Below are 72,089 nucleotides of genomic sequence, written 5' to 3'. Positions count from 1 at the left end.
AGTTATGTATTTAGAAAGGAAAAAGGCTTCTACATGGTATAAATCCTTGCTTGATAATCCCAAAGCTAATGGGGAAGGCATTCAGTAGTAAACTACAGTCCTTGGACAAAGACATCTGTAACCAGACCAGAGCTCTATGATTAAACTCAAATTCACAGATTGGTTACATGCAGCTAATTTTATTCACTGAGAATACGTGACCCCCCTAAGCGGATGTTTAAATTAAATAAGAATATTGATGACAAATGTTCAAAATGTAAGACAGATGCCTGCAACTTTTGGCATGAAATTTGGAACTGCCAAGAGGTTTGGGAATACTACTTTGGGGTCATTAGGAATCTGGATATCCAAAATGTTCCCCAGCTGCTGATCTCTTCAGAGGCTGCTATACTTGGTCCTGGAAAAATACAGAATCAGTGCAGTAAGTGATGCCATATACATTGCTGGGCTGGTAGAAAGCATAAGCAGTTGAACAAACTTTCCCTCTTCTCTAGGAAAAATGCACTGAAGAGAAAGACTGCTGATCAGAGTCTGAGTTTAAAAAAAAAAAGGTGTAATTAAAAAAAAAATAAAATCCATGGTTCTTTAACTAATTGTTGTTTGAACTGTCTGGATCTGGCCTTTCTCACTGTTTCTGAGCCCAGGTGTGACCACTGGGAGTTCAGCTGCGTGTTGTAGTGTTGTTTCCCACGAGTGCACACAGACACTGTCTGCTACAGCCAACACCACCGCTGCACCACTGCCCCTTGCTGCTCAGTTGTTATCCACGGAAGGCTCTTTTTCAGGTGAATAAACTGAATAAAAACAGAAATAAAAGAGGGAAAAAGTTTAGTGTTTACCCCCAAAAAATATGAAGTAGAAATCCCCAGGGTATATGTGTGTGTCTGATGTGACACCCAGGAAGTTAAGGGAAAGAATCCCATGTTATTTTAATCAGCTTCACACCAGATTCATTATGGCAATACTATAAATGAAATAGAGACACTTTGCATGGATGAGACATCAGACCAAAATTGGGAATAGAGTCTGTGTTTCCTGACTTTACTCCTAACCACCAGACAATACAGTTTTCCCAGTGCTGAGTCCCATAACTTCTTCATCCTGGGATTTGATGGGAGCTCCAGATTTTGCTTAACCATGCCAAGCTGCCACAGGTGGGGCCTTCTATCACAACCCCAAATGTCCCACTGCTTGCCCAACTGACCTGGAAAAGTCTTGCTTCAATTAGTAGAGTTATGCGATCCAGCTACACCAGAGCTAGGAATTGTAGAAGAACACTGAGGTGTTTGATGTCTCATTTTCCTGCCAACAGCAAGAACAATTTATCCACTCATAACGGTTTCATAGCTAGACTGATAACTGGGAACAAAAAAGGTGTGTGTTACTAATACTTTGTTTTTCCTAAGGTTCTATGAATACAGGCCAGAACTACAGAAAAAAAAATATCTTTGAATTTAATTTAGAAAAAAAAGCAAAATGCCTCTTCTTTAAACTACTAGGAAGTGTACCTTTCCACAATGGCCACTGACAGCTTTCTCAGCAATTCATTTTAATAGTACACACTTTCTGGCACAGTACACAATAAAAAGGAGATAGCAATTAATATAATCAAGTCTGCAAAACAACCTTTAAACTGAAATGTGTCTCCCGACAGAACAAGTATAGGCTTGTTCATTACAGTGCTCTCCAGGAATAACAAAAACAATTCCCAAAAATGCATTATTAATGGACATTCCCAGAATTAATGATAAAACAAACCAGATGTTCTCTTACATTTGTCTCATAAATTCAAAGTCAATATGCCAAACCAAAAACCCATCTTTGGAAAGCTGTACACTATTTATGAAGGCACTTTAACTGCATTTCCCTTCATTATGACAGATAGAATTCCTTATCTATAGTCTAAGACAACCTAGTTATGATTTTATATCTATTAATGAAAAAAGGCTCCTGCCCAAGAAGAAATACAGATGAAATGTATGAATTTATGTAGCCTGCATTTACTTTAGAGCTGTCCATTTCAAATTAGACACATTTTTTGTAAAACAAAAATACAATATTCTTATATGAAGAACACTCCAGTCACAGTCACAACTCCCTACTATAACTAATCTACTTAAAATATGGTTCAAGACTAAAAAAATCCTTAATCAAATAAGTTTTAGCTATATTAGTAGATGATAGTTTTATATTTATGCTGCACAGAACATGATTACTCACATAGAATGGATTTTATGCCCCTGAGTAAAGGATGAAAAAGTCCACTGAAGCTGATAAAGCAAATGTGACTGATAAAGAAAAGTACAATGCAAATGTTACATATGCTAATACCCTAATGTAATAATATCAAACATGGTGGGCCATCTGGTGTAAATCATCATAGCTCTGATGAAGTCAAAGGACCTGGAGCAATCTGCATCAGCTGAGGGCTTGGACTGGTATACAATGTTTCTTAAGGGAATTTTTTTCAGAAAACCATTATTAAGAAAAATTTCTATTGAAAATTTACAAGTGTGTGTTAGGAGTAAAGAATGAACAGTAATCAAGCACATTGGCTGATAGCAGAAATTTAGTATGTTTAGTTAATAACATTAGAAGAACAAGCAAACATTAGGTTCTTATTTTATATAAATACTTGAGTCTGCTGTTATTTTTAATCATTGAACAGTGAGTGCTTTTTTGTTTTCATTACTAATACTTTCAGCTGCCAAATGACACACAGAAGGAAATGGCAGCATCTGTGCTGAAGAATGCTGTAATGGCAGGCTCCACTGCAATGCTGCGTGCAGAGAGAGGCAGAATCAAAGCCATTGGAAAAGGGACAGGTAATTTTTCACTTTGTGAACTTCATTAACACAGCATAGGTTGTTGAGATTTTTTTCAGCACCACCATTCTGATCTCTGTATTGATCACCAGATATTGCCAAGATCTTGTCCAAAGATTCAGAGACTTTTAAAATCCTTCGGGCCTCTCACAGAGCAGCAATGCTGTGAGGTGTCGTCTGCCCTACTGCTCCACCTGGCTGGGGCACTGTTCCAGATACCAGTCTAAGTAGCACTGCAAACTGTTCTTATCATGATTGCTCCTCCACTTGACAGATTCATTAAATGAACCATTAGCTCAAGCCTTTCATCAGTCCTGGTTTACACTGTGGCACTCTAGCAGAGATGAACAGTCTTCATGACCTTGCAGGACCAGACATGTACAGCTCAAACACATGCTTTTCACTGAGGGCTGCTAAACAGAGCAGAGCAATTACAAGGATGTCCCACCTTGGTCTGTTGTACCTAGGATCAGTCAAGAAGCAGGTGGATACACTTCTTAGTGTATATGTATATACACATTAAATAGAAATATTAAATAAAAGCAATTTAAAAGAAATAATAACAACTCTTTTCTCCTTTTTTCAGTTGCTGATTACTGTTTGGTTATAGAAAAAGATTGGGAGGACTTGTGGCAGGCACCTTGTCCAAATTCTTGTTCAAAGCAGGGGTTATGCAATAGAGAACATCCTTCATGGTTAGGGAGGATGGATAGAATCATTGAATGGTTTGGGTTGGACGGGACCTTAAACATCCCCTGGTCTAACCCCCCTGCCATGGGCAGGGACACCTTTCACTAGCCACAGTTGCTCAAAGCCCCATCCAGATTAGGCAGATTAATAAAATAATAAATAATAAAATAATACTAGACGAGTGTGTTCTTCAGTTCTACAGAAGGCCACAGGAAAAGAATTTGGTATTTAGTTTGCGAACTAGTTAATTTAACTTCTGTTAATTGCCTGTTTTCTGGTGAGTTTACATTCCGCTTTTTGTCCACTAGCAATTTTGTTACGGAAATCACATAAAATATGTTCCAATCGTGTTTGGGGAAGGCTGTTCGCAGAAAACATTAAAGCAATTAGTTTTGAACAGCCTAACTGGCCAAATTAGCAGAAAGCGCATTTCTAAATCAAATGGAAGAATACAACTGGAAAACAAAATTTTAACTGATGCTTAACCAAGTGTTGGAAGCTAAGCCTTTAAATTTGACAGTCAGTGATAACAAAGTGACACAAAACTTAAATATTCAAGGGCTGGCCACAGGAGCCAAAAAGAAATTGAGCAATGAATACATACTAAGACAGTAAGTGACTACATGTAAGGAAAATAAGACACAAGGATTAAACATTTACCAGTCCTTGGAGCTAGTATGCTACAGTCCTAAAACAGCCACCGTGAGTGTCATAGGTTATTTAAACAAATTTGCTAAAATCCATTTAGCAAGATCTCTCACAATTTGGGTAGTACAACCTCAAGAGAATAATTTTCTTGAGATTGCTTTTAAGCTGATGCTGCTGGATTTGTCTCTTTTGCTGTACATCTCGAATACTGATTTTGAAGAGCCCTTACTCTTACTTGCATAGTACTATAATTCAGAGGGACTTCAGAAACATTTCTGGAGCATTTCCCAGTGGTGCCAAGAACATACACTGCTTTGCAACTGACTCTACAGTAATGAAATCACACACGTAACTGACACATGAAATAATCACAGGCAAGTGAAGATTTTCCTTTCTTTTTTACCTAATTTTTTCTTTTTTTTATGCATTTTTTCAAAAGGCAACTTTGGAAATAAGTTGGCTTCCCTGACTTTTAAATGGCTGGCACTGTCATCCCTACCAGAAATGTATCTATGCGTACAATGCCTATGGGAGAGTTCCAGTATTTCAGTGTAAGTACAGGATAACTCAGGGATGAATCAGGACCTGCAGATGGATGAGGGATGTCCAGGATGCAGATCATTAGGCCCATCACATGTGGTCTCCCAGGGCAACAGGTATAGCCAGAGAATAAACTTATATTAAAACACATTAATGTATTTTTCATGCTGAAATGGGCTAATTCTCATTCTTTCAGTTGCTTCCCATGCAGTCTCTCTCTGAGCCTTTCTCTCACATGTTGACATTACTTCAGTGTTTTTACGTGAATCCCCCAGGCCTAGAGATAATTAAGAACAAATTACTTGGCAGTATCCCAACATCTGTAATTAGATCTATTAAAGCCTAGAATGTCTCTATTATTCTTTGCTGAAAAACACAGAGTCAGAACACTTTTAAGCAAATAAATTTATCATTCCCCTCAAAAAATCTTGTGAAGTATTTACCCAATGTACCATCAAGAAGAGGCACATTGAAGCCTTCCACTAAACCTTCAATAAGAGGGAAGATCTCCTCTGGAGAAAGAGAGTAGCAGCAGATAGACTTTAGAGGAGGGGAAAATCCCATCATAGCAGCAGCGGCGGCAGCAGCCGCTTGGTTTCGGTGGGAACATGTAGGGCCTAATCTAACCCACATGATGAACGAGCTTCTGTGCTCCATTGCGCGCTCGCCTCAGATATCCACCTGGTGTCTAGTAATTTTATGATAAAGTAACACATGTAACACTTGTTCTTCATGTGCCATTGCTATCTGTAATTTACAGGCACAGGAAATCTCCAAACTAAATAATGAGTTATTATTAGTGCTACGAAGGCTCCCAAAAGCCTCATTGGGCCCATTCTCCCACCCATCTGTGATCCACCACCCATTCTTTGCCGGCAGCCGGTGCCCCAGCACCACCTTCACTGCCCGCATCTCAGGAAAGGAGAGCAGTGCTGGTTGCAAGCGCCCGTCCATTGCAGGCAGCCTGGGCACAGCACCTCCTCATGCTCTCACTCACTGTCTCACAGCACATACCCCACTCACCATGCCACCCACCCCTTTGTAGAGCAGCTGAGGTGGGAAGGGGCCTCTGGAGGTCCCCTGGCCCAAGCCCCGTGCTCAAGCAGGGCCACTCAGAGCTGGCTGGCCAGCACTGCCAGCCTCAAGTGCCCTGGGGCATACAGCCAGGTGAGGGTATAAACCATCACTAACAATATTTGTTGCTATGTTTTGGGTTACCAGGTAGCAACCAGAGAAATTATAGGTATCAATTTGCATATGGCTGGTTTTGTGGGTTTTATGATGCGAATGACTATCTTCTGATTCTGACCTGCTGGCTTATTTTTAATAATCAGAAAGGCTGGAAACATTTCAGTTCCAAGCTTAACTGTTGCTATTCTCTGTAGTGTACAAAGCAGAGGTGTGACACTTTTTATGTGCAACTTCATGAAGTTTTCTTGCCTTTGGCATAACTTCCTTTCTCTGACTGCAGCTGAGCAGAGCTGGGGTAAACTGGAGGCCTTTTTCCTTCTTTTCAATAGAGATTACAAACATGTAATTTTTGTATTCCTTATACAGAGTTCCCTATTTCATCACTACTGCATGTATTTATATATAAGTCTCCAGCATAACATTTGCACTATCCTGCATATAAGGTTTCTTCCCCTCTAAAGTGTGAAGAGATAGTTCCTCAATCTCAAGAGTACAAACATATTATACAGCCCTGGACTTTTCAGCTTGATAAAAGTAATCTCCATAGTTATCTAAATGTTTCAGAGCTCCGTTAGCAAATGAAGAGGAAATCTTCACAGCACCCAGCATCCAGCCCCAAGGTATTAACTGAAGATGCATCTGTACCTTAAGTAGCAGAGCCTTAGGATCAACATATTTACGAGGCTTTCTCTGGATCTCCCTCCAGCTATTTGCAAACTTCCAGCTGAAAGGTTGTCCCTGTGGCCAGGACCAAGGAGCAGGAGACAGTTCAGGGAACACCTGCATCCCACAGACTCTGTAAGAAGGACACATTGCCTCCCCATGTCTACCCCCAGACCTGAAACACTCCACTTAGGCAAGAGGGGTGGGCAGGGCAGCCTGAGCTCCTAAACTTCCTAAACTGTGGGAAGTTGCCTCACTGGCTTGTCCGTGGCTCCCAGGTGAGACCAAACTGTGGCAGGAGCTGCCAGGGCAAGGGCACCTGTGCTGTCTGGACTTCAGTAAAGCTGTTGGCACTGTTTCCCACCACATTCTGCTGGAGAAACTGGCTGCCCATGACCTGGACAGGGATGATCTTTGCTGGGTAAAAAACTGGCTGGATGGCTGGGCCCAAAGAGTGGTGGTGAATGGAGCTGAATCCAGTGGGGGTCTGGTCACAAGTGGAGTTCTGCCCGGGGAAACGGTGGAGCCACCATCCCTGGTGATATTTAAAAGACGGTTAGGTGAGCTGCTTAGACACATGGTGTAGTAGTGAGCAGGTTATGGTTGGACTAAATTATCTTAAAAGTCTTTTCCAGTGAAATGATGCTATGATTCCAGAGGTACATGAACGGTGATATGTGGGATCTAGCTTATGTTTGTGAATTTGCTCCTCTCTCTGCCCATTCTCGTTAGCACCAGGCTCAGATTGAGCATCTGTCAGGCAGATTGTGCATATGGCACATTCCTGAACCATTTCAAACACCATTTCCAAGCATGTGCAAGAGTTTCTATGCCATATTCCTGGCCATTGCCTTATCACCCTAGGTGGGCTGCTCAGGGTCTTTCTGCAGGTGTTTGGAGACAAAGCATATTCACAGAAATTTCTACATCTTATTGTTATTGCTTCTCTCCCCGTTTTGTCTGATGCCAAAGGGGAAAGAATGCAAAGATTAAAATATAGATACTGTTTTTACAATATCAAGGCATGTTCATGAAACCATTTGGTCAAGCCTGGGTTCTGTTGCTGGTCAAAATTCAAGAATGTGTATGCTTTCCAAACAACACTAGACTTTTAAAGAAGACATATGACCAACATAGATAGACACTAAGAAAATGATCAGAGTTAAAGAAAGGTAACAATTAAAATTACAGGAGAGTTTAGTGGCTGGAGATGTTACATACAATTTTGGAGTAAAAGCTTTTATTTTTCATTTTAAGCATCTTAAAATGGATACTTTATGATGCAGAACTCCAGAATGGAATGTAATTACATGTAATATGTTAATCTAGATGAGGAATTTTGCAGTACCCATAATCAAGGAGAGTGACAGCATGCTAAATACTAGCTAACTAACCTCTGGCAGGAAAGGCTGCTCCTGGAACCTGAGGAATCCAATGGTGATCCAACGTGCTTTAAAAACAAGAATAGAAAGGCTTTAACTTTCTCAGATTCTTGAAATGAAATTTTGCACTACAAAAACATTTCCTGCACTAAACAACCTGCACTAAAAAAAATCATATTTGTCATTGCTTTGGAATGAGAATTAGCACTAGAGTGACCAGTAGAAAAGCATTTGAGTATGTAAAAAAAATAGCATTTTAATAAACCACCAATAAAAAACCTGGTCTTCAGAAGTATCAAAGATTGACCTAAATGTTCTCTTCTAGAAGCAAAAAAAAGAGAGGTGCTTTGGAAAACTTCATCAAAAATGCCTCATGACAAGCTCGCTTTTTCTGTGATTCTTCATCCAAAGGAGATTCAATTCTTGTTAAGCTAAACTGAGCTTTGGTTCAGCTTTGATTTCACTGGTCTTGGAGTGCAGCAGGTTGTCTGCACAGTGACCTATTACGCAAGTGGCAGACATCCCGACACGTTCTGTAATCGGAGGGTTAGCTGGCATAAATTGGCGTGGGTTTTGGTCCATAAACTGGAAGAGGATCCCTAATTCACTCTGTGGATGACAAATGTGCTCCCCGGGCTGGGGCAAGTAGTGGATAAAACTCAGAGGTAGAAACATGGGGTTTGTTGGATGCTCTTGCTGTCTGTGAAGACTGTAATGATGTAAATGAGCCTGGGTTTGCTCTCTGGCACTGAGACCAGTGAGCACTGAGCAGTCCCACCTGCACCATCAAACTTCTGCACCCTCACCCTGAACAGCATGGGCTGCATGTGGGCTGTGCACTAGGGGTGATACCTGGCCTGTGACAATCCCTGCACCAGCTGAAGAGATCAACCCAAATGTCCTGAGGCAGGGAGGGCCCTGACTACCGCCTGGTTTACTTGCATAGACATAACTGTACCCGCAGCACACTGCTCTGAAAATGCAGTGTGCTTCACCTTTGCAGGCAATGGTGGTGTGCACACAGGCACTCAGCACTGAGCAGCCAAATTCTCCTCACTCACTTGTCAGCTCTCTTGCAGACATACCCAGGTCAGGGCAAACAAAAGCAGGATTTAAGCCAGCATCACATCGGGACTCGGCATCACAGTACAGCCTGGGTGCCTAAGTTAGCGAGTGTAATATGAGTAAGGGGTGTAAAGTATAATTTCAAAAATATGTCAGAAAACACTGGGCTGGCCAAAGAGCAGCAGAGGGGAGATGCATCACCCCCGCTGCTTCCTCCTCCGTTCTGTGTCCTGTTTCTGGTGGGACCCAATGCAACACTCGCTACAGCTACACAGAGAAATCAAACTGGGCCAGGAACCAGGCTCCAGCACCTGTTTGCTGTTTGGTTATAAGGCTGCTCCCAGCCCAGGCAGCACTCGCCCAGGCAACGCCCAGGAGCACTACTGGGGCAATGGGTGCCAAGGACATTCCCAGTAGGCAGAAGTCTGGAGGATGACAAGAGTTGAACTTCACAGGCACAACCTAGGCCATGGTGCCCATGCACGGGCTGTTTGATTGAGGGGTGAGAAGGGTGGGAGTGCATCCTTGGAATGGGGGTACAATGTGCAAGACAATGTTAGCGAGAGAGAGGGTGTTACGGTCCTGTAACCCTCCTGCCTCCAGCCCCCGAGCCTCTTGTCAGTCCAGCCCAAAGAAGAGAAAATGCTCATCTCAGCATATACGAGGAACTAAACAAAATGTCTTCAACTTTTTAATGCACTTCCACTTGGCCTTGTTAGCTGTGTGGTGCTGGCACAAAGCATGTTTTTACAAAGAAACATTATTTTTAAAAATAGCAATAACCCTATCCTAATTAGTCATCTCACATTTATTAAAGGCGCTTTCTGAATAAATTTTGTTTTAAGCATGATGGAATGCCAGACTTCAGGGGGAAAAAGTTTAGACAAACGAAATATCTCGCAAAACTCAGTGGTGACTTTTATGACTCTTTGGGAATGAAAATGACTAAACCCTTTTTTCCCCTTGTTATAAACCAAAGTTAAAAAATTGGAGCAAGGTCACTTTTAAACAGACACATTCCAACCAATCATCATTTAGGTGAAACAAAATGTGAAAGTCACTGCAGATTTATGCAGTAGCCACCAATGAAACTCTATTCTATATAAATCAATGAAATTGGATCTATTCAGATTGATGGGGATAGGGGTCAGGGAAGCATGCCCGTTCCTCAGCAGTCAAAGTGACAGATTGTGTAGGTTTTCCACAAATCTGACGTGGTTTCTTAATTAGAAACATAAAGGAAGCGGATATACAAATCCCACTGGTATCCGGTGGAAATGAGAGGAGAATGCCAAATGATAAACCAATATTTATAGGGGATTGTTTCCAAGAATTTATTACATTGTTTTTCCATTTAATTACCTTGAACTGGTCCTATAGAAGTACTATAAAGAATATAAATGTACTCTTCTTTTAACAAAATAGCAAATTCCTGTTTAAAATGAGCTAATTAGTCTTACTAAATACATTTGAGATCTTCTGTGAAATCCCAAGGCTTAGTCTGCTTACAGCATAATCACCTTAGCTGACATCTCTCAATGGAAAAGTCTAACCTTTACGGGGCACTGGGAAAGACGATCTCATATATTATTCCAACATTTACAAATCTCTAAGGCAGCTGGGTACATTTTTAGAATAAAATCATATATATTGTATGATTTGTGGTTCATTATTTGCATTGAAGAAATTAATTGTGTGTTTGCAGAAGAAGGAAGCAAGCAGCAAGAAAACTGCCACAAAAATCACTTTGTTTTTGGTTTTTAGATAATGTTTTCCAAAATAATTTTTTAGGGAGAGAATGGCTTTAGATATGGAGTTGGTTTTTTTTTTTGGCAGCATTGAGGAATAAACAGGGGCAAATATGTACCATTTCCTCTCAGTCGTATCCTTGAACCAAATTCTGTTTTGATTTTAACTTAAAATAGCCATCTTCAGAAACTGCTGGAATCAACACCTACTTCGAAATCAGAAATAGTAGTCAGGAGCTACTATTCCAGAGCAATAAAAGTGTAACAGTACATATGAAAACAGGCAAACACTGTGAGGCAGCAGAAGATAGGGGATATTTCCCGCAGAAAGAAGTAGGGTCAGGCATTTTTCCAAGTACTATTATTTTTTAAAAATACTCTGTACAACAGTAACACCTAAGAGTTTTATTCCTAGATCTGTCTCATTTTAAAAAATATAACATCCCTACTCCATAAGAATTTAAACCAAATTCACAGAGAAACATTGAGCTTCATACATCCTACTAAAATTCATAGGTCTGACAAACTTAAAATTATTTGCAAACCTCAGCTTTTCAATCAAATTTAAAACAAAAGGCAATGGATAGATACATATCAGCAAGACAATATAGATGAATATGAGATATCACTAGCCAGTGATGCTTCATATTTCTCTAGTTTTCCATAAAGATAAAAGGTAAAATGAAGATCTGCACATGGCTATGAGGAATGGGGATGTGGACAGATGTGGAGGAGCCCATGCTGCAGGACAGCGAGGGGTAGAGCTTGGCAGTGTCTGTCTGAAAAGCTGCTAAGTGGGTAATGGAAGCTGGAGTCAAGCCTTTCTACCGAATGATGGACAGGATGAAGATAAAGTTCTGAAAGGATTTAAGAACCAAGATAGAGGAGCTTATTTTTTAAATGATAAAGGGGGAGGCAGGGAAGGATTACAAAGAGAGGTGTCACGGTCAAAGAAACAGGACAGAAAGATGACCCGTGCAGCAATATGCTCCATGGAAGTGAAGGGCAAGACTGCATTTACCAAAACTAGAAAAAGTATGTAGAGAAATCAAGATATGAGCCAATGAAAGCTACAGGGTAAGCTTTATCTGTGCAGTTAGATAGGAAGGGCCGTGTCTTATTGATACTAGATGGACTTTGATCCTTTTTAATCCCTGCAACCTCACCTCTTTCCAGGTGTGAAAACTTTGGAAAGTGTGGGAAGGTGATTTATTGGTTTGGTGGAGTGAGAGACACGCGGTGCTGCTAATGCAGGGATGATGCTGGAGGGGAGGATTAGAGGCTGGGAGATTGGTATGCCACTTCCTTGTATAGGAAGGAACTAGATATCCCAGCTACATATGGACCCTTAGTGAACAGAACCGGTCTACAGCCAGAGAACAATTTTTTGTCCTCTCCGCCAGACGCACACCTAACCTGTTGCTATTTTATTACATAAAACGTACCAGATTTTTCTGGCTTTGCACAGCTCATGTCCATGCAGCTGTACCTTCCCTCTCTCTCCTCCAAGAGGATGCTCTTGTACGTGCTCTTGGAACAGTCCCTTGGCCATCATGTTCCCCAGACTGTTGGGAATGCCCTTTCCATGGACATTCTTCCATGGAGAAATTATGGCTGTCACAGCCCAAACCATGCTAGAAAGTGTGCTACCAGTTATGCCGTATGACTGATTGCACAGCAGTACTGTGTCATGTTCAGTTTACTAGAAGTTGTAGAGACTAATTTAGTTTACCAGGCTAGTGCCAACCTGAAAGCATCCCTGTTGCTGGGGGGGCATGGAGGAAGTAGAAGAAAATGTGTAAGGGTGGGGAGTTTGCAAAAGAAACCTCCTGAACAAATCCCAAGCTTAACTTACATAATTTCAAGGAACATCACCAGAAGCCTCCTCCATTGCATGTTTACTACTAGTAGGAAAAGCTTTTCAAGGGGCAATTTTCTGCATCAAGCTGTGGGCCGGGCTTTCCGTCCACTGCAGGCTGTGGGGCTGATAAGATCCACTTTACCTCTTATATAGAACTTCATGCATATTAATCAATCACCCTAGCACTAGGGAGATGCGAGCAAGCACATGGCTCATTTTACAAAAGAAAATAGGGCCAGATTGTTTCATGAAGCTGCATGCTCATTGCAAAAGTCACATCTTAAAGCTCTCCTGATCATTAGTATTTATTACCTGCACCACAGTCTGGCCTATGCACACTGATCCTCAGCTGTATGAGGTGCTATATATAAAACCAGAACAAAAAGATGTGTTCCCATGCTCCAATGAGCTTATTCTGATGTGGCTGCTTAGCAATATTGAAATGTTTTGTTGAATATTAAGATTGAATAAACAGACAAGGTATGTGGCATGTACTCAAATATTTTTTAATGAAAATTTCTGACCCAAATGACCACTGAAAGGTAGAAGCTGTCATTCTGAGAAATGCATAGGGGCAGGCATCTTTTATGATGCAAAATCTGACACATGTTCAAAGTGCTGGCACCAAAAGTAAGAGAGATATGGGGAAAATTTTTGGCATAAACCTTAAGGAAAACTGCCTAACACTGGAAGAAACTGAAAAGTTTACACCTTTTTGACAATTTAAATTAACCTATGGTACTTCAGAGTATTTTAAAATAAGTAGTCTGTCTTTTATGGCAATGTACAGTACATTAGGCAGAGGATACCATTTTTGAGAAAGAAAATAAGGCTCATGACACAAATCCTGCCAACCGCACTTTAGCAAACATTCTTCATATTGAATGCAATAGGGCAACTTATGAAAAGTAGAGAAGAGAATTTGGTCCATTATGTGGCTATCAGATTTAAATTACACCAATAACTGTGATGCATGGGGTATCAGTGACAGGAATACTGGACCCAGAGTGTATGATTACTCAATTACTCCAATGTCTGTTGGATGCTTAAAGGCTAAAACAATTTTGGGCTCCTTCCAGTCAGTGCATATCACTGTCAGCTCTTCAGATAGTTTACCTTTCCCAAGAAGCTTTTGCTTACCTTATCACCTTCCCAGATCTGCTGCCTGCATTCTCCAATTACTGCACTTAACTGCGAGCCACGTTACATATACTTTACACTTCATCTTTATCTGTTCCATTTCGGTGATGTGATATTAGGCAAACATCTTAAACTTACAGCACTGGGCTTTAAGTCACTGACATCTTAGATTTATTTCCCCCAAAGCTTTCAGTTTTAGCAGGAGCTCAAATGGAGCACTGAGAAAGCGTAGCGGAGCCGAAGCCACAAGTGTGGAGGCAGTTTGGCAAATGAAAGTATTCTTAAAATGCAAGGCAAAAAGGGGCAAAAATCTGCAATACTTTGTAGTTCTGACTCATGAAGGAGATCAGAAAATTGAAAGTTGAAAGAAAAGCTGAAACAGAAGATAATCTAAATCAAAAAGGAGAAATGTGTGAAGCAAGGGGTCTAATTAGCCTAAGTTAAAAGAAATCTATGAAAAAGAATACATTAGTTGGAAATATTTCTTATTAGTGTTGTTATTTCTATTTAAAAATTCTTAAAGGAAAACAGCTATTCACAAAGTGAGTCAAAACTACCTATTTCCCTCATTAAACAGTTTTTATCTGATTTAGGTTTACCCTGCAGTACCACTATCGGAAATGTAATGCATCATTCAGCGCAATAACATCCACCTCATAGATTGCTTATAAAAGGAACATGGTGAATACTTAATAACCAAAATCAAACTTGTCCATTTGTTCTAATTTTTCACATGGGTCTTGAACTTGCTGGTGTGTGTTGATAAAATTAATCCATAACCAAGTGGGTTCTGCTTTCACTGATCACGCATTTTGACCATCAGTCATCGCTTTTTACAAATGCACACTAATACTTAACTCAGCTTGCTATTTCTCTGAACACTTTACTGCTCCAAAACTAAAGGAATAATTCTGTAATGCAAATAAAAAAATTGACCAAAGACCAATGAGATAAGTTTATCACTGCCAATATATGCAGAAAACTCATACACCAATACAGGGAAATAGTAAGAAAATCAGCAATGACTGAAAAATAAACAAATCTTTACACTGCTTTTCTAATATTTTTATAATAAAATAGATTTGTAATATGAGATAATAATAGACACACTGAAAATGCTGTCTAAATAAAGTGGAGATCTCCACATAACTTCAGAGTATTTCTAATCCTTATACTTTCAGGATAAGGGTTCAGGCCCAGAAAGCTACTCAAGGAGGGCTGGAAACCTAAATACCTCTTCAGAGCCAGGTTGCAGTCAAAATCAGGTCTCTGAAAGAGACTTTATAGGCACTGAATGCACTGATTTAAAATTGTCTTTGGGTTACTGACATCTTCTTCAAGAAAACACTTAAGCCTTCACTTGATGGTATGCAAATATTTAAATACTGCTGACTGAAAAAAATGTGCTTTCCTGAGAGGGCACAATTGGCATTACTGGTTGCTTAGCAGCTCTGTAAATCATGTTTTTCCTGGAGGTGACCCTACTTAAAACTAAAGGCATGACATTTTAAAATATCAAGTCCAAGTTACACACACATACTCCACCCTTCTGTACATAAAACTAAATCATACAAATTCATGGAGTGTCTTGCCCAGTAAGGCCATATAAACACAGTCCATTATTCACAATTTAAGAAAAAAAAACCTCTCTATCTCTCTAGATAGTTGTATTAATCACTGATTGGAACTTTGCAGAATTCAGAGCTAGTAACCCAAAACCTGTCTCAAATTTGAAAAAAATGGCTGTGATAGTAGTTAACGTTAAGGTGGAATTCTTCTGATTGAACTATTTATCTGGTAGTGTTTCAGATAATTAAACTGAGCTCTGAGTAATATGAAAGGGTATAGTTATGGTCAGTTTTTATCTTCTAGCACCGCAGGGCTGTTGGGACTTGAAAATTATATGCAGGCAGGTTTGGAGTGGGTCCAAGGTAGACCACACCGGACTAAGTAACATCTGGTGTATAGGGCTTAGGTTTTTTAAAAGTGTGTCTGGACAGCTGTAAAATGGAAATGACATACATCTCTGACTAAAGGCTGTATGTAAAGTTGGCAGCAAGTTAATTGTATGTTATTTGGAAAGGCACTATTCTCGCCTCAAAGCTGGGTACAACCATCCAGGAATATATGCAAAGACATTCCAGTTACGCTGTAAAGAATTTAATTTACATCAAGTGAATGAGAAATACTTGTAAAACCTTCATCTTTGACTAGCATTTCTCCTGCCTCTTTCATATTTAACAAGATAAAAACAAAAAACAAAACAAAAAAACCCAACCCAACCAAACCAAACCAAACCAAAACAGTTCTAAGACCTTGCTCTGGCCTCAGGACGTTACCAACACAGACGATATATGGATGACTTCAAAAACTGTTAACGTGGTGTGAAGTGCTGATATATATCTATCTAGTCATTTCTGAATTTAAACAGTTACAATTTTATTCTAAATTTTCAGATAAGAAAGACTCTGCTGTGAGCTATAATGTACAAGCAATGTCTGCCAGAAGTTGTCTCCATACTTTTCTCCACAGTCGTGTTTAAACTTGACAGTGCTTTCTCCTGTGAATTCATAAAATTCCCTTCCCGTAGATCAGAGCAAATGTCAGGGAAAAAGAGGTGTTCCCCCAGCCCCGCCCTGGACATGCACTGCATGGCAGGGAGGACTGTCAACGGTGGAGGGGAGGGAAGGCAGCAGAAGTTAAAGTTTATCACCATCTCTTTCTGGCCAAATCCAGTGCCAAAATGCAATTTTGCACATTTTTCTAAAAACAAAAGCGAAACAGCTTCTTAGTGATCGTCATCACTCTTGGAAACACTGGCCAATGCCTACTTGTGTGTCCATTGCCATCAGCCTGCTCTCCTGCCCTCTCTTCAAATGTTTGCTGCCTTCCCCTATTGCATGCTGTCTCAAACAGAAATGCCCCTGGGACAGGTCCTGTATCACGACACACGTCCCCAGAGCACCTTAGCAATCCAGTGCCTCTGAGCTTTACTGCAATGATACTGTGCGGGCAAGAAAGAACATCCGATCTGGCATAAGGTAAATTCCCTAAAAATGCTTATCCATTTGTAAAGAGGTAGAGGGAAGAAAAGACATGCATGTAAGAAATTGAAGAGTTAATGCATTTGATCACATCAGAACTTCCTTTTCTTTTAAAAAAAATATATTTTCATTATTTCAACAAAAACATAAAAACCTATTTTCTATCATTTGAAATGCAAATTTGAGCAGAAAAAATGCAATTTATCTTTTCTGAAACATGTAAAAGGCAGAAAAGCAATCATGTCACTAAAATCATAGACTGTCTTTAAGTTATGTATTTGAGTCATTTCAGATGTATGTACAGCCAGTTTTACCGTTCCTCAAGGAGAGTCGGTTGTTCCTGGGAGTGAATACAAGACGTGTGTTGTAGTAAGGGGTGGCCTAGACCTCAGCTTTCCAAGGTACCTTCCACCTTGTATCTACAGGTGCTGAAACATCAGAGGACATGACCAAATAGTAGGTTGGATTTTTTTAACAGAAGCAGTTGAAATGCCTACTGATAAAATTTGCCTTGACTGTACCAAGATGGGGACCCCAACCATTTTGGAGTGACAGAAAAACAGCTGGTGGTCTCTGACAGAGGACCTCTCACTCCACAAAATTTCAGCGTTACAGCTATTTCCCTGCTGTGCCTTGCAGCGCGAGTGCAGCGTGGAGAGTGGGCTCTGGGGAGGTGGAGGTAGGGCAGCACAGCTTGCACTGAGTACTCTGCCTCTTCATTCGGAGGGAGAGGAAAAGAGAAGGAGGAGAGTATCCTCATAGTTAGAATCATAATGAAAAAGATGCTTTTTCTTTTTAATGAAGCTCATAGCTGACCCAAATACGTGCCTGAGACAGTAAGAACAATATATCATTTTATATATATAAAATTAAAAAGTCTGAGACAGTTAACAGTATTTACGTAAAACATTCTGTTCTATTCATGACTTGAGAGGCCCGTGGGCTCCTGCTGAGAGCAAACCTCTCCCAGCTAACTCCTAGTTTGGATGCCCAGCTAAGTTCCAGTGGTGGTAACGAAGTCCAGTCAATACTCCAGTTAAGGATGGGCTGTATATGTACAATGTGCTGGGTCATCTGTCCTTGGGCCTGCAGGAGCCCTTTTCCTTCTGCTTTGTGTGAAATATAGCACATTTTTTTCCAACGGGCACGCTGTGTGCTATCACCTGCTGAGCCACCCAGCATGGCAAAGCTCTGGCTGGGCAAGCCAGCGGTCCCTGGCAAGGGCAGCTCTACACATGCACCCCAGCAACCGTGGCTGCACCCTCCCACCTGGCTGGAAGCCACTTCATGAAGGTTTGTGACCTGTTGCTTTCACAAATAATTGTACTGTAAAACTCCAAGACGCACCCCAGGACAAAGCACCTGCATAATACACTTACTCCAGAAATACTTTTTTCATTTAACAGCATCTGAAACCATTAAGTCAGCACATAATAGTGTTCCTGAAAGTGGAAAAAAATAAGCCAAACCGTTTTCCTTCCAAAGTCTGAAACATAATTCCTGGGCTGCAAACATCGCCAATTTTTATCCTGCAATTACATTTTTGCTAGTTTTAAATCTAAATCTATTGCAAACTGCGAAAGAATTTTTACACTATCACCTCCATATTTAAGTCTCAATCACTAATTCCAGTATGGCAAATTTCTTACAGTAGGGAAATGGACCCTTAACAGCAATGATTTATAATATAAAATAGCTTAAAGAGGGTTAAGGAACTCTTTACAAAAGGAATACTCATTGCAAAGGTATAGCAGGGAGAAGTTAAAATGCTAGAGCTAGAAATAGCATGATTTGGCCTTCAGGACACAAAATTGCCTATGGAAATACACCACAGCAAAACTTTCCAAGTGATCAGGGTAAAGGATGAACAAAAGATTCACTATCAAGAAGTAAGACTTGGTAACAGGTCTGGCAGATGCTGGAATGGCAGCTGAGCAGCACTGCTCCATACGCACTGCCTGAGAGATGAAAAATCACAGAGAGGTGAGGGACTGAGGTGGTGAAAGACTGGGCACACAAACCTCTCCGTGCAACAGTGTCACTTCAGGTTTTCTCTTCAAAACTCTGCCTCCCTTGCTTGAAGCAAGGCTTTTGCTTTATCAAACAGTGGTAGCCATTTCGGCTTAGGAGCTTTATAGTAAGCTGTTAGTCTTTTAAAGCATAAGACCAGTATTCCACTACTTTTTCACTTTTACATGGAAAATACCATTACTTGCAAAGTGTTCACAGCTTTTCTTCTCCATCTGAAAGTATTTCTCTCAATTTGAAATATAGGAAGTGGGGAAGAAGTCCAGCTACAACCTGAAATACAGACCAGCTTCTAAGTAACACCACAGCCAGGGGTGGCTTCACACTGACCTGCAATTGAAGAAAAGCTTGATCAATTTTCATAAGGCTCAAGCACCTAGGTCAGGAAAAAGGCAAACATATTTTTCATAATAAATTTTGAAAGGAGTAAAAATAATAACATAAAAACACATCCCAGAGTGACCTGTAAAGGAATTCACTCAGAAGCTGTAAGCTGCAGCTGTGGGCTACTGGAGGGAAAAACACAAGGCCAATTTCTACCACGTATGTCCAAGGCATTCCCCAGCCCACTCACAAACCTGAGCTTGCCTCACATCCACGCTGGGTAGACGCAAGTGAGCCCTTGCTCAAAGATAGGTGGCAAGTCTTTTTTGTGACTGAACATCAGGAGTGAAACCCTGGGCTCTCAGTAGCATGGGTGAAAGTGTACACCTGCCACATGTGGACACAGCGGTACAGACTGGGTCCCTTCATTTGCTGTCCATGGCTAGAGATGTTTTAGATCATATCCGTAACTGGCTTGCATGGAGTAAGTGTCTGCACATCTTGGTGTTTTTCTAGCTACCTTCCTGACACTGCTTCTCATCCCAGTGCTGTCCTTGCTCCGCCTGGCCAAACCTTGGCTCCTCTGGCCTTCCTATGAAGTAGAAGGCCAAACCTGTCCCTCCTGATTTGTCACCTGTCCAAAGCAATACAGGGAGGGTCCCTGTCATGACGAATTTACTCCTTCCCAAAAGACAGGAGCAGCAATCCTACAAGAAGGATCGTGACTTTCACCTGTAGAGAGTTATACTTACATGGAACAACTCAAGGCACAGCTGAACCACAGCTACCGCTAAAGTGCTTACCTCCAGCCACACTTTGTGCTTAACCAAAACCTGTTTCAAGTCAACATAAATTAAACTGAAACCCATGCACTAGTTTATCCAATGTAATTACAGCAGATTATGTTTAATTTCCCATTTAGCTTACTGTGGTGAGCACTTGGCACCACCACTACAGCTTCCATCCATGAAGGAAGCACCTTGCTGCTGGTTCTTCTCCCAGTGTAGTCCTCCATGGCTACAGGTGTGGTTGGTGATTTCCTTGGCTGACCTGGCACTATATGAACAATTTCCAGATTTCCAGGGTAATTCATGTCCTACCTTCATCAACATCCATACTTACAGTGGTTAATGACTACATTTAAATAGAAGTGTTGCATGTGAGTTTTCAAAAAGCTTTTTTCTCTCTGCAAACCTGAATACCATGTTTTCAAACTAGTTGCATGGAAAAAAACCATGCAGCAGGCAACATAATGAGAACCTGGCAACATCTCTGAATTACTTTTGCAGAAAGGCTCTCCTTAGACCCAAAGCCTGCTATTCAATTCCTGCTTTAGCAATATTCCCAATAAAAAAGCAGAGGAAGGTAATACAGCACCAGAAATATCGCACTGTAGAAGTTTATGGTTGTAGTAATAACTGTACGACCTTCACAGGCAGGCAATAAAGCTTAGCCCAACTTTAGCCTAAAAAGCATTAGGCCTTCACTTCCCCTCCAGTTCCCAGTGAATCCTCTGAGATACCAGGAGCAGGCACAGAGCAACATCTCCAGCCCAGTGTGCAGCAGACGGGCCACCATGTGCTCCCTGTGTTCTGTAGGGCACCTCTGGGGCATGTTCCTTATCGGGTTTGCTTTTGAATGTAGCAGAAGGCTGGCACTCAAAAGTGTCCTGAGTATCCGAGCTTCAGAAGCACATGTGGGATTTGTCCTCCGGACAAAAATCTTCTGTACAGCTCGGCTCTGGGGAGGGCTCTCACAATGAACCAGCACAGCCAGTTCAGATACACTATACCTCATCAAGTCAATGGTTTATCAGGACTTAAACTTCACTATAGCTCATAAACATGTCCTTTCAAAGAGCCTCTCATAAAATGGAAACTACACATCCTGCAAAGGGGAAAGTGTGGCCTACGGTTAACTTATTTATTCCTATCTAACGTACTACAGACGTCCTGATTTTTACAGCATTACATGTTTTGAAACTTTTCACTAAAGTGGAGGTTTCTCATTTCAACCTAACTGCTGTTAATCTGTTCCAAATGTTAACATCACAAATAAGGTCTGGTTACCATCTCTGCCCCAAGTCGATAACAGAAACAGAGCTGATCAGCATCTGGTTTAGTTCAGAATACAACTTGCTGCCTAATACTGCAGAATTTAGGTTGGAAGATCATTGCATTTCATGAACACCACAAAAAAAATTAAACTAACAACACTCACATACAGTCATGTGTCATTATTTATTGCTCTATCGGCTTGCTAAAAATGGAATATCGCATTACTAATTTTGGCAGATTCCAGCACACGTAAACAGGCCAAAACCTCTTAACATAAATTATACCAGAGCTGCCTAATGATAATTAAAAAAAAAAATCAGTTGCTTACTTTCCAGACTTGTGATGGAAAAATAGTTTAAAAATAAGAGAAAATTTAGTATCAGTTTCTTACTTGATCATGCACTTTGAACACTTGAATTGTTATGTATCTAATTCATTGCAAGGTACTTGGCAATACAGCACTTTCAATATATAGAAAACTATTGTAAATGAAAATGATCTAAAATTGATTTATAAAATGCAAATTAGTATTTTAATGGAACATAATCATTAACCTAAAACTCACAACGGCAAGTTCACATTTAGATCAAAATAAAATCTGCTGAGTTAAATCAGAGCTGAATCTCTTAGTATGCAGAATAATCCATCTCAGGATTAGCTGTGACCCCTCTAACATTCAGAACCACTTCTACTTTTCTCTTCAAGCACTTTTCATATTTTATTCCAAATTCCTTTACTGTGTGATCTATTATTTTGCAGTTGATCATATAAAAATTCTGCATACAATATATTTCAAATTAGTTTCTTTTGTTAATCTAGATGGCAGATTATCCTTTATAAACTTAATGAAGGCTACAGGATCAAAAGCTCTTGACTTGTATAGAAAATAAACTATGAATATTTAATGAAAGTTTTAGGTTAGCAAGACATGGCAACTTATATCCATCAATTTCATATTAAAGTTCAATTTAAGGAAAAAAAATAATAACCACCTCAAATATTAAAAGACCATTTTTAAAAGAATGCACAGAATGCTTAAAACTTCTGGAGCCTGGATAAAATGTACATGAATTCTGCCAAATTTACCCTACACTTTCCTGTCACCCAAAGCACTGACTGGAGTGACCCACATCACATAAATTTCTTGTTACCTGTGAGAAATGACTGGACATAGAAATTCCTTCTTTCCCCGGACAGATGTAGCTGGTTGAGCAGCCAATTAGTAACACAATATTTATGAAGTTAAGCAGGATAAAACTGGTAAGTGCTGTATTCATTTCAAGGTGACACCTATGAGCAGTGATTTTTTTGGGCACAACAGATTCCATTGATCCTATTTTAAATTTGAGAAATCTAAAGCAGAAAAAGCCTGAATTACTGAATTGCGTCATGCTATAGAGCCAAGTCAGTGACCAAACTCACAAGTGGCAGGCTGCTTCGTGCTAGTCACAAAACTGCACCACTGCCCACATTTTAGCAAGTTTTCTGTCATTGTAAAAGATTGAATAACTCCCCTTCCACTCCACAAGGGAAAAAAAAAAATCAATCAAAGATAATTTCCAGCAAACTTACCAACTTTCTGCATATATATTTCATCAGAGAGATTTTTAAACTATTTAAGGGTGGGGGAAAGTAGTAACGCCACAGACTGACTGACTGATTACTAATAACACAAAGATCAACATAATATGGTAAACTCAATCAGCTAAAATCATATACATAACCCAAAATCCACTAACCTTAGGCAGGTAAGAAAAATAAACAAAAGTTTTAAGATCTGTCGCTGCCGCAATGTCATGTTTCTTCCTTACCAGCACAAGCTGAGTGCATTGGCCCCCTGAGCCAAGTGACAACACCAGAAGCAAGATGATTAACTGATTGCAAAGAAGTGAATATGCATCTCTATGCCTGAAAGATAATTCAGTTTATTCATGCTCAGTTATGCCTTCAGTATTTTGCTGATATATTAAGTTATCCATGAAAGAAAGGCAATGTCTAAGCAATGTTTCTTCTCCTTTCAAACTGCCAAGAGAAGACAGACCAGACTGGCCTGTGTCTCCAGCTCCCACTGTCTTGTAGAGAAGCAAGCATGTCTCTTCTCACTCTTCTCTTCCTTTATGATCCTTAGAAGTAATTTTCCATATATTGTTTACACAAAGCAAAACTTAATGTAAATTATCAGAAGTGACAAAATACTGTCTTTTTTTCTCAGTGCTCTTCCTTAAAAAGAAACCTCTGCCAGGTCAACATTTTTCCTGCTTTTTTCATGGCTATTACCTGAGTTGCAGCCTGGCCCTGCAAATGTCCATACGTGCAGTGACGTTCTTGGGTGAGCATCAGTGGAGAAAGCTGGGAACCAGGCTCTGCAGAGACAGCAAGGCCTTCAGAAGTTTCTTCACCTGGTTTATCTACACTTGAGGAGCCCAGGATGAATTTGGCCCCTGGAGGTAGCTCAGTCTGTGCCGCCTTCTCCCAGATTTTCACCTGGCGTTCTCTGCTCCATCACTCCTTTAGGACAGGATCAGTTGTGCATGAGCTTCCAGCCACCACTCCTTGCCTCCACTTTGACTCTACTCTGAAGACAGCAGTGCTTCCCCTTATGGCTTCTCCTAAGAGCAGCCACAACTCCAGGGGTGTCTCCTCCTCCAGAGAGGAAAAGATGGCCAGGATGAGCTAGAATTAAGAAAGAGGAGGGGTATAGGGAACAGAGCTGCCCAGAACCACACACAAATCCTGATCCTTCCCTCATCGGATACCGTTGGAACAGAAAGCTGTGCACAGAGAAGGCGGCCAGGCTGTTAAAACTGCCCACCTTCACCTTTTCAGACACAGGCAAAGCTCCAAAACTTGCCTGTTCTGTGCAGCTGCCTAGATTGCCTGCTGTCCTGAGCTGCCTTGAAGCTCAGAGAAACCATATACACCCATACAACACAAAGTGCAGCAGCAAGCAGAGTGAGCAAGCACAGAGAGCAGATTGGTATTTGCCTTTCCCTGTCAAGTTCCAGATTTGCTAGCTGAAAAAGATACAAGTTACTTGATAATTTCTAATGCCTCTGAGCCACTGTATATTAAACAAATTATAAAGTCCATGTCCACGTTGTGAAAGATTGCAATTAATAGTATAGTCATCAGGACCCATAAAAGCCAGATGCTTTCGACAGAAAAACATTTGTTTCACTGGACCTTTCTCAGGGTTGCATTTGTTTCAGAGAATTTTAGTGAGAGAGAAACCCAGCCTATCAAAGCTAATTGGCCAATCTCTCCTGTTGAGTTCTCCCATTTTTCCAGCCGTCCATGGGCCAAAGACTGACTCAGCAAGAGGATGGTTAGGTCACTTGCCGGGAATACGAGAAATTTAAGTTCAAAGTCTCTCTCTCAATCAGGTAGACAACATAAACCTCAATCTCTTTATAACCAAGGGAAATGACTCAGCCGCTAGGTTACTGGTAATCCAATGTGGAGTCAACCTTGTGGGTATGTTCTTTTCATCAGTGAAAAGGTTTCTGGTTTTTGTTTTGTTTTTCTAATATAGAACAAAACCAGAAGTCAAACCTCAATTTTATCGTAAAACAGAATTCTTGCCTTCTGGCCAGTCCTCAGTAATATCCCTTACCATTGAAATAGTCGTCTTCATTCAGGGCATTTGACACAGGAGTTTCTGCTTCCCTCGCTCCCACCCCCACAGTGGCACTGAAGAGTTGGTTGCACAGCTTTCTTCACGTCACTGGAGACCTGACAGCAGCCAGGCATCCTCCTGACGCCTTTGATTCCTCTGTTTCATTTACCTGAAGTGATCAGAAGTAAGTGATAAGTGAACACAGACAACCTCTGGCAGCCTTCTGGTATTTGTTGTTCGCTGCCAAAGAAGACACCCACAGTCCTCACTTGCCACTGAAAAGGAAACGACAAAACGACACAAAAAACCACCACCTTGGCACGAGCAGACGTCATCTCTCAGTTCTCACGCACGTCATGGTTGGCCACGGCACACAGACAGAAGCCCTGCCCCAAAGAACCACTGCAAAAGACATAACTGGTGGGAGGCAGCAGGGAAGAGATGCAGGAATGGATGGAGCGTGAAGGAAAAATGCATGTGGCTCTGGAGCCCAGCAGAGCACAGGTCTTGATAAATCTTCTCTACTTCAAGCCGACCTTTTACCTCACTGACTCCTACCATTTCCAGTCTCTGCAGCCTTTCTTGCATTAATTTTGTTTAAAATGTTGTTCTTACTGTGTTAGTCAGCACTCACTTTTGTTGCTTTCTTCCTACAATTTTACACATAGACGGCCATACATGCAAAGGCACTTCTCAATTGCTCACAGACACACAGCCAGGGCGATTTAGACAACAATCTACTCTGCTTCCACTTAGGAGTTTGGCAAATGAAGGACACAAAAGAAAAGAAAAAGAAGTTGGTGCCTAAATTTAAGAACTGAATCCATGTCTAAGCACTTAAACACTTAAATATGTGGTCTGATTTTCAAAAAAGTTTGGAATCAAAAAAGTGCCAGCAAGGCCAAATGGGAGCCAATGATTTGGAGAATTCCACCCCTTATTTTGTTGCCTAAACAGCAATGCAGGAATAGGGCCCAGGAGCTCATTTGAAACAAAATATTCATATGTATGCTGGAGAGACTAAATTGGATCATTGATCCCCTACAAACTGGCAAATCACTGGAATTTTTTTAAAAGCACTATTAATTTGATACAGGCATTAAGAAGATCGAACACAACAGATGGACATTGAAAGGTTGTTCCTGTCCTCAAGACCTATCAGAGCTGGACAACAGGCCCTACCACCTCAGCACAGATGGCCCAGGTGGTCTCAACCGGGAAGCCATGTAAGTAAGATGCTGCTCCTCAGCCCCCACCAGCCTGTCAGGCTCCTACCCCTAAAAATTCGGTTTCTGTTATGTAGTTAGACAGCTGAAACACAGACATCAGCCAACCTAAAATAACTGAATGTGCAGAGGGCTTTTTCTTCGACAAACTTTACATAAAAAAGGACCTGAAGGAAAACAGACATAAATCTCTTGCTAGGCTTCTTCATCCAATTCCCTCCCAAAGTGATGACTTCACGTATCGATTTGCTCTCAAAGCTGCTCCCAAATGACCATATCTACATCTCCACTTTACTGAGAAGATGTTTTATAAGTGGAAAAACCTTGCTATTCCTTGAAACTACTCTGATAATAGGTGTAGCTGTTTCCCTCATACAGCTAATCAGGCTCAAAATTACCTGAGTGTGGGAACTTCCCAAGAGGAGTAAATTACCTGTATTAGCAAAGGCTTCTTTCTCAGTCTGAGCAGTGCCTACACATAACTAAATCAAAGTTTACCTAAAAGCTTATTAGATCTTTCGGCTCCATACAGACATCACATTTCTGGGAAGTTTCGATCAAAAAGTTTGGCATGGCTACAATTACAATATTGTTACAAGTCACCAAATGTTATTGATATGTTTAAAACAGAAATTGTGTGTTCATTCTTTACACAATTTATCTCAATTGCAGTCGGAATGATGAAGCTATTTATAGGCTTTCCAGAATTTTGATCCTCTCTTTGTATCTTTCAAATGTATTTGCAACTTACAATAAAGCTTGCTAAGAATGCCCAAGCTGTCCATACAATAAACATTCCAATAAAAGAACCTAAAGAAATAACTACATTGATTACAGAATTAAGAGGACACAGCAGCTATTGACTGTTAATAGACCTATTAGTAATTTTTCATGGTTTTAATTCTTGATTCTGGCTTAAAGGGAACAAACTGCAGCAGCTGTCCAGGGACAGGGATACTCTTCTATTGGGTAGTTCTCATACACCGCTGCCCACATCACGATCTATCCACGTTTATACGATTTCCAAAGTCTAAACTGAAACAAATATTCTCAGACGGTCACTCAGCTCTGAGTGCCGTATCTGTATTTAATAGAATAAAAATCACAAACCAACTTGTTAGACACACCACTGTGTCAAGCTCAATTACCTAAATAAACAGAAGTAATGGTTAATTTTACTTGCTGCTCACTTTTTTGAAAATGCCTCAATGTTGAATTTTGCAGTCTCTTCCTGGGAGGATTACATCTGCCTGTTTTAAAGTTTCACTTCCAAACATCACGTCCAAAACCTAAAAGCTTGCTACAGAAAAAACTATATAAATTTGAGGAAAGATCCTTCATTCTTTGGGGAAAATTAGCCTTGATCCTAAGGGGAATCTTACTCAAGCAAGCTCTGTTTGTGGGACAAGCAGTGCTCCTATGGCTGATGCTGGTAGGTCATGACCTGATGTGATGGAAGCCCATCAGGGACCTTTCCCACGTGAGCAGCCACTCCAAACCTGCCTTGCTCCAGTGGCAGCCCTCAGGCAGATGCCTACATGCCAGCCAAATGGCATGAGGAACCCTAACATCAACGAGGTCACATTGAAAGCAGTCAAAATACACAGGCAAGAGGAGAAAAATATTTTTGCACTACAATTTCAGGTGGTTTTTTTTATAAACCTCTCATTTACCTAATGAAAAAATGCAGCATATTTTCTCACTTTCTATGGAGAAGAGAACTACTGGACCTACGCTGACTCAGGCAAGCTGAAAAGGTAGCTCGTCCTCCCTCCAGCCATCCCTTTGACCTGGAATATAGGGCCTCCCATCTGGAAGTGTTTTCCCCAAGTTACTCATTCCATGCTCTTACACACACACAAAACCACCCAGTGACTGTAGGAACTAAACTGCAGTCACGATACCATGAACACTTTCTATACATTTGCTTGCTGCTCGGCATGGATAAGATGCACCCTCTTACATTCTCTGTCAAGCTCCCACAAGAGCTGAGCAGGCTGCAGATGGACACAGGATAGGTCTGCTCCTTGGTGCCTGTTCAGACCAAGGCACAGGCTCACATCCTGACCTTGAGTTGTGCACCCATAACTGAGTGCACTGAAGCTAAGAATGCGCAAAACCTTCCCAGATGCAGGATCAATCCAGCAAACAGAGCCACCTGTACCTCGCCCCAGTTACGCCTGTAGGGTACCACATTGGCACAAAACTCCTGTGAGGTTCCTGCTGTGCAGGAGATAAAGTAAAACACAGAGGACGGTTTCTAGCAGGGCATAAAGCTGCAGGCAGGTTCATGCTGATGCGCAGCACTATCAGCAGCTGGGTGCAGACTCCCGTGGTGAGCTGGGTTTCTCAGCACATGGATCTGAGCACCGACTGTGCTGTGCCAGTCCCTGCTCAGCTGCAATGGTGCCTGCACACCAGCAATGCTCACCTCCGGGATCCTGAGTGCAGATGCACAGCATGTCCTATGTGACTTGTCACAGAAATTCCTACTATGGCATATGGGCTGAACAGGCCCCCGTACTGCTGTCCAGCCTGTCTTCCTTATGGAGAGCCATTCAAAAGATTGCACTGCTTCATACAGGGGCTTCCCTCATCACAGAACAAAATACATTTACCTACGAAGTGCACTGATAAAGATTTTCCATTTCACATTCAGCAGCTGATTTCCCTACCAGGTTTCTGGGGGGATTGCCTGTTTGGGTTGTTTTGAGGTGGTTTTTTGGTTGGGTTTTTTGTGGTTTGTTTTTTTTTTAAGAGGCAGGTAGACTAATGACCACTGATTTCTGAAACCTAGTCTCTGGGTTGAGTCCAGCTCCCAGCTGGTGCCTGTCAAGAGGATACAGATCTGTAAGGGTGCAGAGTTATTCCAGATAGAACTAAGGACTACTTTCAAGTACTCTATTTACTGTGTGGACTCAAGCATCTGTAGTTCAGCAACAGTTAGTCCTAAAATTCTATTCAAGCACTGAGCAATGCCAGTAGTAAGCAGTGTTTCAAGACACATTAAGCAGTATTAGTTTTCTAGACAAAACATTAAAGAACTGTTCTGACACTGCTCCACTCTGATACCAACTTGAGGGAGGGTGGGAGATCTGTCCTCTCCCTGCATACCAGGGTATGTGCACGTTGCACAGCGCCATTTCACTGGAATCTGCATGGTTTAGACTTTAATGGACTGTTGGTTTTATAGCTGAATATAGGGAAGCGCTTGAGTTACAAGAAGAATTATTATTGCAAACCTGACTACAGCTATAGTTGGTGTTCTTGGAAGATGAGGGTGCAAGTAACAAGAAGCTCACAAATTCATGCCAGTAAGTCAAGTTTAATTTGCTTTCCTTTTCCCCTCCCTTCTAAAGCTGGCTGAAGTACAAGTTCCACTGTAAATGCAGCGACCAGCAAACATGGATGCCATCACAAATACAGCGCTGCCAAGAGGAAGCCCTGCGTTGACTAATAACAGAGTTTCCAATAGCAACTGCGAGATGTTCTGGGCACTGAACTGAAGAGATTTAGGGATATATTCTAAACAAGATGTGCTTTTTGCAAGTACAGAATATGAATTGTATAACATTTGGACAAAAGGTTTTTAAGACGTCCCCAGTAACCTGTATTACAAAGGCAGAATTGGAGGTTTTGCTGCTCTTCAATGACCTTCAGTTCAACAGGTAACGCTAAGCTCTCCCTCTTGAGCCTGTTAGCAAAGCACGGCTGCACAAAATAAAGACACAAATCATTGCTATGCAGTGTGGCATTGAAAAGGTCTCAAGATTTTCCTGTCAACTGAAACAATATGAAAACATAGCCTTTTATTTTGGAAAGAGGAGACTGCATGCTCAATAGTAATAATTTTGTGCAGCATTTGTCACTGTCAGAGCACAATACAGAACATAATCAAATTCATTTGTTAACTAAGTAACCCATTCTTTGAAAACCTATTCTTTAATGCAAGACAGCGTCAGTGACATATTACAAAATCATTTACTAGAACTGCGAAATTACTTTTACAAAGATCACATTATATCACAGCTTCTCCTCTGTATCCTTTGCTTGCTCAGATTGCAGGGCATTTCATACAGTTACTGCCCCTGCAGACACAGGATTTTTTAGTATTTTTTAAAAATTTGCATATGGAAAAAACCCTGAATTTCCATTGCTGCAACTCAATAGTTCTATCAGAGACTGCCCATGCGTCTTCATAGGAGTAACTTATTTTATCTTTGAAGTAAATAGAAACCTGTCAGAAACATTTGCTGGGTCAATTTGTAAGCTCTACTATGTGGGAATTATGCCAAAACATAAGCACAAATCAGAGCACTGAATAGTAATTTCAAAAAGATGCTAAGCAGCAGTGAAAACTAGAAGGTTCTGAGCAGCCAAGTGAGATGAAATTTGTCATCAAATCACTGATAACAAGAAAGAGAAATTGTTAGACTATACGCCCAAGTCTGACACTGTTGTTAAAAGTTGCCTCTGCATAGAATATTATATACGACACTTTCCAGCAGCAGAGATAGAGATGCCTGCTGCACAAGAATACTGCACTGCTGTTTTTTAGTATCTTATAGGTAACATGTTATGCACTGCTGAGTAATTTTAGTCTACAGTACAGCTTCCCACCATTTTTAATCTTAGAATGCAACCAAGTTATTTGAGATGTAGGTAAAAGAAAAAAAGACTAATAAGGGTTTACAACTCTAGATGGCACACTCATACAGTAAAAGAGTATAGATCCGAAGAGAAATACATAGGTTCACCTATGAGATTTTCTTGGTTTTCCACCTGAAACATACATAATCTATGTGCAAATAGTGTTCTGAGGCCAGTTCAATTACTATTATAAAAGGCTCTGCACTATTTCCCCAAGTTAGAATTGGGTGATTTAACTTAATACTCTGCAGTATTTGCAGCTTTGTATCTCAACGGGACTTAATTTAAGATTCCACATGCAATTAATTCTCATGGCCTGGCACCCATCCTGCCTATTATACTCCAACCTACTTCATGGATAACGGGAATGATCCCACATGTTTCTTAAAGGCACTGTCTCACGCAACAACCAGTTCAGTTACACACACAGTCAAGCTTTGAGCTCACAAGAGAAGTTTTTGTTGCTGCTTTGCTTTTAAGCAGGAGCTCTGCTTTGTTTTACTACATGAAGTCCAGGGTCATAAAAAGGACATTTTACTACACATTCTTTAACACACCCACCTATAGAGAGCAGGCAATATAAAATCTGAAACTCAAATCAGCTGGGATGGTGGCAACACTCATGAAAATGACACAACATTTTTATTAGAATTTGTAAAGGGTCTGTTGCTGTTGTTACCCAATCTTACTGAAGCCATAATAAATCAAATTATAGCTGTGCAACTGAATTGCCACAGTATACATATAAAAACATCCAGGCTGATCCGAATTGCAAAATTCAAGAATTAGGGTGTTTGACTAATTATCTGAGTAAATAAACAAGTGCTGAAATGACAAACATGATATAGATGTGCTAGATGCTTCATGCTAATGCTGTGAAAACACTTTTATCCTCTAGTAAGTACAAGGCAGCCAGACAACCCACCTCATCCTTATAGCGCCGTGACACTTGGTTACTGTGGAGAAGCCAATGCACCACAGCTCACACCACAGCGAAGGGGTACCCGTACCGTCGGTACAGAATCAGGACAGACCAGCAAGCAGCCCTGCATTCAGATGGTTTTGAAATTCGTGATGTGGAACATATGTACAACAAAGGGCACACAGAAAGAACAAAGAAAGTGCATACCCATGTACTGATTGGAGAGCTACGTGGACATGGAGGCATTTACCCACAAAGCCACAAAGAAGAATGTCTCTGGCCGTAAGCCAGTGCAAGAGCCCCTCTAAAGCAAAGTACACAAATAGGTTTTCTCCAATTCTACAGCACTGGATATCAACTCATTAATAAAACCATCAAGATGAACTTTTTTCTCTAATAAAGTATATTCATGATCACTCCTTGCTGTATGTAAATATTTACCAGGAAGTATACATCTGTAGCATGCTTTTACTCTTAAATATGCAAATAAGATAAAAATTTCTAACATACATTCATCCACATAGAGAAATCTGTCGTTTCCATTTACAAGTCAAATAAATCACCACAGATTTTTTTTTCCATCATTTAACAAGTTTATTTCTACAAATTATGGCTTAAAAGCAAGTACTGTAGATACAAAAATCCAAAGAGACTGACGTGCACCACATGTCGTTGCTTTATGTTGAATCGTGGATAAGTAATTCATTTAAGTGGGTATTTACCACATTTCTCGTAGCAGCAATAAATAGGCATTTTACTTTTCATAAAACATTACTTTCGATAGCATGTTAATCAATACAAAATTAACTTTTAACAGCACTGGAGTAACATAACGCATAGGTCGTTACAGGTTGATCATGGAACTGGAAAACTGACCACCAGATCTCTGTGCCAGCCTAAGACTGAGTGATCTGCAGGGTCTCCAACATGTCTTCCACTGCCTTCAAAGAGTATTTCGTTTCTTTCTTACTGCGACCTGCAAACTAAACATCAACAAAAATGGCTGTTATTTGTCATAGATCAGAAATTCTGTGCATAAATCCTGTGCAAATAACAGTTCTAAACATTAACAAATATTAACTCTATTACAAACCTAAAAGCACAGTCACTTCATTGCTTCACTAAATCTCAGCTTTGTTACTAGAATACAAGCTGTATCACCCTACCTCAAAAAAGTAACGAAAAACACAGCAGAATTTCACTCATTTGCTCTGAATTTGAAAATTCCGCACTCATAAATACTCCACTTTGAAATTTAACATTTTTTTCTGAATAGAGATCTTCCTGTTGTTTTGTTTCCTCTGTAAACTTTAACATATTTTTTATTTCAGACTTTAATTTTTTATGTGATTCAATTTAGATTACATTCATAATTTAAATAGTAACAAGACTCGGACTTGTTATTTAAGCTAATCTATTTTCTATTTTTGGTATGGCGAGACAAAGAAAGCTCTACTTATCAAAACCAACTGTAAAACAATCCAGTCATCATATAATTATATTTTATGGTTCAAAGTAATTGTGAGTAATGACCTTGTATTTGATTGTAACCTACTATTACAACAGCAATTTCAGAAAGCATTTGAAATAAAGTCTGTCTTGATAACAAAGAAAGACATAGCCTGAGAAATACGCCTTTAGGCTTCATAAGAACCATGCAGCCAAGTCTGGCAAAGGAAGGGGTAGAGGGGTAGGAGATGCTGATCACCTCACGCTGACCTCAAAAGGGTTTTGTAACCGTACTGAAGATTCCCAGCACTCATCAGTCATACCTGGCACAGCAGATTTACTGACCAGGTTGGTCAAATGAAACTCTTGACCGGCTTTAATACACCTGCATTGAAAGGTTTTGTATTTGGGGTTGGGAGGGGTGGTAAAGAAATTACAGAAGCAGTAACCGTAACTTGCTGCTAGTAAAATAGCCTGTTCTCTACCTAAATGTTAACAACCAAACACTCAATAAATTTTCAATTTAATGTTTTTTATTTCAAATACCAGTGTTGTCACGCATAGTTAGTCCTTGATTTATAATGTGTCCCTTCTCTCTTGTAATTAACTTAATTTAGCAAACTCTTCCTGACCTGTTAAGAAAGATTAAGTCATCAAACCCAGGTAATATCACACCAGCAACAAGCTGCAGGACCTGTTAACCTGCTTTTGACCCCCCGGCTACAATCTAACATTGGGATTCCCAATCAGTACAGAGTTCTTAAAAAAGTAGTTTTGGCACAGTAAATGAAAAGCTATTTCAAATTAAATAGTTAGGAGTGTGAAATGTTGTTATTGTGACAACATTTTACAGTTAAGAGACATACTGAAAACACTGTATTTTCATATGTCATATTCCCAGATGATGAACTGACGTTGCATGTTTTGACTCCAGTAGCATGAATAAACCCATTCTTCAGGTTGTACAGTTCCCACAGGGACCCGCAATAGTCAACTTCAGAGGAAAATCAAAGATTTCTTAGCACTCTCCCAGGTGAGAGAAGTAACTTTTGCTTAGGTCTGACTTAATACAATATCCTCTTACTGTTTACACTAAACAAGAATAGTTCCAAGTAGATACCTGGGGAGTCCAAATCCTTTCATGAAAACAAGCAAATAAAAACACAGAATTCAAAATCCTTGACTGAAAAATAATTGCAAATTCAAAGCATTCAGAGATTTCAATAAAAAGCACAGAAGCCTGAATGTGGTCAAAGAGCATGCTTGGCAAGACACACAGAAAGCATGCAGAGGAAAGCTGCAAAATAAGAAGAATTTTACTTATTTTACTTCTCTTCAGGGACTCTGAAAGGAAAACTGACATAAAACATTAGTTTAAAAAAATGCTACTTGCTAATTTCAAGTGTGGTTGCCTTCATGATACTGACGTGCACTCTAAGCTGAACAAATAAAACCAAACTCTGCGTCATAACAACCAGAAGTATATTTGGAAATATAATCACTTCAAATTTGCCCTGACGAACAATTATTTTGTCTATTCTGCCATTACACAGCAATTTGACTGATTGAGCCGGAATCCATTTCTTAAAATCATGATTTAATTTTCAGTTTCCCAAATGGTCTGTAACAAAATCACCTCTCTCCAACCATAAATAACATGTGGACTGCTAACACAGAATGGAGCAATGTACCCAAGCAGCATGCATCTGGAAAATTACTACGAGAAGGATCACATTAAAGATTTTTGTGAGCATTAATCAAACTTGCCTGCCTCTGCTGAAACGCTTCTACCAGAGGCCATGCTAAACCAATTACCTAACTGAAGAGCACCAGGGAGCCATGTTTTGTTTCGATGTTACAGGAACTGTGACTCATGTCCTCGGTCACAACAGATACACCTTCCTCAGAGGGGCTGCACGGACAGAATAACCCAGTTTCCCAGTGATAACGCAAAACTAAGCTTATGCTAATAATAAACTTCTCGTAATTCTTTGAATAAGGAGTACTTCTCTAACATCTGAAATAAAATACTAAAATTAGATATTTGGGGTATTAAATTTAAGTCACCTAGAGAATAATTACTTTTTTTTCCAGAGAATGTGTTAGCAGCCAGGAATTCCAGCTGCATGCAGCAGCCCTAGCTACAAAACCTTTCTGTCTCCCTGCAAGTTTACATTTCTCCTAGATTAGGCACAGATGAGAAGTACTAATCAGCACAGAGGGTTACGTATTTCACATCAAAATAAGTCTATTAACCAGATGGAGTGTCAAAATATCTGTGCTTTTCAGAAAGTTATTTAATTCAATTATTCTTTATCACCATGTTTTCCTGTAAAGAAACTGCTGTACAGTCCAACCAACAGTAAGGTTTTATTTTTACACCCAAAGACTGTTTTCTTCAAATGACAATAAACTAAAAAGTTCCTCTGATTTCTTACAGGAATGCACAGGAAAAGCAAAAATCAGGTGCCAAAGCAAACTGCCTGAATGAGAGAATAAACTGAAAGAAGGGGACCAGTAAAAATATTTCAAGTAAATTACATATGAAATAAAAAATGCAACTACAGCCAGTGCTGAATTTGAAAAAGAATAAAGGCAGTTTTCTAAAATTACTGAGCAAACTGCTGGTAATTCAGATTCAAATCCAGACTGAAAATGGGTAAATATCTCACTGCAAGACAATTGCTGGAAAGTAACTTTTTGAATTAATAATTTCATATTTTAAAGTCACAAATTTATATTATTTGTCTACGTACCCAAGTCAGGAATCTAAATGCATCTTATTCTCTAGAACATGACTACTAGAAAAACTGCATTGACCAGTACAAGAAGGTCCAATTAATAAAAGACATCAATGCCAAACTCAACAACCTCTTAAAGCTCATATTTACAAAGTGCTTAGGATAATACAAAGAAAGCAGGGAGGATTTATGGAGGTAATATAAGTATCTAGCTTAAAACCTGACTAAACAGCCCTCAACTAATGGAGGAATGCTGTAAGGGCTCCCACCGGCACAAGGGACCCAGGTTTCATCCTCAGGTCCAAAAGGTGACAATTTCCAACCGCTCAGCATGCTAAGGGAGCCACAAATCAACGCAGACTCACACGGGAAACTGCCACCCACCACAGCACCAAACTCCATTTGCTGTGGCAGTTGGATGCTGTGAGTCTCTGACACATGCACTGGAGTGGCCAAACCTTCTGCAGCCACGCAACGAGCTCAGCAGGGCTGGGCTGGGGCAGCCCTGTCCAGCTGCTGTCACCAGAGCTCCTCGTGGTGCTTCTGTGAAGAGGAAGGGGATGCTCACGCCATTTGCTCGCCAAATCCTAGACTTGCATTTTCTGTATAGCTAAATTCCCCCCATGATTCCAGTCAGATATGGTGTTTGTCACTTTCTGTCCCAAACAGCTAAAAAGAGCAGCTGAAGTATGAAAGGTATCACAAAAGTATGAAGTCACAAAGAAGTTAAGACATGTGTTTTAAATATATGTTAGTTGTGTTAACGTGATCTGTTCTGGCAAGAATCAACCAAAAATGCTCAACACAGGATCCAGAGCAGCTTCACAGTACAGTGGAACTGCACTTGCCAGTAACGAAAAAAACCCATAAACCGAAACAAAAACAGTAAACCAAAAAAACTCTCACACACACCCAGAAACCCCCCCAACACCACCACCACTCCCAATACAAGCAAACTTTGTTAAGAGATACTGTGATGTTAACAGAAAGCCATGTGGAGTGGGAAAAAAAAAGGCATGCTTATCTGGTTGTGAGTCAAGTAACTACAAACTGTCATAATTAAACTTCATTATACTTAGGACCACCAGATGCCTATCTCTATTTCTATTTTCTATTCGTGGTATGCCACCATTCCACAGCCAACATGGGTTTGACATTGCCATCCTGATGCACTCTGAAAGGGGCTGGTTCCCAGAAGTGCTAACAGGTCTCTACTGGTGCTTTGAACTGGAAACTTCAGTCATAAGATTCACTCAAAACATGTATTCAAAACCACTCCAATCTAAGCAGGTGATTTTATTAAGACGTAAAACATGGGATAATAGTTTTCACTCAAAATTCTCATGTCTTTTAAAGCCTGTTTTGTTCTGTCAATGCTGAATCCATTGTTTATTCTATTCTTCAAGGGTTTTTTGGGGGGCTTTTTTGTTTATTTGCTTTAAATCCTGCAATACTTGGGTTTTCCACCAATATTTTGCTTACAGGAATGTCACACATACTGAAGTCAAAAGAAGTCCTGCTTATTTATGGGACATCAGACAAAGAATGGTAATTCATACACACCTTACTATCATGAGCAGGGAAATGGTTTATTAATGAAAAAGCACAGTGTCGTTTAATGAGCAAACCAGAGAAATAAACTATGAGCACACAAGTATAAAATGTTTAATTACACGCTCAGGGATAAAATATGCTTCACTGTAAAGTACAGTCAGAAGCTACAGGGCCAGTGAGGGGAAATCAAAGATACTTCAAAAGTTGTAATACATCCAAAAACGCGTCAGCCACAAGAAGCTGCACTCTTGGCAATGAACTGGCATACAGTGTATTAAGAAAACGGCATTGGCAGTAAAAAAAAATCCTAATTTAATTTCATAATAGATGGAACTGGTCAAAAGGCCATTTGGTAGTATTAACAGCATCAAGAGAAAAATGAAATATTGGGTTCTGATCATGAAATCAGAGAATCGTTACAGAGAGAAAGGAGCAGTACATGTATAGCATGTCTTTGCATTTAATACCAACATTTTTGTTCAGAAAAAGTTCTGGGGACAACTGGACAGCTGATGTTCATGTTCAGGATTACTTACACATAACTCTGATTGGCAGATCTGTAAGAATAGCTGTAAGGGAGTCAAATACACATACCATGTCTGGGATGCATGGACAGCAGAACCTACAAGCTAAAACCTGTTTTCATTCATAGTTATGGAAAAAATATAGAGGCTTATAATACAAAAGCAAATACAGACATTTAGGCGTAACTTTTCAAATAGCTGACAAGACTCTTAATGAGTTCAGTAAGCTTTGACTGTGGCCTACGAAGTCTGTATTTTCACAATTCAATGGGCATTTTTCTTTAAAATACGTAAAACCAACTTCAGTCACAATTACTAAGGTACTTCTTAGGAAAACCATTAAATATGATTTTGAAAGGTCAGAATAAACTGAAGGAGAACAGAATTCTAGAATTTTCATTTGTTTTCTAGTAAAACAGATGACCAAGTTACTCTAAGAATTAAGACATTCCAGGTTTTATTAAAATACTAACTGTAGAACTTAGAGGTCAACATGACAACAACTGAGTCTTAGAGGTCAACATGACACTACTCTGCATTCAGTTGATGTTAGTAGAAAAAAAAAATCTGTTCAAAGCTAGTAAGTAAACAATAGTGATTAATAACTATAAACTATCAGCCTTATATTAATTAAGGCTTCCAGGAAATCAAATGGAAGTAGAATGCAAAAAATCCATGCAAATTATGCTGATTTACGCATAGTATCTAACCTCTTGAACAGCTCTTGACAAAAGTGCAGAAAAGAATGGCAGAGCATGTTAAGAGTATTATAAAACAACAATGTACTAACCTGATATGCTCTGTTTATTTGGTTAGCTGCCCAGCTTGCATATTTCATATTATCTTTTTTCAGTTTTGCACTGGCTTTTGGATTGGAAGCAATATGGCTGGCAGACTAGGAAAGCAAAAATAAAATCAGTGTAACTATAAACCACATGTGCATTAAATAAACTGAGAGCATTCAGCACCTTTGCATTCAAAGCCCCATGCAAAGTAATAGCTGAAAAAGAGAAAAAAATTACAGTTACAGGTAAACAGCACCCAAATAAGAATTAGCTAAACTCTTTAAACAATTGACTGTCCTAATTAAAACTAAAATAGACTTCAGTTTAGTTTTGTACCAAGTTAGGAACCAAACCTGGATATTATCAACTAATTCAATTTGCTTTTCCTAAAGTGAGAGTTATGCATTAGTTTTTCCCATTCAAACTGTTACCAGAGACAATACAGAACACAACACTTCTGCATCCAAATGCAAAGAGCCAGTCTGTTCTCCTTCTGGAACACACAAACTCCACCCAAGAATCTGTGCAGGTGGGCCAGGAAGATTCGGTTACCAAGTTACCTGCCTGATGTCTCTCTGTAAACTGCCCCCTCCCAAAAGACAAAATGGTGGTACAGAACGGTTTTTTTTTAAATATATGGAACCTTTCTGGGTTTGTCACTAAAAAGATCTTTTAAAAGATGTAAGATCTACAGGAAGACCTTCAATAGAGGCCTCAGTGTCTTTAGAGAAACTGAAGAACTGGAGGGAGTACTTGCTGCCCTTGGTTACTGTCGTCATGGTCGCACTCCAGCCAACAATGCTGTACAAGCTAAAGACTCATTCTGAAATTGAAAGTATAAAGTTGTATTTAGAAACTGGAGTGAGGAAAAAACCAAATAAAAAGCAAGCTGGTTAAAAAATAAAGGTTAATAAAAAAAAGAAAGAAGAAAAAGCAGCCATCTCACACTGTGCTGGCACTCTTCAGCAGTTCACCATCCTGTAGAGAGGAGAACAACTTTAATTCCCTTTTCAAGAAGTTACCTTCATGTGGCAATAATTATAACTCTTTGAAAAACACAGGCAAGACTCAAAGGTTAAGAACACTTCACAGAAGGAGTACTTACTGGCATAAAATCGTCCATACCCAGTATTTGAAGTGTGTTAATAATCTGAGCTCTTAAGTGAAACTAACAGAAAACAAACTAGCAAATGATAAAGGATAATATACATGCATTAAAAACACACTCATAATGATAACATGAAAAATATATAATCGTGCTTACCATGTAAAGTCCAAACAAAGCTCTCATATTTCTGTTGTTAAGCTTCAGTGCTTGTGCAAAATACTTTCTTGATAGCTCAAGGTTTTCAAGCCCCCCCTGAGTGTATTTAACCTGCAGAAATTATAAGCTCTTGAAACTTGCACGTGTCATCCATTCACTCTTGAAGCAAAGATGTTATGAAACTTCACTTCAGATTTACTTCATATGATATTCCAAACCAGCTGAATTCTACCAAAGGCCAAATACTGGCCGGGGAGAAATTCAAGCTCTTTTCAATAAGCAAATTTAAAAATATTTAAATATAGGAGAAAAGAAGCCAGCACTAAGTAATTTATTGCCACAAGAATAAAAAGTTTTTATTTTGCATCTATATGTACTTACAACTTTGGGATAGTCTCCTATGCAAAGTAACACAAACTTCAAATCTAAAGCTAAATTCTGACTGCTATAAATCCATACAACTCTATATTCCTTCATCATACATTACAGCAGTACACAAAACAACACAATGCTTTTCATTATCTATTCAACTGCAAAATAGCGGTTTAGAAGATTACTCCGCTTTTTTCCTGTTCATATTGCCTGTTAGTAGATCACCAAAATACCGATAAATACTAGAAGAGATGCTTCAGTCTTTCTACCAAAAGCAATTTAGACTTCCAAGTTTTAATGTTAATCCAATTTTACCCAGATTAAAAAAAACAAATTAAATCCATTCTAAGCAGTTAACAGTATAATTTAGGAAAAAAAAACCCTACAACTGAAAAAAAGAGTGCAAATGGCTAAAACCCTCCAGCTAAAACTTTTAGGGCCTTCTGCCCCCCCAGTGCTCTTTCAGGCAAAATCTCCTATGTGGATTACAAGTTCTGGCTCCACAACAACAGGCAATATATTACAACCTCTTAGGCAGCATTGCTGTGGAAAAGTTTAACTTCTCATGCACTTAATTTGAAAAGTACATAAACACTTCAACAAGAACAGCTCATTTAAAATTAATTTTTATCTTCAATAATTCCTACTCTTACTCTTATATCTAAGAACACTGCTTTCTTAACACATTCAGTTCCATGAGATGTTAAAATTCTCTGTGGACTCGCTTAAATCTCCTAGGGAAAAATAAAATAAACCATTTTTATTTCATTTTCACCACTTCACTAACGTAAAAAACAAGAATACGTATTCATATAAATGTTTTTTTTCTGAAAATACCTACTTCAGCATACTGCTGACAATATAAATGGTTGTGTGGATTAGTCATCATAAGCTCCTCTAAGCAGAAGGCTGCCTTTGCATAGCTGAGGAATATAAAAAACAGTGACAATGAAACAGAGTATAGAGTCCTTTGCTTCAGTTTCTTTACAGCACAATAGAGGAAGTCTTGCTTTCCCCCCATAACCTCATGTGACTCACAATTAAGAAATATGTTTTCTTTTTAAATGATGTTTGAAACCTCATTTTTATGAGGTTTACTATTTTTATGTCATAGATAGTGAAAAACACACAAAATTTAATCGTCTAGCCGTATATGGAACAGCTCATGGTATTTAATATACTATTTTATTATTAATTAGTGCCCTTTCCTATCAACAAGATTGATGAGTAGAAACAGGCATTAGGTACTGTAAGACATTGAACTCAGACTAAAAAATAGTTCATTTTTTTCTGCAAGAAAATTCAGGTGCCTGAGGATTCCCAGGTGCACCAGACCTGAGCACTCAAACTGTCCATTAACTTTATCTGCTCACAGTCAACTGTAGAAGTGAAATCAAAAAACCATACTAGCAACAGCTTTAAAAATCAAACAGTTCCAATCTATATATGAAAACACCATCATACCAGTCCAAATGGTCAACTTCTTTGAAAATACTAGTACTTGTTCTTGAAGTGAAAACCTTTCAGAAAGAATTACAAAGCCAAGCTCAAAATGTAGGTTTATTTAATTATAAAAACCTTAGCTTCATAATCTTTCAACTAATAGAGTTTCCTGCAGAATTTGCATTTTCTACAGATACATGATAGCACTGTTGCAGAGTTTTTACATGATAGGATTCCAAAATTTAGAGACTCAGTGTTTATAATTACCGTGTGAGCAGATATTTAATACCAGAGTAAAAGCAATTTAGCAATTATGAGACGATATTGAAGCACGTAATCTGTAAAATCTTACTTCTTAAAATGAATATATTGTGGTTTTCTGTTCTGCACATTGTGATAGTCATCTATGTATTTCAAATATGAATTTGGAGATAAAAGGAGAGCCACCTCATTCTGCAAAAGCAGAAGCCACAGTCCTCATTACAGAACAGAGCACAGAATCGAGGACTGTATCCACCTTGCACATTGAACTGTGTGTATGAACAATGGCAACAGCATGATGATTTCACAAGCAAGACTGAATCTGTGACACTGATAAAACAAGTAAGCTGATGAATTGTCTTCTTCTTTACAAATTAACTCTTAACTGCCTTTTTACTCAAGATCCCAATTTTTTCCCCATTTAATCATCAAATTTATAATAATAATGATGTTCATAAAAGTACAGTGAGCATAGTCAATTTTTTCAATGAACTGGAGAAAGTTCCACATATTATTTTTTATTGGAATCACAGACCACGACAAATACAAGAAAAGCAATTTCTTTCTCAGGTTTTATTACACGATTTTGTAATAAAGATTATCGCAAAAAAACCAACGCAGTAATGGAATACATATGTTTGCACCACTCTATCACTCACTTTTGTACTGACAGATTTGACTAGCTTAAGTATCTTTCTAACAATTTTTTCTTTTAAACAGCTCTTTTCTTGGAAAAGAAGCTGGTGAATTTCCCAAAACAAACGGAAATCTAGATATCAAAATTCCGGATTATTCCTTAAGTCAGCATTTGAAAGAGTTTAATAATTATTTTATTTGTGAATGGGGTGGAGGGAGAGGTGATGGGGGAACAATTTTTTCTCCGCAGTGAGAATGGTTATTTCTTCCCTGAGAATTTGATTCTTTTACTACTCTCTGGAAAGGAAGGAAGGAAACAATGTGATATAATTCAAGCTGGGCTGAAGAACTAAAGAAAGGGGAAAAAAGATACGCCTTTGGGTGGAGGTTAGAATTAATGCTGTGATATTAGAAAACTTGCACTAAGGCTTTGAGCTAATCCTCTCACACTGGGATTTCCTCCTGTCACTACAGCAATAAAAAAAGCTAACAAAAACATTAAATATCCAATAAGCAAGTTACTACAACATTCAGCATTCTTGATTGCATTGGGTTTTGTACCCAGGCGACCAGATGCCTCTAATTCTGGATCTGTGTTTTCTTCAGGTTTTGTTTGTGAGGTTTTTTTTTAAAGGTTACTAAAAGTTCTTGCAGAGTTAGGCTAAAAGAAAATCAGAATATCAGCTGCTGTGATCAACTGATTTTAGAAGTAAACAATTAAAAATCTGTAACTGGTAAAAAACATCACTCGAATGAAAATTATGGGAAATAAGTGCTGTTTCCTGCTACACTCAAACCACATATTTTAAAGTATCAGATTTAAAAAAATATCTGAAACATCCAGGTATTTAAGTAATCTGTTTTTGTTTTAAAATTAAATGCCTTCTTAAAGCATTTGGTAGTCAAATAAGGTTGGTAATTATTTCCTGTTGATGCCTGCTATATTGCAAAGGAGACTAAATACTTTCTAACACTAGTCCTTCAAAAAAGACTAACACCGAGGTCTTTGACTTACACAGAGTAGGTTTCAATTTAACAGTTTTTATGTGGACTTAGCAAACAACTTACTCATGTTCATTGATGTAAAGCTCTGCAAGTTCATGCCAAGCTTCTTGGTCTCCAACAAATCTGTATAGAGAAGAGAAGAGAGGAAAAAAGGAAAAAAAGAAAGAACGTGCAAGGGATTCTGTAAATAACCAGCGTGGAAGCAAAAGCGTAAATCAAATGCAAATTCCATTTTAATTAAAAAGATTTATCAGAATAGTAAAACACAATCCGTATTCTTGTAAGACACTCACTGTTCCAGATACTCATTCAGCTCTCGGATGGCCTCAAGATTTTTCCCCTGGGCTTTTCGAATGGCAATCTTACGCTTTCTTGCTGCCTATGGGTTGACATTAATAAAGGATTAGGGTCTCATAATTCCCTGGGTTTTTGTAAAGAAAGCAATTTGACTGTGCAAATTATTATCTCAATACCAGTGGAATTCTACCGCAAAGCAACTGCTAGGTTGAAGTTTATAAACATACCCTATGACATCCCACTGAGAGATTGAAAACCTCTTCTTACAATCACATTATGCGTGCTTTTCTTTGGAGGCACAAACTGTAGGCGTTATTTCATTCAAATAAGTAACTGTCCAGATTCTGATAATTACAAAACAGCAGGGGATGCTAATCTTCAGCCATTCCAAAGACCCCCACCTTGTCATTCACAAGGTCCACGACTATAGGGGAGAGATGGCAACTGAGTCTTAGAGAATCCCACAGCTGTATCCTGGTTGCCACTGTATAAGTATGGCTTTCAGCCAGTTGTAAAGATTCTTGTTGGAGTGCCGAATGCCATCTTCAATTAATGTTGAATACACACCAACTTCATAAACACGTTTCTCATCATTCTTGGAGCACAAAGTAGGTTTTTCAATGTAGAGGGAATATAAGATAACCACTTCAATGGCAAAACTGAGCAGTACTTAGATACGTGGGTGGAAAATATATTTCAACATAAACAATATAAAAACGAGTTATAAGAATGATAATGTATTTGAATTTTGAACTCCATAAAAAGATGTTAGAGACCACTAGGAGAAAAGATACACAGACTATTCATAGTAGACTATTCTGTACTTCAGTTCAATACTCCAGTGTCTGAAGTATGTTGGTTACAGTTCTCTAATAGCAGTTTTCAGACCTCAAGGAGCTGTGAATCGAGATACAATTGAAGTATAATTCAAAGCAACGGACAACTTCCCAGGTCTGACAAAACAGCACTGCACCTCAGCCAGCCCGAAAGTCATCAGATCCAGAACCAGACAGAATGAAAGCAAACCCAAATTCCAGAGTAACACATCTCAAAGAACAAACACTATCAGCCTCCTGCCTTCCTATCACCCCTCTTCTCCTGGGTGACCACAGCCACTGCAGCCCGACACGAGCAGCCCTAGGGCCTAGTGTGTGCGATGTGTCGGTGTGTACGCACACTCAGATGCCATTTCTTCGTGAGATCATATTAATGGAAAACAAAAAAAAAGCATCACAGATGTCTGGTAACGAAGCTCCACAGCTTGTTCATAGCTCTCATCTCATTTCACATCTTACACAGAGGTTATACAGTCAGGTATCACCTTACAGAAACCCTGACAGCACCAGAACAGATACCTTCAACAAAAGCTTAAATTACTTAATCTTTGAATTTAAGATAACTCTGAAATTAGTTTCTTCATTATCTACCTAAGATCACAGGCACATACACTCTGAAATAGTTCTTATATTTTTACAGTATTTTAAGTGTAACTATTCTCTTAATGAATTTTTTATCCTTTGATCATCATTTGAACAAATTTATTGCTTCTGGAGGAAGAGTGCAGTATTTAAGAAAACGAGTTGAAGCTACCAAAACCAGCACAGCTAGAAAAAACCTACACTAACTGTAGGTTTATTCTTTCCTTTAAGTTCATCCCTCTCACTTCCCCCACAAACATATAATCAATGAAAATTCAGTGACAATTAATCAAGTGAGGAAAAAATATTTCACTTTTTGCTTAAACACTAGGCATAGGCAGAGAGAAAATCCATCAGAATGATCAAGAAACAAACAAGGACACACGCAGCGTGGTGGGTTTTGTTTTGCTCTGCTTCTTTGTCAAACTGTAACTCGTGAAGTTACATCCATCTTCCTACTTTTATTAGGAGACATTTAGCTAAAAGCCATGACTGACTGGAAATTTTACCTGCTGACCACATTTATCACCATGACAAAAACAGATACTGCTTATTTTATCTTTGAGTTTTTAAAATAAAGATAACAGTGTAATTAAACTTATAATAATCCCACACGCTTAACATATTGCTACTATTACAAAACAAAACAAAACAAACCCAAATCATTCCTTTCTATCACATTTTATTAAGAATTCTCAAAAGCATTTTGTAAAGCGAGTCTACACCCTTTCAATGGAGGGAACATCAGGGCAGTGTTAAAGGCTGATCTTATACACAGCTCAGTGACCTGAGCCCCAGACCTGAAAGAAGGGAAAGTGGGGACAACAACGTGCACAGCTACAGCGTGCACAGCTGAAGGAGCGTATCATGCAATTACAGCTTATGAAGACAGGATTTTTTTGGCAGGTAACAAACTCTCTACTTTAAAATGTAGCTTTTGGATTAAAAATTATTTTCAAAATTTAAATAAAAAACAAGAGACTGAACTAATCAAAACTAAACTGCTTGAAAACTGAAATCATCTGGTTAATATATAAAACCAATCAACGCATCTGACAACTTAATTTGCAATGGTAAACAGGAACAGTCTACATAAGCCACCCTCCTCCTTCATTCCTAACGCAGCTCCTTCAATCGCACGCACGTGAGTCCTCCAACAGAGCCTGGAAACATTTTCTCCACGGCCGCTTTATTTCTTAACCACAGCACTCCCAAGGAACACAAACCACTGCAACCCCCAGACAGGGATTTAGGAAAAGCTACAACTATTTCTAGTCACAGATATAAACTGGTGTTTACCTATACCAAGCATTTAAGCAAACGCAAACAAATAATGAGGATAAAGGGATGAGACATAATTAACTAGTTCTGATGCACTTAGGAGTAAAACGAATTACATATACATTTGATGACATTTATTTGCTTCTAAACTGCACCAAATCCCACAATATTTCCACTTCTTGATTCCTATTGGAGAAAAGTAGAATTTAAAACTTCTTTTAATCCACCTTTCTTATCACCAAAAAGAAAGCAGCATCTGCCCTTGAAATCTGCACTTCTTCACCCTCAAATAAACTTTCAAAAATGCCAGAAGTCAGTTTATTTACAGAGAACTCTTAGCTTACAACAAAGAGGCTCAGATACTCAAAACAGTGCTGACATTCAAAGGATGAACAAAATATTGTATAGTAACACAGCATTTCTGAAAGTCTCTTTAAAAACACTGGGAAGAAGTCAACGAGGATGCAGGGGTCTTTTTAAAGTAATCACTAACATTTTTCAATCACATAAAATTATAACACACATATTCTGAAATCTCTGCCGAGAGACACAGGTGTTCAGTAGATCTGAAGTATTCGGATCTGTGACTCTTAGGAGTGATAAGACAGACTGAAAATTTAAATAAATTTAAAGAAACTACTACTGCTTTTATCCATATTCACAGACTATTCTCTCATTGATTTCAAGCTTTCCTTTCAATCATGAAAACTACCAGTTACGTTTGGGTTTTTTTAAATAAAAACTGAAAGTCAGTATGACTCCGGTAGCCAATGCTTTAAGAAAAACACATATGAAAAAGTCTGCATGAAAACCAGGACATGGACCATTTTGGGTGCTGTAAACTCCTAATTCTTGTTCTGATCTATATGGTCCCTGAGCCCCTGCCTTGCTTCCTGTGTGCATCAGCCTCCTCCTCGGGAGCTGGGGCTCACTGAGCATTCTGAGGAAAGTGGCACAACTAACGACAATGTGCACACAGCATCCAGTTTTCTTTACTTCTATCAAATTAAACAACACATTTGACTGCACAGAACCACTGCCAACACTAACAACCAATTTACCAGACAAAACCTAGCAAAGGCAGACTCCCACCAATTCTACAGAAGCTTTACCTAACATTTATTTCATACATCTGATTTTTTACCTGCCTTAGAATCAGCTGATATAAGAAAACCAGGCCATTTCGTATGTTTTATTATGTTTCAGGGCTTTGTTTAGTAAAAATCTCACATTTCAAAATATAACGCAGAACGCAGAGTACAGATCTGTTCAATCATTAAGAACTGTCATAAGAAACCCATTTTTACCTCAAAAATTTGAGATTATTTTGAAGTCTATGAGGCATACTAAAGTAGCTGTAATGATTTTGTTAACAAAGACTGAAAAATAACGTTTGAGTTATATTACGGTTCTTTGCATCACAACAGTAAGACTGTTAACAAGCCTGACACAAAGTGAACTCAATCTCCTTCCTCCTTCCACCTTAAATCAGAGAGAAAAGACAAAAATGTCAGGGCTGTAGCAAGACCTGCAGCTTTCTCCGTGCAGAACCTACGATATGGAATTCCCCTACCAGTTTCCAGGGTTTATAACAAAACGCTGGAATGGTTATTGGCAGACTCTGTAAACCCAGCACTCTTAATGCAGGCATATGCCATCTTAAAGAAACACTTCTACTGTAATCACTATCGTATGGACTGAGGTACTTCAGTATGTCACATATTTATTAAACAGTGAACACTTCCAAGCTATTTCTTTTAAAGACTAATAATCCCCAATCTGGCACAAGAAATAATCCTCCATTTGTCATGATTCTTTTTAATTAGCATTAAGCAGATTCAAAGTGAAGTGAGGATTTGAACATTTATCAACTTCTGCATTCGATTATTAAAGCATAACCACGAGAGAGTCTAAGATTATTCTGAATTTGATGGTTGCAAGGTATTAGCAGGAGAATGTTCAGGGACTGACACCTCTAAGAAAGGAGCAATTTCATATCTGCATAATTGCTGAAGCATTAAACAAATTGCATTTTGCAACTTAAAAGAAAATTCTTCAATTTTTTTAAAAATTGTTTTAATCAATGACTTAACATTTTAGAAAATGTGCATCTGGTCTAAGAGTTTGGTACATTAAAACAATTTCCTTCAAACTGCAATATGCAAGTCAAAACAGAAGTGAAAACAACCAGAACAAAGATAAAGGGAAGGATTTACACAGACGTCAAAAAATATCACATAATCTGAATACAACCACAATAACGAACGTACTCTTATCAGACTTAGAGAGTTTTTTCACAGTTAACCATGGAAGACATTTAAATCAGGCCAAAACTTCCAAATTAATCTATACAGGCACAGAGCTGCTGAGCTGGAGCAGCTCCTTCAGGGATAAAGTCAAAGCATAAGTAGCAATGGTGAACACAACTTTTTACAAGGAATCCAATAAAAATAGCCCATAAAGTCTAACACCAGGGCACAGCAGATTGGTAGAAGCTACAAAGGCTAAAAAGCTAAAGCCTGGAACTGGAAAACATGAAAAATGGTACATACCATGGAAGAGTGAGAACAGTTTATGCAGAGGCAAGCAAGGCTTCCTGGACCTACTGGAGTTCTTTGCAGGAGTCACTCAGAGAGTGAAGGAATAAAGATGCACTTAAAAGTCAACTTCGATTTCAAAAATAATTTCAACAAGATCTCTCACTTTGAATTTGAAAGCTCTGAAGGAAACTATGCTACCACATGGCAAGAGGGGAAGGTCTTCACATGGATAAATAAATTAGCCAGAAGATATAAAATAGAAGAGTTCCGTCTACCAGTGAGTTCTCTGAACTGAAAATCCGAGACACTTGTACTAAAAACTACCACTCGGCATCTTCGTAAGTGATCTAACAAGGGAATTAACACTGATGTGCTAAAGTGAACTGATGATATTATTTAAGTGTAAAGAACAAAAGTCACCTACAAACAATACCATCTGCAACAGTGAATGTCAGCATCACAGAACAGCCCCTGAAATTTAACCCAGATAAAGGGTTGCATGTAGGGTAAAACAATACGTATTTAGTACACACAGCAAAGCTCTCTGAATTTGCCCACTTAGGAAGGAGAGGCTGGAGGTGCAATAAACAGTTCTACAAAATGCCAGCTGGATGTTCAAAAGAGGTCTTAGTAAAACCAAACCCCACAGCACTGATGCTGGAATTATCAGGACAGAACACAGAACAGAACCCATCAGTGGCACCGCTTTGCCATTGCGTTTAATTCCATAATGCTCCTGCATTTTTAAGAGTGAAGTTTTCTCCTTCCTCATCCAAATATAGAAAGGACACTCAGAACAGCAGCAAGGTTTCAGGGCACAAAATGGCAACAAGAAGTGCTGAACAGGTTAGGACTTCTCAGCTCAGAGGGAAGAAAAATGCAAAAGACCCCTAAAATCATGAGTATGAATAAAGTGAACTGAAAACAACTGTTGACTGTAACAGATGAATTAGGGGATATCAAATAAATCTCTTAGACTGAAGGTTTGGGAAAAAGGATAAAAAAAAGATGTGCCCAATCCATGAATAAATGATGAAATTTCATTTCTGAAAGATGTTGTAAAGACACACAACTAAATTTATGCAAGTTCAAAAAGCAGTTAAAAAAAAAATCAATGCAGAAATTTCATTAAGAGCTATTAAAACCAGTTACCACCACCGGCACAGGAAAACCGTAACATGAATAGGAAGTGGCAGAAGACATGAGATCGCACTGTGTGACTGCCCTGTTCTCACACACTTCTCTGGTATTTGCTATTGGCCACTGTCAGAAACAGGATAAACAAAATGGACTTTGAGCACAACTCAGTACAGCTATTCTTATGTCCTCAAATATTTAATTTCAAGGGACAAAATCTCTACCAACATTTAAAAGTGCTACACTAAGGTAAAACACGGGAAAACTGCTGGAATGCATTATGCTATCACTTCACTGATCGTGACTGAACAAGAAGCAAAAGCAGCTACCAAAGGGAAATGATACTCTGTCAAAAGAAGAAAATTTTTTTTAGGATCCATGTAGTGCAGCCTCAGTTTAATCCTCCATCCTTCTCGGGGACTGTCTGGAGTAGCAGCTGCAGCTCTTCACACCTCTCACCAACTCCATCCTGTGTCAGACACAGTGCCAAGGTATCTCTGTTGATCCCCTTTAAAAGTACCACCATACAAACTTAAGTTTAGGACTAGCGGTGTCCTTCCTGGCAGTGCTAGCAGCATATTTAATTAAACACAGACACGTCATCTCTGACAACTCCCTGTTAGTAGATACTTCCTTTGGTGAGCAATTTTCCTTTTTGAAACTTAAAGCGTCCTGTAGATAAACGTACAAATCTGTAAGAAGTTAACAGGAGTTAACTTGTCTTTTCAAAATGAATGCACAGCTACTGAAGGAGTTTTAAAGAATTATCACTGTTCAGATGGTAAACAGATATCCAATGCTCAGACATAGCGCCCATTATTCTCATCTTATTTGATGGAGATACGGAACTGGGGAAAAAAGGCATCTCTGCAGTCAAGATGGTAGTGATGCACAATGATAGGAAGAGATGCTAGGAAGAATTAACTCAGATATTCATGATATACAATTATTGCCTATTTGCATGATACTAAGAAGTATGATTTTGCTCTGAATCTTTTTAGTATCTGTATTACCACAGGTCTTTAACCACCTCCTGTGCCTCTTCTGAAACATGTTCAGTTTGGCAAGAAAAATAATCTCAAAATAGTATGGGAAAGTGTAAGTTTGTATGACTGTGCTGTTGACTGTACACTTGTACATGTCCACTCCCATAAACAACAGAATTGTTAGCCAAGTATTTTACAAATCTGAAAGACAACAGCTTCACCCATAACTCTATCTTGTTCTGAAAACTCTATTTTTAATTCCTCGTTCAGACAATTATATTACTAGACCCATGAAGTTAATGAGATTATCCACATGCCCTAAGCTAAGCAAGCATATACAATGTCTTGTTGTATTAAAAGCTTAGCTGAAAAAGCAGTAAGAAAAACAGCAGAAGAAATCCAATAAAGACATCAGATTTTCTGTGGATTAGAATTAAAGCAGAACCCTCTTACTTTCCCCTAGTGCTGACCAAGTGCTCTGCAATCTTCGTGATGCTTGAGCTGAAGAAGGAGAAACTGCAGATGCACCAGGATGACAGTGGAGAGGGTCCGACACCAACCTAAGTCTTGGGCAGATGAACTCAATCTCCTTTCTCATCGTCCATTTTCTCTGCACTCCTGGACAGGCCACCTGGAGAAGTGCCCAACTGAGAAAAAGATCTAGCTACCTAATTAAAATAGAGGGGTCTACATTCAAATTGCTCCCCAAAAGCAGAATCCTTGCCAGAATAATGCAAAAAGGGATTCAACTTAATCTGATACAGACATGTACGCGCAGTTTAAAAATTCCTCATTTAATATTAATTACAGAATTGAAAGTAATAGCAAAATCAGTGAGCTAACTGCCTGCTTAAGAACCACGTCCTAAATAATTGTGCAGAGCTGGGCTTTCATCTGCTCTCCATATGTAAAATGTCAGTACTGTTACATCTCACACGGCTGTTGTGGGACAAATGAGAGAAGAAAAACATTCAAGATACTACTTCCATCTGTAAGGTTCCTATGTCTGAGCCCCATTTCCAGAAATGAGGACTTATGTATCAAATAGAAAATACGGCTATATCGATTCCATGCAAATTTCTTTTTTGAATTTTACACAAGCAATTCATTCAAAACATAATCCCTATGTAACAGGGACTATGCAATCTAGTGCTAATGTAGTATCTAGAACACTAATAAAGATACTGAGACCTCTGTGAAGACCAACTTACAATTAAAAAAATGCCTAGATTTTGCATGTGACATGACACCTCATACTACAAAATTATATCAAAGTTTAGCTGTTGTATTAGCTGAATTTACAAAGGATACTGCTAAACATTAACCATGTACTTCAAAAGACTATCAGCCATTTTAAAAGCAGGCAGATTCTGGCATTTTTTAGGTAGCATGCTTGAGCATACAGCCTTGTCTCCAGGTATTATGACATGTACTCAGGTTTTCTTTAAAGAAAGAGCAGAAATTCCATCTCGCAGAACCACGAGTTTGGTTACTTGCAGCATTCAAATGGTGTATGCCTTCACCACTAGAGCTAAAACAGCTACCGACAGAACTAATATACACTAGGTACTACAGGGAATAAGAGACATTTCACCAGTAGGTCTCAAAGCTGACAGCAGAAAAAGAAATGCCTCAAGGCAAAATGTGACTTTTTAAATTTTTCATTTAAGGAAGAAAAAAAAAAAAAGACACCCAAGACTTAAATGTTAATACAAATCCCTCTGTTCTGATCTCCTACCCACTCTTTAAGTCATCTATTCCACTGCATCTGACATGACCTCTCCTGTTAACCAACCCCCTTGCCTTTCCACACCTGTCCCACTGTCTTTTGGTCCTCACAGTTCTGATTCCTTCTTTTTTCACTTGTAACCTTCTAAATGTGTTTTTTTCCTTCTCCTGCTCATCGCTTGAGTGCACCTCAGAAAAAAAAGGAGTCTCCCTACTTTCTCTCCCTTTCCCATAGCCCTGCAGTCCTGCTTAGGCTCTGTAGCCTGGGATAGATCATGCTCAATACAAACAGGATTTTAAGAAGATGTATTTAATAAAAATTCCAGCAGTCTCTACTGAGAACATGAAGTGAAGATTTTCAAATGCCTGTACCTTAGCCAGTTTGGGTGTTTTTTTCACTGTATAATAAAAACTGCACTCTACCAAGAGCTCCTCTCCTGTTGGTATCCAAGGGTTCCCTCCAAATCAGAGCAGGATTTCTCAATGAAATATATTAACAGCAAAACCAAACAAAACAGTCCTTTCTACCAACCCTGCTAAAAAACCAATGTCCCTCTTATTTTGTTCTGAGGAACAGACTAAGCAATTTATCTCAGAATCCACAAACAACTCAGCCACTGTTTAGCACCACTATAAAATTTTCAATTGGATACCACACTAAATTTTAATTAATTAAAAAAGCCCTACAATGGAAAATGTTATGCAGCCTTAATAACAGAGTAATCTGCCAGCCAGAGCTTTAATAAGGCTTCTTTTCAACTAAAATGGACAGGAATGGAAAAGGTTCCCATTCTTATCCTACTAAAATGCACTCAAGTTGTGCTTTTCACAGGAGTCACATTTCAGTCATTAATGTTAAATCCCTTAGAGAAAGGACAGACTCTTGCTCAACACCTACATGCTTTGAAAAACGAAACACGATCTCTGAAGTGACAGCATTAACACTGCTCCATTGTCAAATGCGTCACCTTTTTCAGCAAGTAAGCTCAGGGTGAGATAAAACATTCAGAGATGGTCATCTTTCAAAATCAAAGACTACCATGAATTCTGTCCTAAGAAACTAAATAAAATGATTACCGTTATCTTCAGATATTCTGTTGCATGCAATAAAAGCTCACCCGAAAGTGTCAATGTCCATTACATAATTTGAGTTCAAAGTTCACTTTTCATAATGGAAAAGTCTGCTAGGTGTCTAAAATAAACTATTTTTCGAAAAAGCTTTTTCCGTTCTTCTAACTGAAATTGTCAGTCGATGCAAACTACGATTCTACATGATTCGTGTGAACAAATGCCTGTTTCACTTACAGCGCTTGCCAAAACGTTTAACGTATATAAGCAACTCCATGTGTCAGCGGACCAGAAGAAGTTGCTATAAGGTAAAGTGAGTGCCAAGACAAACTCAGCAACAGTTGCTTTTATAAATCTTGAAATATTTATTTTCCTACAGCAGACATATGTGTGCATGGAAATAATTAACAGGTAAAAGACACAAAGAAATTTGCACATGACAATTTATCAAAACTTTCTATTTAACTTTCACTCTTCACAGGCAAGGCTTTGCCAATCTATTCTACAGATATATAGCAAGGACCTTTGCTTTGCATTTAACACTTCACTTCTGTTCTCACATCTTAAGAAAGCCAATAGATCATGCAGCTGTTCTAATATTTACATCTTATGCTTCTAAATATTACCATTTTATGGACCTTTATGATTTTGTACAGAGGAAATCCAAATTAGGTAAGTCATGCATATTACTTATTTGAATATATAATTTTATTTTATAAAACCATTGAACAAACCACTCAGATGACATCAGCCACGCTGAGACAGCTGAAGAGTAGAACTGCCAAAAATGCACGCTTCAAAGAGCTGCAGTCCATAGAAATCACTGTAAAATGGTGCTTCAATTTGCACTGGCTTCAGCAATATGTCACAAAATGTGCACCCAGGTGACCTGTTCTTGTGGGTTCCATCTTGTTTTAATATGACTCTGAAGATCGAGTGTCTCTGAAACTCTTTGGGCCATGCACTGTTAAAATCCATCAGCATTTACTGCAAACAGCAACATACCCTGTGCTCAGACTTCTACTCAAAACCACCATAGACTTTCAAAGAAAACTGCAGGTCACCTGTATTTGTCTTGCAGAACACAGTTCAAGTAGCACTGGTCTAGGAAGAGCAAAAAATAAGTGGAGAATTGAAACAGTTCTTTATAGCCTCACACAAAAAACAGGAGTTCTATCACTGCTAAATGACACAGACTTTAACCTGCCACTGTTGCCCAAGTGCTTAACTTGGTATTAACATTTTCAGATGTGTTGCCTTGAAAATAATTTTCTGCTTTGGTGGTCTTGGGTGTATTTTGGTTGTTGGGCTGCTGTTTGGTTTGGTTTTTTTTAAAATTTGTATTGTGGGGTTTTTTTTTTAATGTTTCACTTAGTGATAACACTTTATCTATATCCAGCTCTGGCATACCCTAGTTACCCCCAGTTATCTGTGCATCTGAGGACTTTCGCCTCCTCAAGAGCAGACCACATCAAATAAACTGAATGAAGAAAGGCAGAGGCTTCAAATGCACCAAGGAAGGTTTACATGAGACTGCCAAAACATCTGCAACAGCCCAAGTATTGCATTTACATAGAAGTTTACACAGAGTCACAGAATATTAGGAGTTGGAAGGCACCTCTTAAGATTACCCAGTCCAACCCCCCTGCCAGAGCAGGATCACCTGGACTAGGTCACACAGGAACGTGTCCAGGCAGGTTTTGAACGTCTCCAGAGAAGGAGACTCCACAACCTCTCTGGGCAACCAGTGCCAATGCTCTGCTACCCTCACCGTAAAGAAGTTTACCCCTATGTTTAAGTTGAACCTCCTGTTTTCCAGTTTGTGACCACTGCCCCTTGTCCTGTTGCTGGGCACAACCGAGAGTCTGGTCCCATCCTCCTGACACCCACCCTTTAGATAAAAGCTGTTAGGTACTCAATAAAGAGAATCAGTTCTCCAAACCAAGTAACACAGACAAACATATACTCCCAAACAGACAACGACTAATAATAATTGTCTATGGAACATGTGATATAAAATTTTGAAACTCCATAATTTTTTCATATTTCTAGTTTTATCCTTGTGAAAAAAATGCATGAAAATACATTGCTACAAGCTTTCCAAGACTTTCATTTTGGCATTTAATAGCTAAAGGTGGCTTACACAACAAATATTCAAAAAATGCTTAAAAGAAGAGTACAGCCTGTCCTAGACTTTGTTTTATATAATTGGCAAGCTTTATAGCATTTTGATTCAAAAGCTAGTAAAACGTCCCAGACAATAAATCAAAATAACGGCTATTCAAGTATTACCTGAGTGTATTCATACTTGATCTTTAAGCACTAGGAAGAAAGAAGACACATGGCTGACTATATTGGTCCTTTAAATAGTGAAAATTCAGGGCAAATGAAAAAGCTGAAAGGCCCAATCTAATCCCTGCTAAGGCTGCTGGAAAGGTTGCTAGTTATAAACCTGTCTTCTAAATTCAGTGTTTAAGCAGGTATTACATCATACCTTCTTATCAGGAAATTAATCTCATTTGTTCCAACGAAAGTAACATAGGTTATTATACTAGGAAGTTAAAGGGAACAAATGCAGTAACACACACACATCTTTCCACAGTGAAACCCACAAAATGTTACCACAATTTCAAACAACAAACCACTGCCATTCAGAAAAACCTTTTCAACTTACCGTGTTAGTTGAATCTTCTTGTAAAATTCTATCATATAACTGGATAGCATCATCATACCTGTTCAAATAAATGATTCGCATTTATTTCCGCTAAGACACAACTCCCAACTTTTTCACTGTCCCTGCAATAGTTAATAACCCTCCTGCACTTTTTATAAAAATACATGGTAACTGCATAATGGAATCTTGTTTCAGCAACAACTTACATATTTTACCCCAAACTTTTTACCCTCCTATCTGTTCTCTCTTCTTCTGTACCCAACATGTTAAATAGCTGTTGGAGCGAGTCCAGAGGAGTATCACGAAGATGACTGGGGGCTGAAGCACTTCTTCTACAAGGACCGGCTGAGAGAGTTGGCGTGGTTCAGCCTGGAGAAGAGAAGGCTCCAGGGGGACCTTATTGCAGCCTTACAGTACCTGAAGGGGGCCTACAGGAAAGCTTAGGAGGGACTTTTTACAAGGGCAGGTAGCGACAGAGTGAGGGGGAAGGGTTTTAAACTGGAAGAGGGTAGATTTAGACTAAGTATTAGGAAGAAATTCTTTACTGTGAGGGTGGTGAGACACTGGCACAGGTTTCCCAGGGAAGTTGTGGATGCCCCCTCCCTGGAAGTGCTCAAGGCCAGGTTGGACAGGGCTTTGGGCAACTTGGTCTGGTGGGAGGTGTCCCTGCCCATGGCAGGGGGGTCGGACTGGATGATCTTTAAGCTCTCTTCCAACCCAAACAATTCTATGATTCTATGAAATCATCACATTCCAATTCTCCCTTTCACCTCTCCCAAGAAACAGAAACCCCAACATTTGAAAGGCCATCCAAAATAATGACTTTTCACTTCATTAGTGTAATTTAAAACTTCATGTAAGCCTTTTCTGTTATGATTTTATAAAGTATAAGCAGCTGCATGCAGTAAACTGGGGGGATTCACACAAGAGTCCACTTCTAGACTACACCATAAATCTTGAAAGAAAATGTTTTTCACCATCACTACATTGGTTTTATTAATTAATTCTGGTATTTGAGGTATGCTCGAAACAGGTTACTGTAGCTGCTATAAATGCTTTAAAGCTTCTGAGAAGCAGATCTGAGTGTTCAGCCAGCTGTGTACAGAACCCAAACTGGCCAAATGAAGTCATTCAATTCAAAATACATTTGATTACACAGCTGTTGTGCTATCACCACATACCTAGGGCATACTTTGTGTCTTCATGTATAGTCTGACAAGTAGTTTTTCAGAGGTAGTGTTGACGGATTTTGATGCTACACATCCCCTTCACACCTTGGACACCCATTTACGTACTCTCACTGCTCTCTAAGCACTGCTGACATTAGCATAGCTCAGCTGTCTAGTCCAGTTACCATAAAGTACAAGTACAAACATGAAAGGGAGCACAAAAGCAGAAATGAGTAGAAGGTGACTGCTACAGACTTGAGCAGACATGCTGTAAAATGCTGTATTCCCTGTTATTTGTTACTTTATCCAATGTATTTTGCAAAAGCAAACATGATGACCATAATCCCAGCTTTACAGGATGACATTTCACAATACTATTCTTTTGATTGGCCAGTGTCTACAGGGATGTCTCAGTCTACAAGGATGTGCCTCACTGTTTCCTCTTCCTGCTGTGCAAGGCAGGATCTTACCAACTCCTGGAAGTCACTCAAAATTTAAGAAGCAGCTCACTTCTTCAACTGAACATATGATCACTGCAGCCTAAGTCTTCCTAGGCTGTCCAGAGCACGCCTTAAAGCACCTGCAGACGGGTTCCTGTTCAAGACAACCCAGAGCTAAAGCCTCATTTTCTTCTCTCACTTCTGGAGAAAGTCCACAAAGATGAAACCTCAGCTTTTGTTAATGCCTCTGCTCCTCTGATACTCCAGTTTCAGGGATCTAACCTGACAGAGACATTTTGTCAAGAATTTTTATGATCACTTTCCACAAAACTGTGGCTCAATCTCACTTCATTGCTAAAACAACACATAATGTTTGTGCAGCAGTTATCTCCAACAATGATCTGTCCCAGTGCAATATCATCTCCAATGTAGTCACAAAAGCCTGAACAGGTTGCAGGGAGGGAAATTTGCTGCCCTTCTATCACTGCCTTCCTACCCTGTATCAAACGTAGACAGAAAGAGAGCTAAGTGTAATAGAAACTCTTAATGAATATGTATTTGATATAAAGTGAGTGTGGAATGTGGAACATTTCATCTAGATGCCCTCAGACTGCTCCTGTGATTGTGGAGTCAGCCCAATTATCCACTCTTTTCAACCTAAGCAACAGATATTTATCGGTGGCTCATATCAAGTAACAATTTCAAAGCTAATTTTGCAGATATATAACGGATGAAGAATGCTAAAAAATAAAATTATAAGAAAAAAGTATTTAGGAGTTTATTTCTAATTCCTTCTTATCAAGATGGCCCAAAGGCTGTAAATCTTACCAACTCTGTATGTGAAATGTGGCATGGAACAGATTTGCTGACATTCAGAGGCACTGGAAGCTCTAAGTCCTTCTCAACACCCAAGACAGGCGCTTTAGAACAGAATGATGGTATCACGGATATATACAGAGGAGAAAGGTGGACAATAAAGATTGACCTCAAGACCTGAGGTCTTCTGGGGAAGTTGCAAAGCTTTAAGCTGTTCATTATTTTAGTAATTCCAGGTAATCGTAGTATGTTATAACTTACCTGTAGGATATTTCAAAAAATCAGTCTGATTTTTAGGTTCTGCCACTCTATTCCATGTTTTTTGAGTTGTTTCAACAATAAACTCTCTAGATTTAATACTTACTAAGTTCTACCATATTTCAACTCAGAAAACAAGAGAAAAGAGCTACATCCTGCAGTAATTAGGAGCACAGGAGAACAATGAAGGCAAAAAAACACTGGCACTCATCTTCATAGGTTGCTGTAGCTCAGTGAGATGAAACATGTATCTCACAGACTTCACCAAAAAAGTGGCAGTGTTTTACTGTACAATGACTTATGCTGACGAATAAGAGATCTTTTTAATCTATGAAGTTTGATGGGAAGATTGCAAAAATGTAACACTGCATGGTACATGCAAAAATGGAAAAAAAAAGTCTAAACGTTATGATGATGCACAACATTATTTTCTACAAAGAAACTGCCCCGCATTGCTCTGCCATGTTTTTATAGTGCCTAAATGCCTTTTCAAGAAATAGCAAGCACCTTTTCAGACATAAAGTACACTTTTTAAATTCAAATTTTACCTTTCCATAGCTTCAAATCTCATTCCAGTTAATCGTTTAACTCTGTGGCTCCCAGGAAACTGCCGCCTTAGTTCCTGAAGACAAAACTATACAAATAAAACCACAAATACTGTTGTGAATATAATTAACTACGGAGAAGCTGGAAGAAAAGAAAAAAAGTCTTTGATTAGTTCAACAACCTGAAATGGTACTTTTCACTAAAAGCAAATACCAATTTTTGAAATGAGCAATAAAATGTATTGATAAAGAGAAACTTAGAAACTGGAACTTTGTCCATTAGAAGACTATGCTAAGAAATACCTTCCATACAGGTTGTTAGATCGTCAGGCCTTCTTGGAAACAGTTATTTGTCTAGAAAATTAAACTCACCTACCAAAACAGTTCTGATACTATTAAAACTTGAAGTCTACTTAGTTGTCTCATAATAACACAAGACAGAAAAAAAAACCCAACAAAATAAAGACAGTAAGAGCTTATGTGATACTTCTTTAATAAATGGATATCTCACAATGGAACAATTATGTTAATACTATGCCCTGTGTTTATTTTTAAAACAAAACACTGAAGTCCAAAGAAAATGTTTGTCACCGGCTTGGGTTGAGCCTGCTGGCAGAAGAGGCGTAGCTTCTAATTCCTAAAATCAATGAGACACCTGGGCTGGATAAAAGGAATTCATCAGAGGCAGATTTCTCTGGACTAGTAAAAAAAGATCTTTGGTAGAGGCACTGAGTCACAACTTCCCCAGAGCAAACTAACTCTAGCCATATCATGAATGTGGCTAGATTGCATTGCAGTTTGCAGCTGACTCATTACAGTGGGAGGCAGCACAGTCCCGAGGCTCTCAAAGAGATCAATGGTTTGAATCACATTAAAAGCTTTACAAAGAACCCTCCTCTTCCAGTCATTTATTTATACAACTTATCTTATAAACTTGCTTTTCAGACCTAAGGTCCTAGCAGAGGTCTATCTGCATAATCTGTTCCGTCTCATCACATCCACTGGTCAAAGGAAAAATACAGAAGCAAATCAGCAAAAATTAGTAGGTTCTGTCTCTGCTTGTGTAGATAAACAGGTTGCGAGAGCACAGCAAAGACAAATATTCACATATCTCTCAGATGCAAAAAAACAGAGAAGAGAGAAAGGAAACAGTGACCAAAGAAATAATGCTTAGCCTCAAGCAAGCACAGATTATTTTCATCATGATCAGCTTAGTTTCCAATGAACCAAGATCTCAACAATAAAATTTCACATAGCAAGACTCAGTTTCACTGGCACTTTGAGTGATGTCTAGATAAACTGCTGCTGCTCTGGACAACGAATTGTCATAAAAAACTGCATGTACTTAGCAGCACATTGCATGACGTCTGAACTAATCCATGAACATTCTTAAGAGATGGGAAAACTTACATAAAACTCCAGAAAAGTAGTTTCATTCCAGTTTTTAGAATACAGTCTTCTAGATTTTAAAAGGAACTTCTGCAGACAATAGATCCACCCCGTGACCCAGTGATCTGAGAATCCCAAAGGACAGTTCAATACAAAAACATGCACTGCTTTTCTCCAATAAACTTTTTAAATGTCAAAAATTGTAATGTGTCCAATAACACTAAACTCCACAATCTGCAGATGGACTTTTACATGTAGAAAAAACCCATCAACAATATAGAAAAAGCTGAAGTAGTACTCAAGAGCAGAAGTACTACTATAAGACCAGAGTTGTTCACGTTAGACCTGACTACATGAACATTATTCAACCGAACACAGTAGTCACAAGGTCAAAATTAACTCCTGTAGATTAAGACATCAGACACAATAAAGTGACATAAAAAGTTGTGAGACAGTTACGAACAACTCACTGCAACATTTCTGAAAACAGAAGTGCATGAATATACTACACCAGCTATAACTTCAAAATGTTCTGGACTCAGCAGCACTGAATGTCCTCTTTTTAAATTTAACCTGTAATCCTCATAATTATTGCCACAGTGTCAGTATTTTAAATAATCTACTTTCAAGATTCTCTCAGAAACTCAGCAGTTACAATGGCAAATCTGATTTGTATATGAAACTTTAATTTGCAGTTAATTTGTTTTCTGATTTTTTTTTTTATCACGACGATTTTTAATTTCAAAAGTCTGACAAAGGCAAAGAAATAAAAATCTGGACTTGGGCCTGTAAAAGAGTGGTAGTCCAAGAGTCTGCCAACAGCAGACGACTCCAAGAAAACTGCACGTGAAAGAACGGGCTGCCTGCAGCACGGGCGTGCATTACGCAGTTATTCTGCGCAGCACAGAGAGGACATCAGTAATAAAAAGAAGAAAGAAAAGGGAAAAAAAGAAACTACCAAAAGTCAGGTAAATGGCTCTGAAAACCATCTCAGCCTCCTCATTTGGAGCAGATGAGACCTACCTCCCTAAGCAAAATGCATCAGAGCTGTCAAAAGCTCACTGCTGAAAAAGAGAAGCGCCAAAGCTTTTTGCACACTTTGGGGCTAAGCTGTAGCAAAAAACCACATATGATGTCGACTTGTTTGAATTAACTACTTTATTATGAATCAATCAATATTTTAAAAAATAAAGAAACAACTAAGTTTCCCTCTAAGCTTTTAATCTCCCTTCTGAGCTGTAAGTACAATGTTGCATGCCCTCATCCCAAGCAGTATTTTTTAGAGGTCACAGGAACTTAAAATTAAAATCCCCAACAGGGTCAGTAAAAATAAACAGTGTTTCACAACTGATCTTTCAACATTGGCTCCCTCAACAATTTTGTTAAAGTCTTCCTAAAAAGACCCTGAAAATAAAGACCAAAACTGTTGTAGATACGAATCAGAAAACAGAAATGTATTTATTTAAATAGTAAATCTATTTGTTTTTGTTTAAACAGACAGCTACACTACAACAGTGCTTTCTTCTGAGAAACAAAAGAAAGAGAAATTCAGTGGGTTCATGACAAGTTCAGTGTGTTGTGCTGTATTTTCCAGTGTACTCCATTTTACCATATACATATGGGATGGGAGATAAACTTGTCTAGTTCTGTCTACTTTCAAACCGCCCTTTTCCCAACTACATCCTCAAGTCTGACCCCCTGTATATCACAGACCATTAAGTTTCACCCAAATGACACCATCTGAAGCTCAAAGACTTTATGGGGTATTTTGTCATCTGACAGAGAACAAGGCACTGGAAGGGTAATCCCCTGAAAGACCCGGACTCCTGAAAACATCTTTCTTTTTACTTAGAATAAGCTCAAGCCTGCTGGCTTTCAGGGCACAAGATGAGCTCAAGTTTTTCTTCCCCAGCATTTTGTGAAGGAGGGATGAAAAGATTATCAAAATTTGCCTGCAAAACACACTTTTGCTTTTTTCAGCAGCTGCCTGTAAAGGATTAGCTAAATTTAGTTGGGTTTTTGGTTTCTGAGCTTTTCATTTTTAATCTAGTGAACAGGTGTTACAGTTCTAAATAAACTCACTTTATCTAAATTGTTATTTGTATAATTCAGATAAACTTGCATACAAATTGACTAAATTCAACTGTCTAGTAACAATACTTTTATCAAGAATCACTGAATAATTTGGATTGCAAGGGACCTTTGGAGGTTACCTGCTCCAAATCCCCACTCAAAACTGGTTCCCAGTGAGTGCAGGGCCATGTCCCAGTCTATTTCTGACCATCTCCAAAGGAGATTCCACAGCTTCTCTGTGTCACTCGTCCCAAAGTGTTCACTAACACCACAGCTAAAACTTTTTCCTAATACCTAACTGGAATTCCCTTTGTTGCGGCTTACGTCTCTCTACTTGCCTTTTGCTGCACATCCATAAAAATCCACCTCCACCTTCTTTATACCTTCCCATTAGTACCTATTCAAAGACAGCAATAAAATCCCTTCTTAGCTTTCTCAAGACTTAAACCCAGATATCTCAGCCTTGCCTTATACATTATGCAGTCCAGCTCCTTATTCCTCTTGAAGACTTGCCCCAATATGTCAATGACTTTCTCTGATGATAGCCAACATGACATACAATATGGTAGGCATGACAGGACATTTTACCTCAAAACATACAAAAACCCAATATAATTTGAGAGTTTTCCAATAAACAAACACTCTCCGTACAATTTGGCAACTTCAATATTATTCTTGATATTTAGCCCATACCAGAGAAGCTGTAAATATTTTCATGGCTATTGGAAGAGACATGATCTGTCTAAACACAAGTTACACATTAGAGAAGGTGGGTGGAGGCGGTTTCTTCCCAGCAGTGCACTTCCAATAGATATTCTACACGTCCCAACTATGGAGTACAGAATATCCTATATCTGTCCAAAGAACTATCTGGAAGAGATATCCAGGAAGAAAACTTAAGGTTTGAAGGAAAAATCAACTTGAAAACTTACCAATGCCAAATCATCTCGACCGCAGTCCAAGGCAGCAATCATCACCTGTTCATATATTATCCAAACTGGACACAAAAGAGACATTAAATGCAGATAACTGATATTTTTAAGATAATGGGAAACACCTACAATGTAAATAATATTAATGAATTCTGCCTGTATATTTTTCCTCTCCTGCTCCCATGGATCACTACTGAAACTGGGACATTTTAAGAAACTGCTGGAATTAATTAACACCACATCTGAGCAATTTCATTGGTTTCAGTAACAAAGTACCTTTTGACATCTTAAAAGGCAAAAAAGCTCTAATTCTCACTTTTCCTAACTTAATAGCTGCAGTTTTCTAAACAGATCCCCATTAGGACTTGGTCTCTCATCAGACCTGGAGAACAGCCATCTGGGCTAGAAAGAAAACAAATTTCCCTTAACTGTTCCACTGCTGCAAGACCTACAAATGCTGTCTTTTTCCTGAATTTGAACAAAGTCTCTAAATGAAAAACACATCACATTATTTCTGTCCTAGGCCTACCCAGGTCTTGAACGTAAAGAACTTAACAGTATAGCTACCAAAGTTGCAGAAAAGAGGGCTTATAGTAGAGGGAAACATGTAATGTGAGTATTAAAGTACTAAGTGTTGTGAACTTGTGCAACTTCAGTCAGGTGAACCCAATAATTCATAGAACTGACACAGAAGTAAATATCTTCCAAAATAAAAATATAAAATACAAATAAAATTAAATTAAAATTTAAAAGGCCCTTTCATTTCTAAAAATAGTTTCTATTATATGAATTTTGAATATTTTTTAAAGAAATTACTAATTCTTGTTAAGTATACAAAAGAAGGGAAACTGGCATTAATACTCTACTTTCATTAGAATGTATACATTTTTTCCATTAATGTAAAAATCCATACACACATACAGACAAAACACAAATAACATATTCATTATGTTTAAAAAAAAATTCTAAACGCAAGAATAAGGTACTCCTATAGTTTATGAAACTGCTCTCCCTGTTCGATCAAAGCTCTCCTTTGATACTCTAACTTAGGTTAGTGTCAGATGTTAGGTAAGAGAACATTTGTAAAAGAATCAAGTACCCATCCCAGAGGGAAATATTTTTCTAATCTGCACCAGGGCTTTCTTGTTCAAGCTTTAAAAAAATTGCTGATTGTCCATAAAAAAACCCTCAACTTTTCATTTAAATTATGATGTGTATAATAGTATTCCCACCCCTTAGACTGAATAGTCAATATTTTCTTTTTATTTGAAAAGCACTAATAATGAGAAAAATCTTCCCCAATTACACTGGACGTCTTCTGCTCTGCCTGAGGAGGCAAGCTACAGAGATATCCAAATAATCTACCCTGTTGTATACATTCTTTTCCCTTCTGTATGAATTCTGAAACTAGCCATTGTAATAGCCAAGTATTTTATTAAAACACATGAAGCAACAGGACTAAGATCGATCATACACAACTCATTCACCTTCTGCGGCTACTCAAGAAAGAAGTCTAGGTCTACTATATGTGTTTGGGGTTTTGTTGCTGTTGTTCTTTGTTTGTTTGTTTCTAAAACTGTATACAGTTGCCATTCTGATACTACTTTTTTAAAACAAAACAGAAGGCAAACATGTAAATAAATTTCAGATACTTCTATGCATCTGCAAGAACCTCAGAAACGTTGCACCTAATTATCTAATGAATCATGAATGCCAAGTTTATGAAAGAATAAAATACACGTATCTTGAAAATAAGGAGAAACTCAACATGGACAAGAAAGGAATGGCTCAGCCTGAATTACTGAGAACAATGTTTTAGAAAGGTATCAGCCAGATCTGGAAGGAGCATCAAGCTTATCAAAATTTTCTTACTAAAATACAGTTCTTATAAATTACTAGCAACATGGTAAGAAGAAAGTAAAATCAGGGTTAGTTCTCAAAGTTCTTCCAAAGCAGAGTGAACCTATGACAACTCTCTTACAGGTGGGTGCATTAAGCCTCCCCATGCCAGTTGAAAACAAGGATGCTCCTCACAGTTACAGTGCTAGACCCCCTCACAGTGCAGTATCTTCTTCAGGCACTGATACCTCCAAACACACCTCATGATTCACTGCTATGCAGAGAGGTGCCCTCAACACAGGATACTTTGGGTAGATTATCTGTGTATCTACATCCAAAAAAGCACAACACTTGCAGGGGCCAAGTTCCTTACGACGGAAAGAACTCCAAAACAGAATTAGAGCTCACGAGGGTGCAAAACAAAACCACATCAATATAAAGCAAATATAAGCATCGATATAAACCAAATCCTATTCACAGAATCCCAAACCCAATACTGCAAGATTCCTCACCTGACAAGAATGGGAGGCAAAGTATCTCTCTGAAATGACTATGTGATTTTTAATTCCTGGAATATTGTATGAAGTTAGGTATTTGGAATTAAATTTAACTTACTAAAGTAACTGACCAAGTTAATGAACTGAATAAAGTTAATCATATGGAATACTATCACTTTTACTACTAAGTACAATGCACTCCTGTGGCTGCTAAAATACACTTCTGACTGTGTAACAGCAGTTAATAAAATGAAATGAAAGAACTACAAGATAAATGTATTAAAGAATATCTGTATTAAATTACCTGAATCATAAAAAAGAAAAACAGAAGAATGAGCATTAAAATAAAAACCTGTGTGAGATTAATATGCAAACCTGTAAAATCTTGATAGCATTTCATTATACTTCTTTTTACTTTATGCTTATGGTAAAGAGTTATATTGTATCTGTGACATCTTTCTAAACAACTTTCTTTTAGTATCAAACATTACATCCAAGCTTCTGTCTACTGAAATTAGTATAAGGTAGTTAAAATCCCCTGAAAATAATAAATAGTGGAAACTTGGACTTATCTTCTACTATAATATCACAAATAATATCACAAACCTGGTTATACTAAAACCAGCCTTATTAATATTATTTCCTATTTCATACATTAGTATGTATGAATTGGTTATGGAATGGTCTCTGGGTTATAAAAAGATACTTTTCAATCTTTGTCGTGGTGCTGAAGAGTACAAAATAAGTCAAATGACAGCTAGATAACAGTTTCACACTAAATATTCACGTAAGATCTAACTACTAGTGTAGCAAACTAACAGTTCTAGTAGGTAATTTTCCCATCTGTTTTCACTGCAGCTCATATTTGGGAAAGAAATAAACTCTAGGAATTCTGTGGGCCTATTAAAGTAAGTAATATCTATTTCATCAACATCAGCAGATACAGAAAAGCAACTCAGAAATACAAAACAAAGGCTGAAAAGACAAAAACAGAGAATGGAAGTTTTAAAAAGACTGACTACTTACTGTCGTCTCCAAGTTTAGATGCATATTCATTAATTAACTCTTCTCCAACATCCACTATCTGTTCACTGTTTCGGTAGTTTTCTTCCCTCCATTTCCTCATTTTATCGCGCATATCTGGGGACAAAGGGGAGAAAAATTAAAAACAAAATAATGAGATTTCCAGATAGTAATGGAATTTGAATTTTATTCTTGGAAATTATGCCTATGAAGAATGGGTTCAGAGAGAAAAAGATCTAAAAAAGTGATTTCTGCTAATATTAGAAAACTACTAGAGAACAGACAGGTGTATCAGACCTCTGAAACTGTACCACACAAACCATGCTCATGCTCTAATATAATCAGTGCAACTTCTGCTTGCAATCTCTCAGGTTAGTAATGAATGCAGTAAAAAGACCTTACCTGGTTATCTAATAAATAATAAAATTTAACAGATGTTATGGATGGTTAGGAAAGATGGGCTACAAGAGACTTCTCCCAAGTAGTTTCACATAAACAGCAGTAAAATTGCATTTCTGCTCCAGGTGAATACATTTTCACTTGAAGTATTAGAAAAACTGTAACAACTCAAACACTGCTCACATTTATCAGTGTAAGCAAAATGCTGTGAACTCCCACTGTAAAAAGAATCTACAAGCTCCCGCAGAAAGGAGCCTCAGGAAAGGCAGACATGGAAGTGAAGGCTTTCTATCCCCAGGAAGTACCCAAAAGTATAAAAATTATCCCTGCGTATCTAGGGAAGATGGAAAAGATGGTTTAGTTTAGCATTAGGACTTTTGTTTCAAGAGTACGTTTACTATGAATCACACCTCCAAGAAAACAGGCATACTCGTGGAGTCAGCTAGAGAGCACTACCTAGCCCAGGTTTCATTGATCCTCTGGATCAGGAAACTGCTTAGAATGTGATTTTTATATATACATATACAGTTATATACGTATGGGAAATAGTTTTCATTACTACATAGTGGCTTAACTAATATGAAGATACCACAACAACTGTTGCCAGTATTTTCTTTAACTTCACGACAGCTGGAAAAACAAACACAATGAAAGATCTAAACACTGTCAGGTTTTTTTGCATTTCAAAATGCAGAGTCAACGTAACTGACAGGAAAAATTAAGCACTGCACTTTCTTCCATCTACCTGAAGTGATCTCAGATCCCTCATAAGACTGTTATTGTGCTGCACTTTTTATTTTGAAATTCAACCAAAACCACCACAGGGTTACATTTCATAGGCATGAGTAAAGTTAAAGGGTTCTAGACACATGATGGTCCCTGGAAATTCAAAGTTAGACAGCAAGAATGTGAGAGAACACAAATATTCACAAAAGCTGACAAGCTCAACCCATAAAAATAAATAAACTGTCTGATTCCTACCTACTCATTTACTTGGAAATTATCAATGCCTCCATTTCAGTGTGATGCCAAATGGAATAGTGTCTGAATTATGTATAACAGAATGTGCAGCTACCATTCATCACCCAAGTACAACATTTACAGCGATGGAAAAAAAAAAAGCAGGACAGAGAATAGTATGATGACTGAAAAACAAAGTAAAAATAAATGTTCTCATTCATGTGAAACAATCGAGAGTCTGGTTAGTTTTAAAAATACTGAACTTTAAGAAAAAGGTAGAAGACAGAAATTGCTAAAAACTGCAGTAACTCTTATGCAAGGCTTTTTACAATGTTGTCAAACTTAATGAATGTGTTACTACCAAAGCTACCAAAAGAGTCGGCCAACTATTTAAGTCTTGGAGGCAAATCTACCTACACCACATGGTTAGGCAGCAGCAGTCAGGGATTTCAGGAAAAAAAAACTGTTAGAGAAAAGTCTAGTTTTAACTAAAATTACTCCCATCAGGTATATAGGCTGGTCCTCAGCAATTGATACTTTTGTTTTAGTCTTAGGTTCTCTTAAATTAGCAAGCTTTGCACATATGAATCAAAACATTACAAGTTCAAAGAGCAGACACACTTGCCACAATGTTTGTTGTTCCCTAAAAACATGCAAGCAATCTACAGGAAGCCAAAAGAAATAACTTATGTTTTACTTTTGTGTTTGTTGAGCCATCAGTGAATTTGGCCTGAGCAACCAGATATGAAGTAATCCTCTTATAATTACTTCTACTTCAATTGTTAAGCTGGATCACAGTTTTCAAGCCCTTGATATGTAAAAGCACCTGATAAAGTGAAGGAAGTTACCCCTATTAAGTGAGACATACGTAGCATACTCCAAAAACGTTACCCTGACATATAACAACCAGCAGCCACTCAGAGACCGTGTAACCTTTGTATTCCTAAAGCTCATTTTTATATTGTTCTTCTGTTACAGACGCCAAATCTTCCACTGCACCTCAGCTATACCCACTCTCCTCTTATAAAATATGAATAAATTAAAAAAAAAACCTAGGAATCTATCAATTCAGCGATACCTAAACACACCAGGAGTGCAGTGGCCTGACAATTGCTCTCTGTGTGTCCTCAGCTCCCCGTCCTTACCCGGACGCCTGACCCACACAGAGGCCTTTAACCGTAACAACTCCACTTTTCAACTAAAATCCCAACATCTCACCTCTGCCTGTTGTAAACCCATAAACTGACAGGTAAAATCCAGAGTAAACTGATCTGTCTCTCTGATTATAACTGAAAATTAGGAATACCTAAAAGCAAGCAAATACAGCGCAGAGCATGACAAAAATATCACACCAACAGGTAATTGCAGATTATGCCAGAGATAAAGTGCTTGACTGTTTTCTATTTCCTAGAGTCTTTCCGTTCAAAGTAAATGTGAAGTCAGTTTCCAAGTCATAGGAAGGAACCAATTTTGTCATCTAAAGTGGACACTTAATGACTAGAGACACTAAAGATAGAAGTGTTCACTTATAAAATTATTTGGGATTTTCTTTGTTATATATGATGTTCCCTGATATGTATATTTGCAAGAAAATGGCCTAGCATATAGAGACTGTAAAATTTCCTTTTATAAAGCATCTTATTTTCAAAAATGACAAAGAATTCCTTGAAAAAAGTCTCATATGAACATGTAACATAAACTTTCATGTCATTACTTAAGCAGTACAATTTTTAATATAGAAAACAGCAATATTAATTAAATGATCCAGAAAATTATTCCCGTAGTGTCCTACTGGCTCTCTATCCAAGCTGGGCTAAGCAATCACTATACCCTCTCACAAAAGATACAAAAGAACAGGCAATCAATCTTCCCAAAAAGCTAAAACAGTCTAAGGATATCATGGTAATGCAATCAAGTATCAGAGCAAAACTACCTACAAACCAACCACCAGACACGCTGGAAAGAAAGCCCTCTTCTTCATCCTTAGTCAGTTACAACACTGTTTTCTTCAGTATCAGCTAAAATATTTTCTGAGATTAGTGCAATTTGAGCTGAAAATGGAACATTTCAAATTCCATTTTGTTTTGGAGTCCTCTAGAAAAAATGTAGAAAAGACAGCATAGGCACTATTTCTGATGGGCGCGTTAAAAGCATCTGCTAAAACACATCCTGTGTAATGGTCTTCCTCTCAGGCCTATGCTACTAAACCAAACTAACCAAAAATCTATGCTCAGGGTATTATTCTATTGTGGAATTATTTCTTCACAGATTAGCAGTAAATAAAAAAATAAAGATCACACAGCTTCTCTCTGCATTATCTCCTCTACTGTATAAAGTTTGCAATGTATCAGACCACCTAACTAAAGGGTTTTCCTTTATGGCCAAAATTAGGGAGAAGAATAAATTTATTCCTGATAGGAGACCGCAATGAGCTTGAGTACTGCATGAACTCACATCTGAACACCAGAACACTGCCTATGAGAGGAGAAGCATCCAGAATGTCAGGTAAACCTCAAAAAGTACTGCTCTATGAAAAATGAATCATCATTACGATCAAACAGATACAAAAGCTACAAAGACCTGTGGAGCAGGATTTTCAAAAAGCTTTAATGTCACTTCAGAGCTTTGGGGGGTTCCTCCCCAAACGCCTGTCACCAAACTTTAGGAAAACATCAGGTAATTTTCAGGAGAGGTGAACTAAGACACGAAGCGCTGACCCAGCCATGGGGCCATCTTTTCCCCGTAAGGGCTGTTACTGGTATTCTGGGGGACCTAGGAAGCACTGGGAACCACACCAAACGCTGTCCTCTGGGGAAACTAGGGTCCGTCCCCACCACGCTGAAGGGCCTTCACCGGTACCGGCGCTTGGGGGGAGCACCCCCAGTAGGGACGCGCACACCGCCACACACCGGTGACAGAGGCTCCCCGGGCGGTTACAGGCCGGCGGGAGGCCTGGATGAGCGCCG

The 72,089-nt window shown here is 38.7% G+C and overlaps 1 protein-coding gene across 1 annotated transcript; it reads right to left on the bottom strand.

Annotated features, from left to right (window-relative positions):
• Positions 1-32,200: 32,200 nt before the first annotated feature.
• Positions 32,201-67,879, bottom strand: EMC2 (ER membrane protein complex subunit 2). The gene is made up of 10 exons (XM_010191430.1): positions 67,768-67,879; positions 64,406-64,470; positions 60,015-60,100; positions 56,784-56,841; positions 43,948-44,033; positions 43,718-43,777; positions 41,151-41,232; positions 39,938-40,048; positions 38,679-38,783; positions 32,201-32,603 (listed from the first exon to the last, which is right to left on the bottom strand). The coding sequence occupies exons 1-10, from the start codon at positions 67,877-67,879 to the stop codon at positions 32,517-32,519; spliced, it is 852 nt and encodes a 283-aa protein (XP_010189732.1). The 3' UTR covers positions 32,201-32,516.
• Positions 67,880-72,089: the final 4,210 nt, after the last annotated feature.

The sequence above is a fragment of the Mesitornis unicolor genome, unplaced genomic scaffold (genome assembly GCF_000695765.1).
Source record: "Mesitornis unicolor isolate BGI_N332 unplaced genomic scaffold, ASM69576v1 scaffold20009, whole genome shotgun sequence".
In the NCBI taxonomy this organism is placed as follows: Eukaryota; Metazoa; Chordata; class Aves; order Mesitornithiformes; family Mesitornithidae; genus Mesitornis; species Mesitornis unicolor.
The sequence above is the reverse complement of the archived record's forward strand: the minus strand, read 5'-3'. Positions and strand labels throughout refer to the sequence as shown.

Excerpts from the sequence above, each read along its gene's own strand:
- EMC2 (XM_010191430.1), bottom strand. The coding sequence starts at position 67,879 with ATGCGCGATAAAATGAGGAAATGGAGGGAAGAAAACTACCGAAACAGT. Across the intron at positions 64,471-67,767 it reads ATCTAAACTTGGAGACGACA|TTTGGATAATATATGAACAG; the intron begins GTAAGTAGTCAG and ends TTTTGTGTCCAG. Across the intron at positions 32,604-38,678 it reads AAATAAACAGAGCATATCAG|TTTGCAGGTCGCAGTAAGAA; the intron begins GTTAGTACATTG and ends GTTGATGTTTAG.